We start from the raw sequence: 71485 nt of genomic DNA, 5'->3' as shown, positions 1-71485 counted from the left end.
GAAATGAGAAGTTTTGCTGATATGAAAGTGAAGCACATTGGAAGGACGGATAACAAAATAGCCCATGAATTAGTCCAGCAAGCAAAAAGAGTGAAGGATGCCATGTGCTGGTTAGGAAGAGAACCAGACATAATTGTAGATTTGCTTAGACATGAGGGAGTGTTGCTATAGGGTCTTGTTTGTGGTCTATTTTGTTGTTGGTTTGTTTTCCTTTGTGTCCTATTTCTATTTGCTGCTTTGACTGGCTATATTGTTCTTTCTGTTTTAATGAAATTTCAGTCATCTTTCAAAAAAGGAGGAATAGTGTACTACTCAACTCAGAAGCAACAAAACATCTTCAATTTCAACAAAAAGACAGAGTTGTTAGAGTTAGAGTTAAAGAGAGCTAAACATTATTCACAGTTGAGTTCAAAACTCAAAAATATATATATATATATAAATATATATATATATATATATAAATATAGTTTACAAGAATATAATGTTATTCTATTATATATCATGGTTTGGATAATTTGGTATTTGACTTATGACTATATTTTTTATTTGATGCCATTACTTTTTTCTTTCTATTTCTCTCCTTAAAAAGGTTATTGCTCTCTCTCTCTCTCTCTCTCTCTCTCTCTCTCTCTCTCTCTCTCTCTCTCTCTCTCTATATATATATATATATATATATATTCTTTTTTGCAACTTTACTTTAAGTTGATGACTCATTGTATATTTTATATAATACTATTTTGGGTTAATACGATTTGGTAGTGTGTTTGATTTTTTAAGTTTTCTATCACAAATCTTCTCTCTCCCTCTTTTAGCTTTTGTTTGATTTTTTTTTTTTTTTTTGACATAATAATTAGTTATTTTGGAAGTGAGATTTTGAATTTATATCAAAATACAATGTTGGCTATGTATTTGAATGTGTCTATCAACTATTAAAATCAAACCACCCAAGATGAATATATATAGACAATATTTTTATTTTTATTTTTCATTGATTTATTATTTAGTTAACATCAACATTAAAGTAAATGAATATGTAAAATTAAATCTACCTAAGATGAATTTGTAAAGCCAATATATTTATATATTTAATATTTTCAAAAAATTAAAAGTAAAAAATAAATACCAAAAAGAATAATGTTATGGCCAATGATGTGACAAATGAGAAGACTCAGTAGGAGCATAGTAACAAAAATGTGATATGAATATCCTATTAAAGGCAATAAAATCTTAATAAATAGAAGTGTATATAATAATAAAAAAATTGTAGATTATGTTCTCTTTATTTTATATAGATTATTTTCTTTCATTTCGATAGGTGAAGTGTTCGATTTTAGACTTAAAGTCTACTTTTTTCCTACATATTATTTTAAATATTAAATTTATAATATGGTATAGTCACTTAGGAATGTCTAAGAAATATGCAGTTCCAATTTCATGTATCTATATTAGTAAACAAAACTCAATCAATAGTTTGAAGCTACTCCTATGATAAGAAAAATTTTAAATATAATGATCTCTTTTTAAGAGAATGAAAATTTTGAGTAATATATTTGAAACTCAAATAGTTTAGTTGTACAGGAAAAGCAAATTAAGAAAATATAACGCACGATAACATAATTTATCAATATATGGACTGCCTAAAAGATGAATAAAATGATAAAATGATAAGAAATAAATCTAAATAATAAAATGATAATATATTTTTTGGGATAAATAAATGAAAAATAATTATAGAAATTGTTTAAGTTTTTGGAAGAAAAAATTATTTTCCACAAAATTTAAAGAATAAATTATATATTATATCATAACTAAAATATAATTATCTATTTTCACGCATCGCATGAGCCTGCGATTAGTTATTCTTATTTTAGACAATGAATATGCACTTAATTTTGTTGAATTTTCTTCTTCAATTCATGCATATATAATGCAATACTACTAGGATGTAGGAGACTGTTATTTACCATTTAATTAATAAGAGATTTAAAGTAGTATACTGTTTATCTATCCTACTTATACTCTTATCAAAGCATGCTTAATTACTTGTTAATTTATGATAGGATATGAATGTCTTAATGTTGTTACAATCTTATTCTTAAATGAATTACTATATTATATAAATAAATAAATGCCACTTCAAGTTTTGACAAAAAATAAATTTATTTCTATAAAGCAATTAATAAATGCCACATACATTAAGTTATGAGAGATGCTACGTCTACAACATTTTTACAACAAATCACAGATAGTTAGTTGTTATTGGTTCAAATTTGAAACTAACACTGAAATTACTTTTTTGCCCTAACAATAACAACTAGTAACAACCTGTCACTTAGGATTTGTTGTAAAAATATTGTAGACATATCATTTCTCTTAAATTATATGCCAAAATTATAATGCAAGACTTTGTTTTTATTCCATAATAAAAAATATTTTTATCTTTTGAATAATATATACAAGTGCAGTAAACAATACTGCATTTTAAATTTTCAATTATAGTGTATTGTACTTTTTAAGTTCAATTTTTGTAACAAGTGTGCCTCGTAGAAAAGCTGCTCACATGCCCTAGCATTTGCTGCTCGAATGCTAGGGCATGTGACTAGTTACTCAAGTGGTAATTGACTAGACATTAGGGTAGAATATGATTTTAATTTGATTGATACAAGGTCTCAATTCTCTCTCTCTCTCTCTCTCTCTCTCTCTCTCTCTCTCTCTCTCTCTCTCTCTCTCTCTATAGTTTTTCATTAATACCCAACAAAGTGGTTTAGTTTTTTACTGAAGTCAATGGATTTTATGGATCTTTCAAATTTTATGGCTTGTAAACATTTAACATGATCTGAGTTTTAACTTTATCCTCCTCTCCACATCACAGCCTCATCTCCAAACCTCTCTCTATAAATAGTCATAGTATTGACTTCCCTCTCATTCCCACATAGGCAACATGGCCATCTCTTCTGCTTGGCTATTCTTCTTCTTATGTTCTCTCTTTCTCAGCCATGGTGTTCTTGAGCTTGAAGCTTCACACCATTTTGACCCAAACCTTCAAGTTTCTTCAACTACTCCTCCTGAATATCAACCACATAGAACTTCTTATCACTTCCAACCCCCCAAAAATTGGATCAATGGTATTAATTTCTTTCACCAACTTTCTGTCTCTTTTTCTTATCTTCCTCTCATTTTTTATACTTTCATATTTCTTATTATAACTTTTTTTTCATTCTTTGTTTTTTCCCTTTTAATGTGTTCTGATGGTGAAATGGACAAATGGGTGTTTTTGGATATGCAGATCCTAATGGTTAGTTCTTCTCTCTGACTTGGTTTCCTCCTACTTTTAATCCCATTTCAAATAAAAATAAAAATTTGTCACTCTAGTTTAGAAACGAATAAAGATGGCCTCTTCATAAATACTGAAGAACCAATCTAAAATAAACATGAATGTAACCATGCAAAATAAAATAAAATAAAATACAACAATACTAGTGAGTGTTTGCATGAATAGTTTTGTAGTATAATTATTCTGGAAAATGCTTTGAGGGCGCCTCCTTCGTTTTATTATATACTTTGGGAAAAAAAAAAGGATATATATCATTTCATATGATTAATTAATGTCTATGACTCTATATACAGGACCAATGGTTTATAAGGGAATTTACCACTTGATGTACCAATACAACCCCGAAGGTACAGCTTGGGGCAACATTGTCTGGGCTCACTCAACATCAACGGATTTAGTGAACTGGACCCCACATGATCCAATCATCTACCCATCTCAGCCGTCTGATATCAACGGTTGCTGGTCGGGTTCCACCACAATCATGCCCAGCGGCACACCAGTGATTCTCTACACAGGAATCAACCCCAAGCAGGAACAAGTCCAAAATTTGGCCATGCCCAAAAACCTTTCTGACCCATACCTTACAGAATGGGTTAAGTCACCAAAGAATCCAGTAATGTCACCTTCTCCAGAGAACCATATCAATGCAAGCTCATTCAGGGACCCAAGCACTGCTTGGTTAGGCCCTGATGGGACTTGGAGAGTGGTGATTGGAAGCAAAACGGACCGTAGGGGATTAGCAATTTTATATAGTAGCAAAGATTTCGTTACTTGGATTTTATCCCAGCACCCACTTCATTCAGTTGAAGGCAATGGAATGTGGGAGTGTCCTGATTTTTTCCCAGTTTCGATTGATTCCAATCGTGGTGTTGACACATCAACTCTCGGTCCTAAAGTTAAACATGTGCTCAAGGTGAGCTTGGATGATACTAAATATGAATACTACACCATTGGAACTTATGACCTTGACAAGGATATCTATGTTCCGAATATTGGATCCGTGGAAAGTGATTTGGGCTTGAGGTATGATTATGGGAAATTTTATGCTTCAAAAACTTTCTTTGATAGTTTAAAAAATAGAAGAATCTTGTGGGGATGGCTAAACGAGTCTTCGATTCCTGACGATGATAGAAAGAAGGGATGGGCTGGAGTTCAGGTAATTACTTGTGTACTATTGCTTTAATAAATTTATAGTAAAAGTCTAAGCCTACCAACTTTTACAAGATTATTTGATCCTTAAAAATAGAAATAAAAAACTTTTACAAGATTATGTTATGTAAGGCTGTCTGGGATGGGTTTGTGCCCATCTTAAAACTGACCTGACCACTTCGGGTCTACAAAATCTAGACCAATCGCCAACCCATAACATGATTCTGATGTATAAGCTGGTCGAGTCGTTTGGAATAAGATTTTGAAGAGAAGCTCTGTCAACTGGCCCACCAGTCTCGGTTGCTAGAGGTTGAGATCCACTGCCGACTGTCACCGGTGTCGGGTCGTCTGGTATTTGAGTATGAATCGGACGGTTGCATCGAGTGGACAACCCTAATGTTATGGTTAATGGCATTATGGCACAATAGAATTTGTTTGATTTAAGGTCTTTTGGGGGCACATTTTGCAGGCAATTCCAAGGACTCTTTGGCTGGATAAATCCGGAAAACAATTAGTGCAATGGCCCATAACAGAAATTGAAATGCTGCGGGGACAACAAGTCAACCTACCTCAGCAAGTGCTTAAAGGAGGATTAGCTCTTGAAGTTTCTGGTGTCACAGCAGCACAGGTATTTTATTTTTTGGGTAAATTATATTTTCTCTATGGGGCCAGTTTGATTTCGTTCCATTAAATATATGGTTAGTTCAATTTTGATCTCTTAAATATGGAGCTGGTTCAATTTTAGTCCCTTAAATGTACATTTTCTCTGATTATATTCCTAAAAAATGAGTGTCTCAACATCCCGTTAATCCAATAAATAGAAAAATAGATGAAGGCACCAAATTAATTTCTTTTAAAAAAATATTTCAAAGAACAAATCTCCATTTTTAAATTTAAGGTACCAAAGTCAGAGTTATACTAATAGATTTCAGGCACAAAAAGTCAGTGCAAGTCACTTGTAACTTACAAAGCATATTGCTTATTAGTTATTACTTTTCCTATCTATTATTCCTTTTGTTTTCTGTTCTATCTTTTACAGGCAGATGTTGTGATTTCATTCAAAGCAAGTGACTTAGAGAAAGCAGAAGTGCTAGACCCAAGTTGGACCAATCCACAAGTACTTTGTAAACAAAAAAGTGCATCAGTAAAAGGGAGTCTTGGACCATTCGGGCTGCTAGTTTTGGCTTCAAAGGGCTTGCAAGAATTCACTGCAGTGTTCTATAGAATATTCAAAGGTCAAAACAAATATGTGGTGCTTATGTGCAGTGACCAAAGCAGGTGTCCCTCAAAGCTCTATCTTTTTTAAGCCATCATAATCTTTCCAAACTTCAAAGATTTGAACTCACAATTCTCTGGTTGACAGGTCCTCCTTAAATGATAGTACTGATAAAGCCAATTATGGGGCTTTTCTGGATGTGGACCCCGTTCATGAGGAACTGTCACTTAGAAGCTTGGTAAGTTGCTATGAAATTTATAAATTATGTTTAGTTTTCTATATGTTTAAGTGAAAGTCAACCTATCTGAACGATCATTTCCCCCATACATTGCATTTCTGGGAAGCAGAACTGCACCATGTGTAAAAAGTCTAGCCCACCAAAGTTTTTATCAAACACTTCAAGATCTGGTCATTTTCCTAAAATTCTTGCCCACCAAAGCTCATTCACAAATTGCAGCCACAGTGCCTTTGTTTTTTTCCTGTATATATATTTTTGAATCGGTCTCAAATTATTATTCATTACGTTTTTCTATAAATGTATAAATAAAACCATATTCATTAGAACCTCGTAAATCAATTGATACTTTTAATATTTTAAATAAAGAGTAGTGTCTATTACACACAATGCTTATTACACACAACATACATATATTCTAGTTCAAAAAATAAATTTTGTACGCTTTATATGCAACAATATGTGTAAACTAACAATTACCCTTCCTCTCTCAAATATTAAATCCGTTTTGAGACGTCTATATATGTGATTTCTGTCCCTCTTCCATGCAACTGACCAAAAAAAAAAAAAAAAAAAAAAAAAAAAAAGGTCTTATAGATTTTGACCACCAAACATGGATGAAGCCTGTTTGATAAAGGAGTCACTAGCCCCACACCCCACAATTGTTAACCTGCATGAGCAATATTCTTGCAGTTTCAAACCGATAAGGCAATAATGGCATTCATACGTACTATACCAACTTTATAGTTTCCTAAGTCCTTATATGACCTATGCTGATTCTTCCTTTTACCGATTTCATCATTGTCTTTTTGACTCAATGCATTTGATGTTTATCCTTTAACACAGATTGATCATTCAATTGTGGAGAGTTTTGGTGGAGGAGGAAAATCTGTTATCGCAGCTAGAGTTTACCCTACATTGGCAATTGATGGACAAGCCCAATTGCAGGTCTTCAATAATGGAACTGAGAATGTTCAAATCACAAGTATGAGTGCTTGGAGCATGAAGAAAGCCCTAATCAATTAAAAGTTGACACTGAAATTGGGAGTGTGATTTCTGTATCACCCACAATATTATTTGAAAGCAATAATTACTTAATCAAATATGGCTACATGCATCACTCTTAATATTTTATCACTTTTGTGGGGGTCAAAAACAATGAGACCAAAATAAAAGGTCCAATGCTCTTAATCGTCATAACTAATTTATACATGAAAGGTCCAATGCTCTTAATCATCGTAACTAATTTATACAAAACTGGAGGGTAAACCACAATGTGAAGACTAAATAGATAAAATCTGAAATTGAAATGAACTCTTTTCGTATTAATTAAGCTAAATAGACTTTTGCTGAGGTATACAACAGTTTACAAATTTAGAGTACTCTCAAAGCTAAAAATTCCTATCTTTCCTCTCCATACTAGATGTCAGAGAGTTGAATATTTGTCCCATTAGACATTTCCTACCTTCCTTTTCATTATGAGAGCATTCTCATCAGCTCTCTAAAAAAAAATGCCATTTTAACACACCAAAAACCCACTTTATCATTTTAACACATCATTTTACAACATACCATTTATCAGATGTTCTATTCTTCAATTCTATACATTAAAATAATATTTACTACACATTAAAATAATATATTACCTCCTCCTCCCTATCCCTATCACTACTATCATCATCATCATCATCATCACCAACGGTCACCACCAGCACAAACACCGACGGCCACCACCGGCGCCTTAAAAAAAATAAAAAATAAAAACACAAACACAAACAAAGAGATCGGCACAAACCCAAACCCACCATTGGTACAAGCCCACATCCACCACCGGCACAAATACACATCCGCCAACGCCGCCTCAACCAAAAAAAAAAAACCAGAGAGATCACAAACCCAAACCCACCACCAGCACAAACCCACATCCACCACCAGCACAAACCCACATCCGCCAACGCCGCCTCAAAAAAAAAAACAAAACAAAACCAGAGATCGGCACAAAACCAAACCCACCACCGGCACAAATTCACATCCATCACCGGCAGAAACCTTAAACAAACCACATCCCAAATCCACCAAATTAATTATAAAATTAATTACAATTTACACTTAAATCATAAATTGAATCGGCACAAACCCTTTTTTTTTCTTCCTTCAGTGTTTGTTACCTTTCAAGAGCGACAAACTGTCTCCGTCGCCGTCGCTGATGGAAGTGGGTCAGTGACCAGTGGCGAGCCTGGGCGATCTCTATCTCTCGGCGTGGTGAGATCGGCGTGGCGAGACGGCTTGGCGAGACGTCTTGGCGAGATGGCGTGGCGAGACGGCGCGGCGAGACAACGAGGCGAGAATGCCAGACAGAGAGAGAGAGAGAGAGCGATGGGTTGCAGATGGAGTGACCGAGAGAGACAAATGAGGGAGGAGGAAGAAAAAACGAACTAAATATAGGTAAACAGTGTATAGCATTTTGTTCCGTACCGTCTCATATTTGAGACGGTACTGTAGACATGTTCTAAATTTTTTGAGATACAGAATGGCTTATGAGAGCTTATTTTTGTGTTTGGTGTGTTAAATGTGCCAAATATTTAGCATTTGGCACATTTAACACACCTGATGGGAGTGCTCTGAAAGAAGACTTTTGAGGTGAATATAATGTTCAGGCTGCTCATTCATCATTTAATGTAACTGGCATCAGGTAGGAACACTTAATTAACGCAGAAGTGACTATCACTTTGGGCTGTGTACCACCTTTTCAGGATCCTCAGCACTTCTTCTGGGTAATGCCTTCCTCCTCGGCCGTACCGATCACTGACAATCCTCAGCTTACTTTAGCAGGAAGATCCAAGTTTAGCCTTTTGCCCTTATGTCCTCTGGACTCCCTTCATGGGATCTGGTACTGGCCCAGATCCTCAAATCGTTGCTCTAATCTAGCTTCTTCAGCCTAAGGTTTATACGAGGGAATCACCCCCCTACACCTTTATATAATCGAGCATCTCATCTTACTTTTCATTTATTACGTTCATATTTTAATTCATAATGTTAAAGACATCAGTACAAGTTCAATTCTACATGTACCTTGCACAACTTGTATTAATATAGTACAATATGCCTAAATGAAACTACACCCTAGAGTCAGTTGATTAGTGTTAATCTCTCTATAAAACACCCCTTGTTGGGATTCATAAAGAAAAGAAAAAGAAATTACAACTCAAAATTAATATAATACATACCCAAGGAACCCGACCATGTCAGATCCGAATGGTCACAGGCAAATTTAAACGGTGTATCGTGTAGACCTTGAGTTAAAAGGCTTTAAAAATTATACATTTTGGGCCGGATTTCAGGTGAGACAAAATCTCACCCATTTAACTCAATTTTTCTAAAACATGGTTATTTAATTTATATCTTCCAAACATCATGCTTAGGGTTGTCCACGGGTCGAGTTTGTGCCCAACTCGGACTTGACCTGAATGCAGCAGGTGGGGAAAATTTTAACCCACAACCAACCCGAATAGAGTTTCAAATCTGCTAGTTCAAGTCATATCGGTTTCAGGTTCATATCAATCGGTTTTGGGTTTGCTACAGTGGAGCGAAATCTAGCTAGATTTTGGCCGAAATATTGCTAGATCTCGTTAGATCTGGCTAGATCTAACGAATTTTGACCGATATTTCCTCTGAATCTATAAAGATCAGGCCGAGATCTTGATGGATTTGTCGAGATCTAACCGAAATCTCCCTATATCGTCAGACTAAGAGTTTGGGCTTACCGATTTTTGGCCGAAACTCGTGATTTCCGACAAGGGAAGAACAACTCATTAAGCGAGTTGGGTACGTCGGTTTCTCAGACAGCCGAGCTGCAACTCAAATCGACAGTCTCGGGTCCTAGCGCCAAAGACCCACATCCAACTGAAACAAAGCTTTGATCGGGCGATTTTCAGGTGAAGAGCTTCGGGTCTAGGCGAGTCGTGGATAGCCCTAATCATGCTTTGCTTCCTATATCAACCCATTGTAGATCGTCTTACTATCAACTTAACATGCTAATTTTACCCTAATCAAGTTTTATAAACTCTTTTCACTTTTTCCTTTGCTCTCACACAGTTACTTATTCAAATTCTAAATCCATCTCTCTCGAAAATCCCTTTATCAATTTCTGGTTTTTTTTCTTCTTGCTAAGGAAATTGCCAGCTTAATTTCAATATTGAAAAGAAAAGGAAAAATAACCATCTCTATTTGATTGCTCGCCAGTAAGTGACCCACAAACAAAGTCACCTAACTCATCAATCAACATTAGTCGGTTGGGCTTTTCCTTCACCCAATAAGATTGGGTTAAAGTTATACCTGGTATAACTTTAAACAATGTTACACTATTTAATATTTTTTTAATGACGTAAATGCACTTTTGGTCTCTACATTTTGACCATATTTCTATTTTGGTCCCTATATTTTTATTTTACCATTTTTAGTCCCTATTTTGAAAAACGCCATCCATTTCAGTCCCTACCGTCAGTTTCCTAACGAAAAAATCCTACGTGGCTAATGGTGTGCATTGCTGGCACAATAAATGTTGACGTGGCTATTAAAATAATATTTTAAAAAACTTATTTAGCATTTCAAAATGTCATGTCAATAATTTTACATTAAAAAAAAAAAAAAGCCTCATCAGATAAAACCATAAAAAAAAAAAAAAAAAAAAAAAAAAAAAAAATCTAACCTTCTTATTTTTTTAAAAAAAATAAAAGAAAAAAAATTTTTTTTTTTTTTGGGGAAGAACATGAAGAACCCAGAACATGTGTTCTTCTGTTCTTCATTTTCTCCCCAGCAAACCTTGCCTAGAAAATTAAAAAATCAATATTTTTTTTTCTCTTTTCTTGTATTTCCTTAGCAACAAAATCCATAAAATCACTCAAATTAGATTTACAAACATAAAGACATACAAAACACAAAGAAATTCAACAATTACTCAGTCGATTCTTTCACATCTCATTACAAACACAGACCTTCAAAGATTCAAAACACCTTCTACAAACCCAAAGTACTGACACACCTTCATCCAAATTTATAGACCCAAGCAAACCCAAATGAAAACTAGCAAAAACCCAATCTAACCGTCTAGATTGAAGATGGAGAAAGGGGATAGATTTGACTTCTAAGTATGTTCAGATCAAGGAGAGAGAACTAGGCATGATTGTGGTTGGCCATGGAGGCTCGGGTTGGAGGAGAGATGGCCATGGAGGCGCTGTCACTGGTTTTGTGTTGCGCCACAACTAGCCATACCACCACCAATAACCGATCCCAGCATCTTTCTCTAACCCCGATCTAGCCGATCTCAACCTCTACCTATCTAACCCAGATCAAACCCATCGCGCCTGACTTCACAAACCTCACCACCAGCGGCTTCATCATTTCGACGATGGATTTAAAGAAAGAGATTGCCTTTAGTCAGAGAGAGAGAGCTTGAGAGATTCCAATTGTTCTTGGAGATTTTTGGGGAGAGAGAATTTGGAAAAAATGAGTTGGGTCAAATAGATTATTGATTGGAAACTTTTTTTTTTTTTTATGTCATTGTTGACTGGAAATATGAGATTGAGTTTTAATGTTTTGGTTGGTTATTTTTTCAATTTTAATTTAAATTAATAAATTATAAGTTTTTTGTTTTTGGCTTTTTTTTATTTAAATTGCTTACTAGGCATTTTTGAATGCAAAATAAGTTTTTTTAAATATTATTTTAATGGTCACGTTAGCATTTATGGTGTCAGCAGTGCACACCGTTAGCCACGTAGGATATTTCTGTTAGGGAACTGATAGTAGAGACTGAAATGGATGGCGTTTTTCAAAATAGAGACTAAAAGTGGTAAAATAAAAATGTAAGGACCAAAATAAAAATAGGATTAAAATGTAGGGACCAAAAGTGTATTTACGCCTTTTTTCCCTTCTTTCGTCCATCCATGAGGCTGTAAAAAGAAAGAAAGGGGCGGCTATCTAGCGGGAGTCATTTTGGTTGTATGCCACGAGGTCCCTATGGACAAGGGGACAAGTGAATCATCGATTTTGGGCGCAGATAGCCCTCTACCATCCATCCCATTGCATTCCATCGTCTCGTATTGTACTGTACCATATCAGACCAGATACATCTATTGAGTGAGAGAAAGGGAGAAAACTCTAATTATATATTCTTCATTTTTATATTGATAGGGATCCCCATTCATTCCTAGATTCCCGTCACTACGGATTGATTGTCCCTACCTACATAAATGCACTTTTTGTCCCTACGTTTTGGAGTCATTTCTATTTTGGTCCCTACATTTTATTTTTACCACTTTTAGTCCCTAAACCAATTAACGCCTAACATTTAGGTCCTTTCCGTCACTCAACTAACGGCAAAAGCTAACGTGGCAAACGGAACACCCTGTTGGCTTACGTGACGCTGATATGGCAATTAAAATATTATTAAAATTTAAAAAAAAAAAACCTTAAATCTAATTTAATTTTAAAAAAATATATTACTTATCATTATTAATTTTCATAAGAACATTAAAACTTGTTCTTCCCAATCAAACCCAGCAACAAGAACTGAAACCGGATTACAAGAACACAAACCTAGCAACAAGAACTCAAACCCAGATTACAAGAACACAAACCTAGCAACCAATAACTCAAACCCAGATTACAATAACACAAACGAAAAAAGAAAAAAAAAACAGAGATCAAACACAAACACAGGCCCTAATCACAACAACACAAATGAAAAAAGAAAAAGAAAAAAAGGAAACAGAGATCAAAAATTTTCTTGATGTTCTTCAACTTGTTCCTCATTTAACAGCTTGTTCTTCCCAAATCAAACCCAGAATCCAAGAACTCAAACCCATCACAAGAACACCAAAGAAAAGAAAAAACAAATTATCATCTCTCACTCTTTCATTGATGAACCCGAGTTCTCCCATTCATTCCCAACAAGAACAACTCTCTCGGTCTCAAGACCCAAACAACATGACCACTCAAAATCAAGATCAACTCTCAAGGTCTCAAGACCCAAGACGAACCCCAGCAAAACCCAGCAAGACCCAAACAGAATGACCGATCTGAAGAAGAGCGCCGCCGCTTCGGTGGTGGAGGTGGACTCGCTAGGATCTGAAAAAGAGCGCCGCCGCAAGATCCATCCCTGTCCACCAAAACCCCAAGCCGCCACTCCAAAATCACCCTAAGCCGCCATCCTTATCTTCTTTGCCTTTGCCCACTACCGTTCACCAATGCCGCCACCCTAGGTAGTAGCTCCCAGACCCACACCTCCCTCGCTAATTCTCTCGCCTTCGCCCACTCTCTCTTTTCTGTCTAATCTGAAGGGCCAGTAAGAGAGGAAAAGAAAGCCCACTCTCTCTCTTCACGATCTAATATGAAGGGTCAATAAGAGAGGTAAAGAGAGAGGGTGAGTTAAAGAGAGAGTCTGAACTTAAACCAGTTTGGAGAGAAAGGGCTTGAGACAATTTTGATCTATATTGCCAGTGAGTTGGGATTTTGATCTAGGTTTGTGGGGTTTCAAAAATTTTTTTTTTTTTTTTTAATCCTGTGTCTAAAAACTGGTATATTTAATTTTGTGAAAAGAGAGAAGAAGGAATTAACAGAGTCGCAAAGTGGGAAGAAGAAGAAAAAAAGAAAAGAAAAAAAAAACTAGGCACAAACAAAATAGATCTAAGTTCCACCATTTTTTTTTTTTAATTATGTTTTTTTGTTTTTTATAATTTTTAAAATTTATCAATTTATTTTTTAAGGTTAGATGCTTATGTGGAAGCTAACGTGGATGCTGATGTAGCATTTTTAATATTATTTTAATGGACACGTCAGCATTTACTGTGTCAATAGGTTGTTCCGTTTGCCACGTCAGCTTTTGCCGTTAGTTGAGTGACGGAAATGACCTAAATGTCAGGCGTTAATAGGTTTAGGGACTAAAAGTGGTAAAAATAAAATGTAAGGACCAAAATAGAAATGACTCCAAAACGTAGGGACTAAAAATGCATTTATGCCTACAAAATTTCAAGGTAATCGAAAATTAATAGTTATGGAATCAATCAATTGTTTAAATTTAAGTTTTTGTAGTTTAAAAAAATGCATAAAAGTTGAGTTTATAGATTGAATAGTAAATAAAATCCAATTGACAAGAAAATTCGTATGAATATTAAAAATATATAGAACATTTAATGTAATGGTGGAATGTTTAAAATATGAATTCAATAACTAGTTATTGGATGATATAACATTGCTTAAAAGTTAGATTAGGTGTAACTTTAAGCAATATTGCATCACCTAATAACTTGTTATAGAATTCATATTTGAAATTTTCATCGTTGAATTACATATTTTATATGTTCTTAACATTCATACCAATTTTCATGTTAATTGGATTTTATTTACTATTCAATCCATAAACTCGACTTTTATGCATTATTTTAAACTACAAAAACTTAAATTTAAACAATTAATTGATGACATAACCATTAATATTTAATCATCTTGAAGTTTTGCATGCATGAAAAATGTACAAAGATAATATAATCCAATGAATGATTTGCATATTGGATGTGTATATATATATATATATATATATATATATATAATTAAATTAACATTGTTCCTTATAAACATGGCAAAACGGGTCAGAATTTTCTGACCTGACCCGACCCGACCCGAAAAATATCTGACCCGAACCCGATTTTTTTGACCCGAAGCAAAAACGAGTTGACCCGTGACCTGACCCGGGTTTTTTGTAGGTCAACCCGACCCGACCCGAACCTGAAACATTTTTTTAAAACTTTTTTTTTGATAAAAAAAGAGTAAAATTAAGATAATATTGGTTTAATTGTTTATTGTGAGCTTTAAGGAAACAATTGATACATTTACATAACTGCATGCAAATTAATTGAAAGATAAATGCATGTGGTTGAGCATTCTGTAATGAGTAAAGATTTTTAGATATCAAATAGCAAAATACATGCCAAGATAATCTGTAGAGTTAAAAATATAGATTTAAAATTGTAGACATATGTGAGAAACATTCACAAGTGTGAAAATAGTGAAGCCAAAATATCAAATTAGTATAAATTATGAATGCTTAGACCTATTTTTTAACAATTTATGTTCAAAATAAACGGTTTTTCAAAATAACTTATAATATTTCCTAGAGTATGTGTTGCTTAACAATGATATTATATTCATAAAAAAAAAACCATGTATAAATAAGTAAGCAATCAAATTTTAATGTATATCTCAAATTGAAATAGAGTGTCAACCACAATTGATAATAAATTATATAATTAATTTTCAAGATTGTAAATTTCTTATATATTTTTATTCTTTATCAAATGAGTTATCCAATAAATCATTTGTAATTTTGTTTTATGTTTTGGGATGTTGATATTGTGTAGAAATAAAACTTATGTATTTGTTTTACTTATTTTTGTGTTATTTTGTTTTAGATAGCAATGTTAGGATTTGTGAAATTTTAAAATTATTGAATAAGTATTAATAAATTAACTAAGTTCATTCTTTATATAAGTTGTGAATTCAAAATAATGCATTTTACATTAAGTAATTTGTTACATAACTTTCCAAATGGCAAATACATGTTTTCTTTATTTTAAAAAAAAATCATGTGAAAAATACAGGTCAACCCGACCCAACCCGCAACCCAATTGATCCGAACCCATTTTCAACCCGCTTAAAATGACCCGTTTTTGACCCGTGACGCGTAACCCGTTTGACCCAACTCGACCCACCCGTTTTGCCATGTCTAGTTCCTTACACATTATAGCACTAATTGGTTGGATAGGGTCAAGTCAGTTCAGGTTTAGGATTTGCTGGGTTTGGACCCAAAGAGGGTTGAACTAAGTCGAATGTGAAGCTTATTGGGTTAACCCACTAGTATGACGGGCAGGTTAGCATGGAAAAATGATTGCTTTGTTTTGTAACGAGCCATGAAGCCCAACAATTATAACCGGCCTAAAAACAAAGTTTTTATTATTCGGTCTTTGGCAAGGACCAGTTAAAGGAGTGAAAAACAGTAAAACATCGCCTATGTGCCAACAAAGACGCACTTGTGTGAATTCTAGATCCAACGCCGTCAACCCGAGTCTCCGTACACATTAAATTGTTTAAGCTAATATGTAAGAGTAATGCCTTATCAAAATCCAACTCATTGCACCCAGGTCATGTAAAGTGAATTAACTACTTAGCAAAGGAATCAAACCAAATGAGTATTGGGTAACTTTGCTATACTAGGTAATTGTTAATGTTGTAAACCTAACAAATGAAAATTGTACAAATAGTCCGTAATCATTGACAAACGACATCAATTGAGAGTATAGACTGTATAGTGCATTTTACATATACTATTTTGAGTAATAAACCACCAAGAGACCCAACAGAAGCCTCTTAAAGGAGAAGTACAAAAAGAATAACAAGAAAAGAAAATAACACTACTGTTGTTTGCATTCAGGAGGGCGCTCACCTGGCTGACCTTCCCCAGTTTTTGCCCTTCCACTTTTCTGCAGTTTATAAAAAGCAATCCAGAAGTCATTCGGTCACTAATCCAAAAGAATTAACTCATATGTTAAATTACCAGAAAATACAAATGTTAGAATCATCTCACCTTGGGTCCAGCAGATGACTGCAAGAATCAATGAAAAAAAAAAAAAACATTAGAACTACAAACTTATAATTCTATAGTGTTCAAATTAAGAAATGTGGCATAGGATGCAAGTGAAAATCTTGATGATATCTATACCTTCTTCCTGCCCTTGCCTTTCTCTTCCTCTTCCTCTTCCTCATCGTCATCATCCTCCTCATCTTCATCGTCATCCTCATCTTCATCATCTTCATCTTCATTATCACCATCCTCATCGTCCTCATCATCTCCTATATCGTCAAATTCATCCTCCTGTACAGCCTCCCCAGTGAACCAAGACACTGCATGAGGTATGATTTTGTCCCGAATTGTTGATCTACACAGCAATACCAGTGAAAGGTCATTTCAGAAAACAATAATAAATTCAGACAACTAGACACAAGTCAATACCCCTTCCCATGCTAAATAACCTTTAGAGAATTCAGACATTGGCAGAATAGATCACAGCTCAAATAAGTCTTCAAACTTCATTTTGTTTTATATGGCATGTAAGGCATCAACCTTCATGCTATGTCACCATAATTTATTTATTCAGGAAACATTTGTGTTCCAACACACCTGTACAGCACGTTTCATTTGTAATGACTACACTTAAAAACAATACGTACTGGGTAAACCAACTCTTATTAAATGCCCAGCAAACCCTAAGCATCAAGCAGGTTTAATCCAATGTAGAACAAACACCACAAAATGATTATATATATATATATATATATATTCACAAGACATTAAGGATGCTCATCAATGGATAAGCTAAAACACATTATCTCTTATAATAGAAAAAACCTGAGCTCCCCAAATTACAAACCCTCATGACTTACCCAATGTCGTAGTCTTGTTCCATTTGACTTTGAAGTTCTTCAGCCTGTCAATAGATCACAAAGGCAATAAATTATATTACACTTCCAACTGCATTGTCATCTTGTTATATAAGAAACTGCACTTACAATATCTTCATCAATATCATCATCATCCTCAGGGACCTGTGGAGGGCTAAAAAAGCTAAAGAAGCTTGGACAATTCTCAGTTTTTGTGATGGGTTTGGCATTCTTGGATCCCTTTTTTGGTTTCTTCTTCAAGATCTTATGCGTCAAGCTTTTCCCAGGATACCATTCAATCTCCGTCCTATGGAATACCCCAACATAAGAAGAGACTCAAAGAAAGAGGAGACAAAACATTTCAGTAGAACAATAGAGATGAAATTACCCAATTGCTTTCTCCAATATAGGATCATCTTCATCAATCATGTGATATGTTTTTGTAAGGACAGAATTCTTGAAAAACGGATTAGTATCAAAGAAGAATTCCAGCTTAAAACCCTTTGGGTCATCAATTCTACACCATTTGATATCTTTGAGGAACTTAAGAGCCTCTTCATCACGCTCCGTGATCTAATCCAAGGGAACAGCACATCATAGTTCCACAATCAATACAATATATAACAAAGAACCTTAGTCCCAAAACTATGGGGAATATCCAAAATAGATCATAGTATATAAAAGATTGTCACCTCCCCGGCTAGTATTTCATTAGTCTTCATTGCTGTAACCCAGAAGTCAGGCACTCCTTTTTCTGCATTCCCAGAGAAAATCATAAATCAAGTTCAAGGAATAATAGTTCTCAATCAAATGAAAACTTTAACTGTAATCCAGAAGTCGGGTACCTTCTGTGGCTTTGTCCTCTTCTTGGTCCACACCAGCTTCACTTGTAACTCCTTCTACTTCAACTACACCATTCACAATCTCGTGTCTCTGCAAGGACCCAATCAACAAATTAACTGAAAAGATACATAAACGAACCCTGTAGATGAACAGCACTGGAGTTGCAATCCAAATAAGTTGACCCAAGGCTAAACGTCTCTAACCTGGAAAACATGCTAATGATAAAAATGTTGTGATATCAATAAATATGATGCAAAACTTACTGCCTGTCAATATCATGAATACCTTTGTGTAAAGTGGTTCATAAAGCTTCTGGTACTTAGCTTCCAATGCCGCTCTCTCCTCAAAAAATTTTGCCTCCAGCTCATTATGCTGGTTCTGCAAATTTAAAATGTCTAAGGTTATCTTCAGCCCAATATTTAAAAATCAAAAAATCATATGCCACTACCAACAAACATCTCACAAAGACCCACTAAGTTCAAAGGCATGCAAATTTTCAGAAGAACTAAATCAAGTGCCTTGTAACAGGTGCTACACATGAGAATCCCATTAAACCGATACCTTTCTTGTCAAATTTATTTTAGTACCCTCAATTTATGCTTCCCTTAACCCAGAACATAGGGGCCCCTTTTTTTTGGGTTCAATGATATTCAATCTTCCTACAAAAAGTATTTAAAAATAATAATAATAATAATCATAACCATTTCTCAAGCATTGCATGACGTTAGCCAACCCAGCATTACACTCAAGTGATTAACAATCATGCAAGTGATATAATTCAGCATGTGCTTGACTTTCTAATGGTTGTCCAAGATATCATCAAAGAGATTTTTTTTTTTTTTTTGGATATAGGAAAATTTGTTTTGGGGGGGGGGGGGGGGGATGGGGGGGTGTTTCCCAAAACACTGAGCATCACAAGGGTGCTGGCACCACTGGGCTATCACTTCGAACCCTGTCATCAAGTTGATATATATAGAGACTAATAAAAGAGGGATTCAAGAAAGGTAAACCAAAGCAAAACGACACTCATAACTGATAGCATTTAGAGGCAAGCTAACCTGAATCTCTCTCAGAACCTCAACGCGCTTCCTGACTTTGGGTGACAGAGTTTCTAGGATATCTGAGTGCCCAGCTGCCAAAGTCTGAAGCTTATCCTGCACAAAATCAGAACATATCCAACAATGCATCATCAGCAAAATAAGACCCGCAAATCAAAACATTCATTTGGCAATCAAATTAAATACCATTTTCATCTCCTACAACTATATTTAATCTTGAAAATGAACACATTATTTCCCAGTCATTTTAGCTCACCTCTTTGAAAATGCACAAACCCTCTTTTTTTTTTTTTTTATCTCAGCTAAAATCAATCCATTTCAAAAACATATCCCCAAACTGAGCTTTTACCAGCCACCAAAGCATATTTTTCACATTATTCTCATTACCCAATTCACATAAAACATTATTGCCCTTAATGAACTGATTACTAACTAGCACAGAGAAAAAACTTGCCTTTAACGCATTAACAAGACCGGCACGTTCCTCTGCACTAAGAGCTACAGCAACAAAAAAACAACAAACACACTCAGTTTATATAACTCATTCATTTCCAAAAGCATAAAAAATGCTAATAATATCAAAATTTCTAACATATAAATACAAATATGTGTGTGTTTGCTTATATCACGTGATTCTAAAACTAACATCAAAATTCAAACTACAACACAGAAAACAAAAACTCAATGATACAACAACGAGTACTCAAGCTAATACAACATAAAAATTTAAGGAAAAAAAACAAAAATCACGAAAGAATTCAAAATTCTTGCTTGAAGGAGAGGGGTTTGGAGATACCGGCAGCGGCGGCGGGGAGAGAGGAGCCGAGATCGGCCAAGTCGAAGTTGTCCTTGTCGTTACTCATTTCGTTTTCGTATTGATTTCTCTGTTTGGGAGGCGAGAAAATAAGATGAACCCTAGAGAAAGAAAGTGAGAGAAAAGGAGGGAAAATGAAATAGAGAGAGAGACAGAGAGTTTGTTTCCCTTACGTTTTTAAAGGTTCGGCGATTTTTTGGATTTTTATTTTAGTATTTGATTTTGATGATGATCAGGTGGGGGTGTGTGGTTCACGTGCTTTAGGAGAGCGTGGAATGCACGGGCCAATTAAGTGGTCATTTCGTGACGGTGCCGGTTGGGGTTGAGTTGGGCACTTGGGCCTCACTTAACTAGTTAACTGTGTTTATACAAATTTTTTTTGGAAAAAAAAAAAATTCAAAAATTCGAGATTTTGCTATCATTTTATAATTAGCAAAAACATTTTGGTATATTTATAGTTTATTCCTGTTGTTTTGAAATTAAATAGTAAAAATTTGAAAATTTCTTTCATGCCAATATTGGGTTAAATAAATAAATTTTAAAATGAGATAAAATGGATGCATGAAGTAATAATATGGATCCTTATAACAAGTTTAATGGTATAATGTGTCTGCTTGAAAATTGTTTAATTTTGATAACTTATTTGCATAATACGAGACAAAAAAATTAATAGTTAACCGTTTTTAATTAGTTGTCAAACACTTACTAAATGTCAAGAGTTTTATAATTTATTGATATTATTTAACCTCATTTATGAGAAGAATTAAGAATTTAATTCCTCATTCTTATTTTCCTTGTCCTTCTATTGTAAGTTGTAACAAGTGATATTTTTATAAATATAAATCTTTGGTTTTTTTCATATTTTACAATCACACTTATGAATATGAATAATTATTCCATTACAACATTTTATATTCTCACTAATAAAAATTATCATTCCTATCATAATCAGGATTCAATGTACCAGATGTGTCCTTATAATCTTTACATTCACATATCGGTAATACCTCACATTCCCTAGAGGTGTGGTAGTAATCTTCCAAGTGAACCAAAATATCAAATGCATATACTATTTTGACATTGGCATTTGATTACTAGGGGAGTGGTGTGTGGCCTGGGTTTCCTCAAGGACGTGGTGGTGGTGGTCAAGGTATATACGCTGGTGGTGGTGGTCGAGGTGCCAATGGGGGTTGAGTTAGTGTCACCGCTCTTAGCCTACACTTGGATTGGACTTTTGCCTAAGGTAAAGGTGGGCTGTTAATTTGTTTTATTATGACAACTCCAAACAATTCTTTCCCATCTCTTACTTCAGTTAACTTCTTCATGTTCTCATATATAGATACCAAGCCAAAGATCATAAATACAGTTATTTGGGAAGTGAAGACATCAATTATATATAAAAATTACAAATTAAGAAAGAGTTGTAATGCAAATTTAGAAGAAAAATAAACTTGATTCATTGAATCCAAACTATAAATTTTAGATAGAATCATAGAACTGTAGGCTTTTATTGATATTTACGTGCAGACAGTAGAGTATTAAATAGAATTTAATTTATGTAAAATCTAATTTCTAATATATTGTATTTTTCAAGAGTACGATTTAATTGATGGGATTTGATATTAATATTTATGAGATTGAAGAGTCTGTTGTTCAAATATTTCTAACATAGTGATTTGACCCTATGTAAGTGGGTACATGGTCCCATAGCATATTAGCATGTTACCACTCGAAGCATTACCCTTGTTTCTTTTATAGAATCTCTTTAATTGTTCTACAGCCACTAGAAAGAGATTATTTAACTACTCTCTAGAAAAGGATCCAATACAATCATGTATGACCAAGTATTAAAGAGGAAACGTGTATGTAACTTAAAGCTTTAAAAACAAAGAGAAAACGTGTACAAACAAGCAGAGAATTCTTGGTACTTTTCAAGTGGCTGTGAAATAGGATTCATTTCCCCAATTAATTGACCAAACTTAGGAAGTGGGTTTGATTTTGTGAGCTGGAATTGTATTCCATATGCATAATTATTAATTTGGTGAGGAACATATTTCGTGCAAGGAATTGAATTGCATTGTTATTTAGAGCCAGTGACTGAAAGTAAAGAAAACTTTAAAACTCAGTCTGATTTTTAGGATCTAATAGGAGGTGGGTTCTATTGTAAAATGAGTCTGTTTAATAATCTGCTATAAAACAAAATGGACAAAAACCTCAAACTGATGGTAATTAGAGAGCCCAACCCAATTACAATATCAGAGGCCATACTCATATTTATTCTCCTACAAGATGAATTCTTCTAGTTTGGTGGGTTTTGCAATTTAGCTTTCAATGCTTCAATAACTGCTGAGAAGTCTTGGTCACTAAGGCCATGAGATTTTGCAACCTTATATAGTTCATTTGCAGCTGCTGCAATTGGAGTAGGCTGGGAAACAGATTCTGCTAGTCCCAGAGCAAGCCTCAGGTCCTGCCACCATTTTAACATCGTGATTAGATCAGGGAAGGTGTCAATGTGATACTGACAGTGGCAAAATCACAAACCTTTTGTTGATGCTTTAAAGGAAATGCAGTCGGATACGTGGATTGGATCATTGATGGACCTTTGGTTGAGTACATTGGTGAGCTAATGGCACCCTGTGAGACAACCTGCAATACCATGGAGATGAAAAGATATTAAAGAAGCTTCATGACTACTTTCTTTTGGAAAGGAAACAAGTTCCATTTTTTTATTTGGACAAGCAGTTCATGTAAGAAAAGAAAAGAATACATCACTGTCGAAGAGAATTGGAATTTGGAAAAAGTTTTTGGTTTTCAATTATAGACTCTCATCCAATGCCGAGACTCATTGAGATATTAACTTCAATTAATCCCTGATTAAATAATGAAAAAAGTCCTAACTTGTTTGTCTACAAAACCCTGGCACCCTTTGTCCACACCCAGAAGGAAAAATTGGCCAGCAAATAGGAGAGACTCTTGGACTATTGATATGGGTAGATTCTTGGTATGATAAATAAAACATTGTGCAACCAAATTTAATTATTTTTCAACAAGACATCAGGCTTTCCATCATTGAAATCATGTAGATTTATCTTCTTTTGGACCGTATAGCAAGACATAAAGGGAAACTCAATTACATTTATTTGTTTATTTACTTTTCTGACAAAAAGCATCAAAATGATTGGACTTCTTAAAAATTTCCACCATGCATATCAGGTCAATGTTTTGACTAGGAGAATTTACTTCAGTGCCTAAAGTGGTAGATGGAGACACTGAAATGGGTTAAACAAATGACTGAAACACAATAGAAAAGTCCTGTATGTGAGATCGTATCATGATCCAACGTGTTATCCTTCAAACCACACTCAACTAGCAAGAACTACCTGACAGCATGTGTTCAACTATTCTGCAACCTAAATCTACATATGCTTAAATTATTACAATTGCAATGAAATAAAAAAAGCCGAAATCCAATCAATTTATGTGGAGTTTTATTGAAGGTGGCATGTAGTGAATAATTCAGCAAGGTATGAGATGGTTTGAATTGTACCTCTACTAGTACACTTGGATCCAGTCCTACTTTCTCACTGAGAAGCAATCCTTCAGAAAACGATGCCATCATACTACATTGTTCAAACATGTAATAAGAAACATTTCACTATCATAAACAAAACAAGCACATGATAAAAGGAATTTTAAGTGGAATTAAAATTCTGCAGAACCTTCCCATGATCATGTTCACAACTAGTTTCATTGCTGCTCCATTCCCAACATCCCCAAGGTAAAACCTTGACTGGAAAATGCATAAATTCTCAGACAGAATAAAAAATGGTAATAAGAATACTAGGTTAACAGCATATATCAAAAAAGGGATAATACCTTCCCCATGATGTCTAAAAGTGGAGCAACCAATTCATACAGAGATTTGTCACCTGAAAACAAAAGCATCTAATGGTTTATTTCTGTTAGGCCTCCTACAATATGTCACATGACATAGATTTTGAAAGTGTACAAAAGGTTATATTCTAAACAATGGATAAAACAAGGATGGTATAGAAATTTGAAGCAGACATATTATATGATCATATAAAAAATTCAATTTGCAGATACATCAATAATAAAATAAAAGTTCCATAATTTTGGAATTTGGTAATTAGGTGTGACATATGTATTAGATAGGGTAACAGCCTTAAGTCTGGTATCCAACAGTGAATTCAATAAATAAATAAATACTGACCTACCTGCTGTAAGAAATATCAGTTGCCCATCTTCTGCAGGCTTTTTGGATCCTGAAACTGGAGCCTGTAGAAAATGTACCAAAGCTCAATAAAATTTCATTAAACACTATCGCCATGTCCTTGAAGAGCATGCAGCAAGGACACAGTGTTTATACTTCATATTTAAAATGAAACCAGAAAAGAACTTGCCTCCAAAAATGATGCCCCAGTAGCATTAATGCGTCCACCAATCAATTTAGAAGTGGCACCATCAACTGTTGAAACATCCACATACCTGTCAATGCCAATGAATGGTATCATACATGCTGTTGATCAGCTTGGGAAGAACAAGCATACAGTTAGGGAAAACCAAAGGTCAATGGCGTAGAAACTTGTGTGTATAACATAGATTCTTAAATGTAAACTAAATAACATGGATGCCAATAGAAGTCAAACACAAGAGCATTTGACAGCATTCTAGTTTACCTATGCCTTCTAGTACGGTTTTAAAAAAGCAATGACTGATATATCATGGTTTGAAAACATATTACCATGAGGGAACACAAAGTGGTAGTAGTAGTAGTAGGGAACACAAAGAGGTAGTAGTAGTAGTAGTACCCTTTGCCTAAGCTCATTCCACTTGCAGCCCCGTGCTCCCCACAAGCAACCTCCAACTGAAAAACAGAAGCAATAAGTTGCTATACTAGGATAGCTGTGCAAACAAGGTAAAATCTAAATGAAACATACGCACTGCACTTTCAGGATTAGCTAGCATGGCAAATGTGACATCACAAGAAGCAGCTACTTCCTGAGGGGAGGATTTATATCTGCATAGAAGAACAACTACCATGATAACAAATATTTCCCATATTGGAGCCTCTCAATATGGGCTTAATGAAGCTGCAGATGAAAGCACCAGCAAAAATTCAATGAGAAACTAGTTCCCAGTAGATAAAGTGACAAGCCAGACAAGCATGTTCATGAACCAAATTTACTACTATAGAATACATATGATGCACCCTGAAAACCTCCTTTTCATATATAGTGTTCAAATATTGAGCATGCCAAGATTTACACGTGTACAAACTATAAGACGGATGAACTTTCTACCCATTGTGGATTTGTCTGTTTCTTTGACTTTAGCATATAAAAGTAATTATGAAAGTACACAAAGCCCCAGGTTCATGGATAAACAACAATTTTCCAGCCCCATTAGGTGAAAGCCAATATTCCCATTGGTGAATACAGACTTTCGAGGACTGAGCCATTGGACCTGCCAACAATTCACGTAATGGGTATAACCCAGTCCTTAGGCAGACCAGTAGTGTGTCGTGGTGAATGCTGAAAGCCTAAAGAATATAATCCAAAATATGTCAACATTTGGATCATCAATGTTGAGGGTATTGCAAAATAATGTGGAAGTGCAAGGAAAAATTAATTTGGAAGCCTAGCACCTACTTACTTTGCACCTAAGCTGATAAGGGGATCACATTTGATCTTGGTCCTATTCCAAACAGTCACATCACACCTGTAACATGCCAATAAGTGGATTAAAATCCAGAGAATAAATATTGAGATCAATATATCTCATATTAATGGATAACCATTTCACCCTATGAATATTATAGTCACAATAATTTTCCTAGAAAATTAATAGGATATAATTCAATTCAACAAGGTTTTATCCCTATGTTTTTAACATAATAGATATTTCAATGAATTCAATCATAAGAAATAAAATAAAATAAAAATGGTCTCATGTGCTGCTTCTCTCTACTTATTAGGAAAATTTTTAATCATACCCAGCCTTTATAAGGTTTTGTGCCATTGGAGAACCCATTATTCCAAGACCTAGAAAGCCAATCCGGGCTGACAATCCATCGGCTGCAAATTCACGATCGTAATTGGATAAGTGAGATAGCACTAGATGTAGTGGCCATTACAAACCATGAACACATAAGACGACATCTAATTAAACTAAAAGGGGGTCTAGATCAAAGTACCATGCTACAAAGAAAGCATGAATGACAAAGAACATAGCATTTGATAAGCTTTCTTTTTTCAAATAAAATGAACAAAAAAGGGGAAAGATTTTCCATAAATTCCATCAACAGCAGCAATGTAACTGCCACCTCGCCAACTTGTATTTACCATTGCCTCACCACTATGCCTACAACTATCTAAAAGATCATCACACCACATCCACTATTGCTGAGCATAATGCATTACAACTGTACTCAATTGTAATCGTTCATTTCTTCATAGTATTTTGTGCATAGATAATTCAACCGTCTCCTTAATTTAGTTACTTGCAAAGATTTTTCTAGACTTCATTAAAGACAAAACAGAACCAAATTAGACACTGAAATTCTTATCTCGCTTCCTCTCCAACCACCTTATTCATGTCATTCATTTTTAACCACTAAAGTAAAAACAGCTTCTCCATATCACAATCATAGCAACATTTAGGCATTTTGGTTGTTACAACTCAAAACAACAACAATAACCAGCTATGTCTCCTCATCAAATTAATCAGTATTGGCCACATGTATTCTCTTTCACCATTCTATTTTATCCGAAATCCAAACATATTGTTCTATTAGCACCAGGGAGAGACAAAAATTTAAGCGAAAAATGAGAATACCCATCAAAGAAGCATAAAGATAGATAAAGAAAGTACCTTTAGATGAAGCATTGGATGTCTCAGAAGAGAAAGCTTTGACAGATAGAGTAAATAGCGGTTTTGTGGGGAAAGGGCAAATGGGTCTTGCTCTTAACTGGTTTGGAATCAGAGGGCAAAAGCTTGAGCACATGGCCATGGCTGTTGAAGATAGTTGGTGACTGTAATTGGTTTTGACCAAGCAGCTCATGACCACAACTTTTACTTTTGGTCTGTGAGTTCCAACTTCCAACGGTTGACGGTTGTGACAAAGCTGGCAAACTAAGTTGAGTTTACAATTGTTTGGATAAAGGAAGCGATAGGAGGGTATGGAGAAAGTTTAGGAGTTTCTTAAAAAATAAAATAAAGAGGTTTAGAAAAGTACAACAAAATTTCACATTTTTTCTACCAAAAATAAATGGCATTTTCATAGTATAATTTTATTTTATCTTTACACCTTGAAAAAAATGTTGTAAAATTTTTTGTTGTGTCGGTAAAAGAACTCAAATGTATTAAAATGAAAGGAAATGTCTAGGGACATATCAAAATGTCATAACACTCTTGTTTTTAATTGTAGTGAGTTTTGATATAATTTATTTATTTATTTTTTTTTTGATCTACCGGGACCAACACCTAACTATTATGAAAATATTATGACAATTTATTGTGTTCATAGGGCAACTTAAAGAATAATTAGGCATTTTAGATTTTAATTAATCATCTAATTTTATGAGATATAAAATTATCTAAAAATCATTATTTTATGGTAGAATTATCACATGTATTTTTTTATTTTTTTTTATATCCTTGTCTTAAAGCTCAAACTAATGAAATTTTAACTTGTAATTAATTAAAACAATTTTCTCTCCCATTCTCCACCCCTCTTGTTTTCACTCCAACCAAATGGACTCTTTAATCTTTGTTCTACTATTTGTTTAGATAAGCTATGCATATCATCCAATATCATAGAATTGAAACCATCAACTTAATTTTTAAAAAATAAAAAATAAAAAGAAACCACCATCCCCTAGTGTGGGTTTAGAGTTTAGACTGTACGTCTTTTTTGAAATTAAAACAGAAATTAGATAGAGCATATCATGTCCTGTAAACCTCGCCAAAGTTTAGACTTTAATCTTACTTCTAATCTTTGTTTAGATGGAACATATTGCATATCACCTCTAAATTCTAATATTATAGAATTGAAATCATCCACTCGATTTCCAAAAAGGAATCACTAAATTCACTACCCTCATTTTTGTCTTACTCTATCATGACATGCATCTTTAATCTTTGTCCTAATCTTTGTTTAGATGGAGCATATTATCCTCGCAAATGCAAGGCATAATATGCTCCTCCATCTAATCTTAATACTGAATTAAACAAAAATTCCACTCCATGGTTATCCTTGCAATTAATTAAGGCTTTCCCTTTTGCAAGTTATTATTTGGTTATTCGAATCAAGTCAAACCATGATTTATAAATTGGCGGGGTGGGGGTTTTGTAAATTGGTGGTATGAATCTCTTGTTTTGAGAAAAGGCCTAAATTGGTCTCTACTCTCTTGTGACAAGTTAAACCTGAATTTTTAATTTTATAATTTTAAATTCCATAATTAAAAATAATTAATTTAAACATTATTTTCATATATGCTAAAGGCTTAAAAAATGCTAAAAAAAGTAAAAACCGCAAGCATAGATTAGAATTTGTTCCATTTTGAGATTGATAGATAGCGCGGAGGAGCTTGGATTTTAACTACAAAATATGTCATTACCATTTTATCACTAGATTTTCCTTAACATATCAATTAATAGGCTAGTATTGAATGGACTAAACTTGGGTCCAGTGCTCTAGTGCATTGAACTCAACATGTAGTCACTTTTGAACACATGTACATATTGTGTTAGGTCCAATGCATTAAAAGACTAGAACATTGGATCCAAGCCAAATCATTCTTGAACTATACATTAGATATCGATTGATCATTCATTTAAATTAAATTTGCTATTTTTGGCTTCCTCAATCCTTTAATTTGCTATTTTTGGCTTTCTCAATCCTTTTTGATTGATTATGTATATTACAAAATTACAAGGGTGCTAACAGGATACGTGAACTTACAAGGGTAGGTTGAATAATAGCGGAGAGGATCCAACTAAGACTACATGATGAAAAATCATAAATTTTGGAACCACCAAACCAAACGTTGGGAGTTCGTGGTTATTATCACTTACCATCAAACAAAAACAACTGTGGTTTAAGGTTCTGGAACTTCACTAATTGATTCCTACAACTTACAATGCTACAATCTACAATACGCCATGGACGTACCCATTTGGTATGCCATGGTTATCAATAACTTATTTGCTAAATGTGAAATAAAAATGATAAAATAGAGGTGAGACAAAAAAATGAAAAATACAACGAGCAATTTTTATTTTTATTTTTTACTTTTTACCAAACGGTACAAGACTGCACTGTACCAATATGAAACAGTTCTATATACACCACAAGTTACAACATTCGATAAGAATTGAGTTGAACATATGAGAGTGAGACTTACACGCTATTGCTTACAAATCTTCTTGTAACCTGCACACTCATTTTATATACAGAGCACGTGGGAAAATAGCTATATCAAGATTTCTCATGCTACCGAGGTTAAAGTTTCTAAAGATTAATCTTCTGATTGAAACAGTTTTTGAAGACCAAAGTATAGCAAATTCAACACTACCATTCGAATTCTTTTCACAATTACAATACATTTAATTGACCCCTTCGGGCAGCTATCAAGAAATGTTCAAAGAAGTAGACATGCTTCCACTTTCGAAAAATAAATCCATTTTTGTCTTCCAAGAAGAAACTGATTAGTCTCCAGTTGCTTCTGAGGAGAGAGACCAAGAAATCTCCAATCATTATCAGATGTTGATCCAGAATATGAAGTAAGGAGATTTTCACTCACTTTCTGTAAGACTGGTATCTTCCATTTTATCTCACTTTCTGTAAGGATGGTATCTTCCAGACACAGAACTACCAGTCCTTTCATATCCCTTGCCATTGTCATAACCACCACCGCCATCAACTCCTCCATATCCTCGACTACCACTATATCCAGCAGCACCAGCATAACCACCAGGAATGCCATAACCGGCAGCAGCATATCCAGCATTTCCATACATGGGCCCACCATACCCAAATCCATATCCATATCCACTATAGCCACCATAGAAACTTGCAGAACTTCCACCATAGCCTCCCCCATAACCGCCATATGCATCATAGACACCATACCCACCATACCCCCTGTCCATTTTTCCACTACCCCGACCTCTGGAATTATACCCTCCATATCCAGCTGCACCACCACCAAAACCACCATATGACTTAGCAGCATTGCCCCTGTAATCACCGCCAGCTCTTTTGGGTTCTGCCTTTTTTATTTCCACCTACATTCAGATTTACAGTGAACATCATATTAAGATTTCATATTAAAAAAATGCACAGAACACCATTTCCAATTAGAAGTCTTAAGATGGTTTTTGACTAACCTGCTTGCCTCCAAGTTCATGCATTTTTCCCTCCAAAAAAATTTCTTCAACACTGTCTTCACTCTCAAAAGTGACAAAACCAAAGCCTCTAGGCCGCCCAGTTTTATGATCCACCATAATTTGGTGATCAACAATACTACCATAAGAAGAGAAGTATTCCTTCAACTCCTCTGCAATGTTTAAACATATAGTCAAAAGAAACTCTCTTTTAATTAATGCATTGAATTTTCTTATAGTAAAATCAAAATTTTTTGTTGGACTACAATACCATTGGTCAAAGATGGTGGAATTCCACCAACAAAAATCTTCTTTGTTTTTGATACCCCCTTATAGTCTGTATCCTCCCTAGGGACTGTCCTCTTCACTTCAACCTGTTTGGGAAACAATTCCACTACCCATAAGGGAAGAATACTAGGGAAAATGTGTGGTAAACCAAAAAACCTGAAAATACCATACAGTTGAGAAATGGGATAATAACGTTACCATTCTACCATCTATAACATGCTCATCCTCCAAAACCTTATCAGCAACTGTTGGGTCAGAAAATGTTACAAATCCAAACCCCCGTGGTCTTCCCGAATGTTTATCCAACATAATTACAGAATCTGTTATTTCTCCATACTGACCAAAGTAACTAGCAAAGGTATCTGAAAATAAGATAACCACAAAAGGTCAATAGGACAAAAATGGTGAATCCCAGTGACTTGAGAATAAAAGGGATGAGAATATGCAATATTGAATGGAACCAAATATACAAAAGCAACATCTCTGTCATATAATTATTATATATCCTTTTACTCCCTCTTCCCACAAAAAGAACCAACATAGAAACACAAATGAAAAGGAACACTATAAACTAACAACGGAGATACTATTCGAACAAATATACTAACAAGATTTTATAGAATTTAAAATAAAATTCACTGTTATGTATCATATTCTTGCAGCAAGCCAGCTATCAACAATTGCACTATTAAATAAGTTCAGTGCAGTTGAAATGGCATACATTAGTTTGTTGCGCGTATCATATATGTTTTAAAATTTGATTAAGTGACAACTATGTCAAATTTCCTTTAGTAGTGATGATGATCCCAATTTGAGTAGGAATACATTTTAGTAAATGTTTTGCTTACATAGACTATGACAAACAAAAAGGAATAACTTTGTTATGGTTAATCCACAGGATTCAAATGTCAGCTTACCATATTTTCACAACTGCAACAGGCCCACAAAAGCCACACTTTTGTAATCAGGGAGTACAATGAGCTGAGCCAACCATGCTTGACTGAGTTTGCCCGCAAGCCAGCTTATAGACAAATTTTATGCAACTCAACTCAACTTAATAAACCTTTTCCAGATACATAGGCATTACAGCAATAATTTCCACTGATTAAGTCCACAAACATACTTGACAATTATACTCACAAAAACAATTACTTGACAATCATGAATTTAATACAAACACACACATTTACAAACCAGACTGCCCCAAGCCATTTAGATGTCAAACTATAATCCTTAAATTGCAGAAAACTTGATCTATAAACTTATCAAGCAGTAGAATCATATCCATGAGACCAAACTACTTCTCCTTCAGAACTTTACATTGTGCCTTCACAAAGGATATCATGCAAAGTATGTGTACTAATTTATTGCTATACAGTAGCAAACAAAACCACATTATGAATTTTAATCTTCACTGTAGAAATCTGAGAATGCATTGGCGCTCTTAAACTATGACAAAAACCTAGCAATACTCAATATTCACAGTCTTGCCTAGTTGGGTTTCCTTGGGTTATGGCAAACTCTATTGTTTCAATGCTAGAATCTTGGAGTGGCATGTTAGGTTCTCGTAGATATGGGACAGTGTGGAAGGCAGCCCTGGCACGGTTGATTTGGTGCATTTGGGTGAAAGGAATTGTGGCATTTTTGAGGACAAAGAGTCCACTGGACCAAACCTCAAGTTTTTATTTCTGAAGACTCATTATGAATGGGGATTGAAGTCCTCCACTCTCTCCATGTTTTCTCTGATGGATTTCCTAGATACTCTACTTTTGTTCTGTTAATTATACAGCTGGTTTCGCTGCATTTTATTTTCTAGTCATGTTTTGTTTTTCTGTATTTTCTTTGATTTTTATATTCCCTGTATACACTTTTTGATTTTTAATAAATTGCAATACCTATCAAAAATAAATAAATAAATAAAATAAAATTCTTACTTACCTATCAAAAATAAATAAATAACATACAACAAAAAATTGCTACACCATCACTTGTCTCAACCCACAACACAATTCAACTTATGACCCATATTTATCCTTATTTTCTCATAATGTCCCCCCAATCAGAAAGGGAGATATAGATCCTCATTCAAGTACACAAACCAAGAAGTTTTAAAATGACATGAGATGGAGCAGATATAAAACTATATATGTCACCACTTACAAAATCATATTCTAAATCCAATATAAATTGCCCACATAATGTAAAATACCATTATATCAACACCCTTTCTCAAGCATTAAATCAACAATAACTTACCCAAAAAAAAGCATTTAATCAACAAAAAGAAATATTGACAAAAAGGAGACAAAATGACCTAAATAAGCAAGTTCAGTGTATGAGATAAAAAGGAGGGTTTGGGGGGGAGGAAAATGAGAAACAGACTATGATGAAAATAGAAAAGTTCCATCCAACTCAAGACGTCACAAGATTCACAACAACTTATATCCCAATGGCCATATATTGCTGCCTCGGCCCACCTCTATAGGACCAAAATTCACAGACTTCTCTTATCCCATTTGATCCACAAATGCAGAAAAGGTAAAGACCAATCTAATTTAGCTTCCACTACCCCACTAACTCTAGTTAAAAAAGATGCAGAATAAATGATTAACTTAAATTACAACTAAAACAACAAGCAACCACGTAAACCGGGATAATGCATAATCAACCATTACAAGGCCAATCTAATTTAGCTTCCACTACTCCACTAACTCTAGTTAAAAAAGATGCAGAATAAATGATTAAAGTTAAATTACAACTAAAACAACAAGCAACCACGTAAACCAGCATAATGCATAATCAAGCATTACAAGAAAGTCAATCCATTGTGTCCTATGGTGTGGACTCTATTTGGTCTTCAATGGGTTATGCCACATGGTGTCTCTGTTATTTTCGAGTTGGCAAGGTTCCTTCGGTGGGCATCGAGCATTGATTTATGGAGGGCTGTCCCATATTGTGTCCTATGGTGTATTTGACAAGAACAGAACTCAAGATGTTTCGAAGGGAAGGAACAGTCTATTTCAGAATTTAAATCTCTTCTCCTTCACACCTTGCTAGAGTGGAGTTCTTCCTTTAATATTTTTCCTTGTTCTAATTTTTTAGAAATGCTTGATCTTTGTAATTTATGTGTTTGATGTACTGTTATCCATGTACACCCCCGGTGTACCTGGACTTTTGATTAATACAATTCCATTATTTATCAAAAAAAAAAAAAAAAAAAAGTCAATCCATATACTCTCCATAGCTAAATGACTAGAAGGCAGACCCAACAAAAAAAAAAAAAAAAAACCATCATTCCCCTAATTCACCTTCACATTCGACATCTACACAAACACCACTAATCCCGTTTATATCATCTCATAACTATCCAAATACCCATAACTCTAATATATCATTAGACCCAATAATGCTTCATTACACATACACACACAATAAAGTTAAAGTTAACAAAATGATTCAACACCAAAACACACATAATGAAGAATTTACTAAAAACAATAACTTAAAATTAACAAAAAATAAATAAAAAAGGTTTAAACTTTAGAAAGTACCTTCAGAGGTCTCCCACGAAATGCCTCCAACAAAAAGCTTTCTACACACCACAAAAACCAAAAAACCCAAATTTTAATTTCCATCAATATCACCAAGAATGAGAAAAATTTCAACAAACATCAAAAAGCCGAAATTTCTCAAACTAACCCTAGAGAGGCAGAGTCACGGTGACCCACAATCGATGAGTGCTTTATCTCATTGCCTGAGCTATTTATATTATCTTCCGGCTCAAAACCGCGCTCTGAATCGAATTGCTCTCGCCGCTGATGGTGGTGGTGGCGGTGGTCTAGGGTTTCAAAATCTTCGCGATATTCTTCGCCATTGTAAGCGAATTGGTCGTCTTCGAAATGAGATTGTTCTGCGTAATCCTCCATTTGAAGCTCCCAATTTTGGGGTTTTGAGCTTCGTCTAGGACTTAGCTAGGTTTAGCTGAGCTTGTTTCTTTGGTTCTTTGGGTTTTCTTGGTGTTGCAGAAACCCTAGCTCGAAACGGCGCGTATTGAGAGAGATTTTCAGGAGGTGAAATTTATTATTTGAAATTTTCGATTGGGGTTTTTTATTTTTAATACTAGCTGAGGATTCGTTTTGGAAACGAAGTCGTTTTTATTGTTAGCACAAAGTGGATATATGGGGCTTTTGCACTTGATTTTCTCAGATCGTTTCATTTGGTTATGGGCCTTATGGCCTTATGGACTCAATCACAGGATTTTTTTTTTTTTTAATAAATAATTTTTACTCTATTTTAAATATGATAGAATTTCAATTTTTATTATTATTATCATAAATGTTTTATAGTTACAGTAGGGATGGGAGACTAAGATTTGAGGCCAGTTGTTTTTATTAGAAACACTGAAAGATGGTAATTAAGTTACAAGACTCTTAGCAATAGAATTTCAATCTACAACTTCCGTTCATTATTTTTTATATATAAATATTTTTGTTTGAATGTTATTTTGAGAAGGCCAAACTATAATTTTGGTTTATTAAACTTTGTTACAGATTCGGTTTCATCCCTATAAATTAAATTATGTCAGTTTCATCATTCTTTTAAATTAAAACTATTTAACTTCTTCTTTTTTCTTATTTTATATCTCAATTTTTGTAACAATGAGAGGGGAGGATTTGAATCCTAGTTACCATAATAAAGAAGAACAAGTTATGTCACTAAGGTACAAGTCTCCTTAGTAAAGCTACTCAATTATTAATTGTGTCAATTTTGTCCTTAAATTTTGTAAATCAAGTCAATTTTATCAGTAAAAACTCTCTTAATTAAGGAAATTTTCTGAGTTGATCTTTAGGGCTGATTGATGAAATTGACAAAAATTAATAGTTACAATTGGCACAATTATATATATATATATATATAAACGGGAGGCTCAGCCTACCACCAAAAGAAATTACAGTAGACAAAGATTGAGAAGAAATAATAGATGAAGAAAGTAATGAATGGGAATGGAAGAGTTATCAAAAAATAGATGTAAAACAAAATATAACTTGTAGGAGATAACATAATCAAAATAATGATAATGCACAAAATAATGGATAGCTATGGCTCAACGGCCAACTTGATTGAAAAATATGCAGTAACTTACAAACTTGATCGGCCAAACTTGGCTTTGATACCAAAAGGGGTTAAGTTACAGACTAGGGGGGAGGAGGCCGACTATATATATATATATATATGTGTGTGTGTGTGTGTGTGTGTGTGTGTGTGTGTGTTTCCCAGGCTAAGACTACTCCAAAAGATCCGCAGTCTAGTCCAGTTGCTTCCTTAGATTTTGGATCCCTCTCTCAAGTTCATTGATCTTCTCAAGTTTCTTATCCCGTTGAAGGATTGTTGTCTTATCCTATGAATCGTTTTCCCCAAAACATCGAGCTTACCTCATGTCAGTTCAATCTTCTCATGAACCTGAACCATTTGCTGAAGCCTTCAATCATTCTTGCTGGAGAGATGCTATGCAGGAAGAACGAAATGCCCATAAATAAAATAAAAATTTTAAAATTTTTTAAAAAAAATCAGAAATTTGGTGGGTGTGGATTCAATTAATGAAGCTTTTCCTTATTAACAGACCTGGAATTGAATCCAACGTACACTAAGAAACCATGAAAAGCAAGATGACTATCTCCAATTTTGTAGCACATAAAAAATCTACAGTCTATACATTCCACTGAGAAAGTGAGAATCTCAGCAATCTCCAGCCGTACAAGTCAAAGGTTGAACACGATGATCGAGAGGAATGTGTTTGTAGAGGTGTTGGTGAATTGGTTCTCAACCTCATCCAGTATTCACAATTATCAGCATTTCTAGTTTGCAACCTGAAAATAAATCATACTACATCACCCATTAACTTCAATTGGATCTTCCATCTTCCATGCGTTTCCAAATTTCCAATTAGAGTCTTCTTTGGTTCCTCCTTTACAAGAGCTACACTTAAATCTTGGACACTCATGCCTTAACACCACTGACTATTATCTCTTCTTATCTTACTGAGCATGGTAAAGTAAATAAGAACCTTCCTACCAGCTTAACCATTCCTTAATTTTGCAATACTTGACTATTTGGAAGTTCACCAAACCCCCCAAAGCTTTTGAAGACATTGACCCAGATCTCTGTTTTGCCAATTCTGGAAAGGAGCCGGGGTAATAAACATGTCTCAACGAATCTGCTACTAATTTCTTGTATAATAAATTGAAATCATATATAGGAAATGAGATGTATGAACTACAAGTAACTGAAAGATTGCTTCAGTAAAACACAATGTTAGCTACTCTCAATTTCCAATGTCTAAAATCTGAAGAGAAAATTCCAAATTTTACAACACAAGGAAATTCTATCCAAACATGCTACAGAGAGATTATAGAAACATATGGTACAAAACGTAACACAAAAAACATGTACAAGAAATTACACATACAAAACTGCTCACCTTGAGCATCATTTACAAAACTATGTATCTGCTCCTTGATTTGGCGTCAATCATCTACTTCTTCCTCCTCGTCATCTTCAACAAACTCTTCTTCATCTTCATCAGTTTCTTCTTCTTGTTCCACATCATCAACAATAAAGCCTCCAAGTGTTTCATCATCATCATCATCTTCATTTGCACCACTAGTTTTCTTTTGCAAAGAGTTCTTACTACCTTTGGCCTCCTTGTGAGGCTTGTCACGGTCTTTTGATCTAGTAGAATATTTAGGTCTGTCAACCTTTCTTAGTTTTGCGACAAGCTCCTTGTCATCATCACTCTCACCTGTAAAGTCATCATCATCATCATTGCCTGCAGCTTTCCTTCTCCTTTTCATCACTCCTCTCTTTCCGCTCTTCTCAAGATACTCATCATCATCACTATCTCTTTTAGGTTCCTCAAGAAACCAGTCCCAATTTCTTATATCACGGAGCATTTGCTTGGGATAGTGATCAAACTCATGCCCCATCACAAGAAAACCAAACTCTGCATTTCCCAAATTTTAATTAACCAAAGCATCATGACATTAAAGATGAAACTAAGACAGAGATTCAAACAGAAAACTGCATAACAGACACCTGAACTAGTTATCTACAACAACAGTATATATTTACAGAACTTCTATTATGTATCTCAGGCACATGATAGAACAAACTCCGATTCGACTTGGTAGACAAGCTGTGAGAAATCAGTCTCAGACTCTGTCTAGCAAGTGCATGCATATGTGTGCCCACTTACACACACACACACACAAAGGCAAAAGTATCAATGTCACAAATAGCCTGCTATGACAAATATTTCTCTGATGCTGAAGTTGCTATCAATATTAGAATAGAAAATAAACTGAAGAGAGCAAAGGAACTAGAATTGATAATTGTTTAATTATAAAGAGAAAATAGACAGAAAAAAGAGGAAGATCTATCTTTGGTGTCTCAAATCACTTGCACTTTACTTTTACTCCAAATCTCACCTAGTTTGAGTGTAAACTTTTGGTGAGCTACAAGGAAAATATGTCAATATCTTCGACACACTTTCTTCTCTCAGCAAAGGAGGTAATTTAAAAGTTTTCTGTTCTTTCCTTTTTACTAGGGGTGAAGCAAAACATGATGTAAATGACATTTCTAAGGGTACTAGTGCAAAGTTGGAATCCATATAAAAAACACTGAACTCTAAGTGTTACAATGTCTGTGGAATAAAGAAGACAACGTTAAAATATATGATCCCAACATTTACCACCAACCATTCTCAGCATCTCACTCTGATTTATTATAACTCTTACGAGAGAGAAGATTAAGGTAGAGAGTAAATTCTATGATACACAAACATACTCAATTCTACTTTCTTCATAGTTGAAAAGACAAAATAATCATATGAAAGAAATCTGATGTTGAAAGTGAGTCAGAGGACCATTCAAACTGATATGTCAAGCTAATTAGTCAATAATTAGCATCAGTATTATGTATTAAGCATTACGTTAAAATTTCCAAAATTACATGGACCCTAGGACTTTAATTTTCCACAGCATGCATTTCTACAATTCAGCTACACAGAATGACATATATCTATTCCTATATACATTAATAAAATTTAAAAACCAAGATTGTCCCAAAAAAAGTTAACCACACGAAATAAATATTCCATATAAGCTAAGCTAGAAAACAAAGAGATTTATAATTTCCACTTTCCTTTCCTACATTTTCTCAACAACCAAACACAGCAAAATCAAAGCAAAGCAAGTAAGAAACACCAAAAAAAAAAAAACACATACCTTTAACAGGGTCAATATCCAACGCCTCAACATCAACCCCATCATCAAACTCAAACCCACTTCCCAAACTCTCACCCAAACCAATCTCTCTCTCCAAAACCCTCTTCTCTGCTCTCTCCCCAAACTCACTTTCCCTCACAGCAAACCAAACAGGTCTATTCCCAGACAAAAAGCAGAGCCAATCGCCTTCAGCCACGCCACCCTTCTCACCCTTCCTGAAAGCCCGGATTTGCCCACTCCCATGTTCCCTCACCCACATGGGATTCTTCCCAACAACCTCAAACGAAACCTTGGAGTACTTGGACCCCGTTTGGCTCTCACCACATTTCGCTAGTTCAAACACAACGTGGCGACGTGACACTGTCTTGTCTTTCGTGTTAAAACCAAAGCCTCGTCCAAACACGACCTTGTCCCCCGCATTTTGTAACACAATTTTGGAACCGTCTTCTCCTTCAACCTCCATAGCTTCCCAACTGCTTCAACTAATTTGTCTTTTTGGGTCTTATTGCTTTAATTTAATGTATAACTGAGCATGTCCGGCTTAACCCATCTAGCCCAAAATCTGAACCCATCTCGCATTTTTTCCCTGAAGCCCAAATATCTCACCAAAGCCCAATCAGACATATACATTTACCTCTCTCTCTCTCCAAAGCCCAATCAGATTTCGCCTTATGTATGTGTGTATATACACAACCGTAGCCCACCTCTTTTCTTTTTCTTTTTTTTTTTTTTTTTTTTTTTTTTTTTTTTTTAAGGAGAACAAAATTTTAAGACTAAAAATGTTCAAAATACTATTTTGGACCTAGTTTCGGCTTTTCCATCAGAATGGAACATTTCCATTCCGACCAATTTCATTGTACTTTTTTGGCGTCACTATTAAAAATTATGTATAATATTATATCATATCAAATTGCTTTTTGATATGATATAATATTATATATAATTATGGGATAGCTAACTAAATATGGAGCTAAATAGTTGGGCTCTTTTGTTCCATAATAGATTAAATATGATGTGAGAAAAGGCAGTCAGACTTAAATGATTATGGAAATTAGGTTCTTCAAATCTCTTTAGAAGCAATTGTGAACTCTAGGAGAGCATTTGTGGGCCATGATTGATGATGAGTTTGTGGTCAAGTTTTGGATAGCGTTTTTTTTCCCAAATAATTTGATCACATCTTGAGGTACAAATTTTGGATAATAAATTATTGGAGAATCAACCATAATCCTCACTCTTTGTTGGCTAGAACTTTCAAGGCTAAATATTTCCCTAGCTGCCCAATTCAGGAATGTAGACCTAAACCTCACCACTTCTGGTGTTGGAAAAACATCATCCAACAAGAAATCCACAAACCAAGAGAAGGGAAATGGTGGGTTGGAAATGGTTATGGTATTCCACTCAACCACAAAAATTGGTTTCATGACCCTTCTTTGAACTTGAACCACCCAAGCCTTACTACTGGTAAAGTGGGAGACTTAATTGATCAACATACCAATACCTGGAAGATAGATCTGATTAGATCTTTATACCCATTCCCCCAAGCCTCTACAATCTTGCAAATTCCTATTTCCAAAATAGGATCAGTTCAAGATAAAATTCTATGGAAATACTCAAAGAATGGGGATTATCAGGTCAAAAAGGCATATGAATTCCTGGTAAAGGATCATTCAACCCTTGCTAGGCAAGCTCAGACTCTGGAAGGGGTGTGGAACTTAATTTGGAGAGTTAAGGTCCCTTTAAAAATCAACAATTTTATGTGGAAACTCATGCATGATAGCCTACCCACTTTACTTAGCCTAAAAAACAGAGGCATCTCAACCTCTAGTAAATGCCCTCTATGCAATGAAGAAGATGAATCTACAACCCACCTTTTCTTGCTTTGTCCCTTTACTAGAGCTTGCTGGCATGGCTCCACCCTAGCCATTCATTCCTTAGATTTTAGTAACATATTTGTTCAACACTGGTTAACTTTGCTCTTGTCTAAATACAAAGTAAGAGGGATAGATTCAATAGTGTCTTGCAAGCCACCTTCACGACTCCATGGACCATTTAGAACCATAGAAACAGGGTGATTCATTAAGGTGTGGGTTCCTTTTTTGGACAATACCCAGGCCTAAGTAGAAACAAGGATCCTGGGCCTTATACTTGTAATTTGGTGGACTGGGTTTGGTTCACCGTAACTATATTAAGCTGATTACAAACCAAGTTGTGCACAAAGCATGGATCTTACAACACATACATATTCATACATGCAAATATATACATATGATAAAGTAAATAGTTAAGGAACAATAAAGAAATAAAGAAAAAGCATGTAAGGACGTTAGGGATCCTCAGAAAATAAAATGATATTTCATTATATTAAGTTTTAGTATATTGGACCCTTGTTTTCACTGGGATGTGTTACAAGATTCAAATAAATTCAAAAGTTACAAACTTGGATAGCTTTCTATAGACTTCCAAGACTTGTGATGTTTGAATGCCCTTGAATCCAAGTGTATCCTCTAGTACCTGTCTCAGGATCCCTTATAGTGTTTTTCTCTTTTTCTATTTTCCTGAGATTTAAATGATTTTTTTCAAAGGGTCTTTGTGCTCTAATTCCTTATTGCTGAATGGTTTTTGCTGATTCCCCCTTTATAGTACCTTTCTAGGGTTTTTGGTGTACCATTGATTCCCTTTATTTACTGCCCTGAGTCTCGAACCAATGTTGTGTCAGCAACATTGGTGGTTAGGCCTTTCTTAATTTTCTCACTATATTCTTCTTTTGAGGTTTTCCTCCAAAAAGTCCCCAACTGAATTTCCCCTTTTGGGGGGAGGGGTCCTAGAGGCTGACTTTTAATATCTTTTTCCAAGGTTTCTAGAGAGGCTTTTCAGAACCCCTATTTTGGCTGCCTCATCCTTTGTATTTTTTCTCTAAATAGGCCCTGTCAGGTTGAAAGATCTCCAGCCACCTTCTTTCATGGTTCACCTTACTACTCTTCTCAAGGTACCAAGCTTCTCTTCATAGGTGCTGGTTCCTAAGTCATCATTTGTTTCCAAAGCCTTTTTTTTCTAAGTTGCAGGCAATTGATGAGACATGTCTTTCTTCGTTCCTCGTGCCCCTAAGCATGCTTCCATGAGCTGTCTAACTCCTAGCTGATTCTTTCCTACACTTCCTGAGGATCCCCTCTCTAGTTCTAGCAACTTCTCAATATCCTAGTCCAGTCTCCTTTTGGGCTCCTTGGGGGTTTCTCTCACAGAGCCTAGGCCAAGCTTCCTCTGCTTTTTTCTTCATTCTCTAAGGCCCAAGGCTTACCCATTCATGAGCTTGGGCTTCCTTTTACCCATTTCAAATGGGCTTTGGCTCACGGATTGGGCCTTATCTATCCTTAAGAGCTCATTAGTTTTGGATTTAAATACTTATAATATTTTGGACCTCAACAAAAGGAACTAACCCTAACCCTATGGATGTGATTCTAACTACCCAATCTTTATCTTGTAAGTATAAGGAAACCTTCATTGAACACCCACACAACAACAGACTCAATAGAAGCCCAAGGCCAGAGCACCAATCAGCAGCAAGGCAATGGCAATTGATCATCAAAGTTGCAGGTGCTAGGGGCAGAAAACCTCATAGGAGTGGCATTGCTTATGAAGCTGTCAATATCTAGTGAGATAGAATCTTTTGTGGTGTAGTTAGTAGCAAAGCCAAAATCACAGATGAGGCATTGCTGGAAGCTATGGTGGAAGCTAGAATCACAACAAGAAATCACAATTTTCAGCAAATTTTGCTATTAAGTTATAGTAGGGAACTTCTTCAATCCTTTAAGAAGAAAAAGACTCTAGATTGGCTTGATAGTTCTAGAATGGCTGATCTAATTTTCCTAACTCAACATGGTCTTTCCTATAATATGATCTTAGTTCCCCATTTGGTTGTAAAGGAGGTTTGGTCTGTAGCTAAATTGGCAACTCGTGTGCCAATGAACCAATGCTGGTTTAGTCTAGCCCTTTTATGATTTTTGATTTTGTTTTTATCTCCTTATGAATGGTATAAAAAAAAAAAAAAAATGGAGGAGATGAATTGCTTATGGCTATATGAAATTTTGGATGAAGAATATGTTGAATGAACATGTATAAAAGTTATTATAAGCTTGTGTATGCAATTATGAATTAAATAGAATCTTATGACTAACTTTTTTTTTTAAAGGAAATTATGACTAACTCGATTGCTTTAATTTTAAATAGGTATAGTAAAATGATTAACATATTACATTTTATAAGTCGTAATAGTCACACCCACAACTCTGGTCATAATCAAAGAGGAAATTACTTATGTTTGGTATGCTTTATTATCATGAACCTCTCTTGAAAAATTTATGCTATTCTATTTCAAGTTATAACTCCTAGTAAGTTATGTTATTGTCTTGATAGCCAAGTCTTCAAATACAATAGTGTATTTATCATTGGCATTCGTCATGCATTTTGAAAAGTTAAAATGCTTGAAAAGCATGAACATTTAGAGATATCTCTTAGAATTTGTATTATGCTTTTTATTCATATGTTTGGTATCACTATTAATGCTAAAGTAAATTTTATTTCCCAATTTTTTGAGTTTCATCTTTTATAATATTAACATGATTATTTAGGAAAAATTGTTGTTATAACTTAAAATGAAGAACTTGTTGCAATAAATTGATACAAATTATTTTTGTAATCTATTGCAATGGAAATTTTGAACTAATACCTTATTGCAGTAATTTGATATTAATTATTTTACAATCTATTGCAATGATAGACACAAAATTGCAACAAATATATTATTGCAATAAGCTGGTATCAATTATTTCATAATCTATCGTAATGACAAATTGAAGTAATTATTTATTACAATGAAGATATTATTGTAATAATTTAATTCGATTTATTTTAATCGAGTATTTGCAATCTATTGCAATAAGATTCGTGAAATAATAGCCTATACCTACAAAATATTTGAAACAATATATTATTTATTGCAACAATATTTATATCATTGCATCAAAGTTGTTATTAAAATATTTAGAGTTGATTGCAACAAAAGTTTTTTTGTTGCACAAACCTATTATCTCAATTTTTATTGTAACATTTGGTATCAACTATTGCAACGACTCTAATGTTATTGCAATGATTTTTTTTTCATTGCAATCAATTTTTTTTTTCTCATAGTGTTTTCATTTCATCTTTTGATTTTCTCAAAAAGAAAAATAAAAATTCAAGTTCCTTTCTTACCAATGGCTATCAACATACCAATGCAAATTTATGCCCAAGAAATCTATTATCTTTTTATTGATCATTTATAAGAGTGACGCACGTTTTTGGAGAAAGCTTAACAAAATCTGCATGACCCATCCGTGTTACAAATGACAACATGGATTTTAGGTAAGCTAATATGGCAACAAAATTTTGTCAACATTTAATGCTAAAATGTTTTGATTCCAAGTGTAGTCTTCTAATTAAATACCGATGGTTTCTATAGAATTTTACTTCATTATAAATATGTAACAAAAATTGTACTTACCATTTCTCTTAGTGTATTCATAGTTCTTTACTCACATTTCCTCGTAATTCTTATTTACATTTCATCTTTTGTTTTTCTCAAAAAGAAAAAGAAAAATTCAAATTCCTTTCTTACCAATGGCTGTCAACATACCAGTGCAAATTTATGCCCAAGAAATTTTCAATGAAAAGTTGAAATCTTTAAAGTCAAAAAAGTTTCCAAACCTCCACCAATCCACAAACACCACCAACTTTGCCTTTGATTTTGCTTCCTTTCATCAAACTTTAGCCAATGATGATTTAATTGGTTTTGTTGACATATTGCAACAATATTTATATCATTGCATCAAAGTTGTTATTAAAATATTTAGAGTTGATTGCAACAAAAGTTTTTTTTGTTGCACAAACCTATTATTTTAATTTTTATTGTAACATTTGGTATCAACTATTGCAACGACTCTAATGTTATTGCAATGATTTTTTTTTTTCATTGCAATAAATTTCTTTTTTTCTCATAGTGTTTTCATTTCATCTTTTGATTTTCTCAAAAAGAAAAATAAAAATTCAAGTTCCTTTCTTACCAATAGCTGTCAACATACCAATGCAAATTTATGCCCAAGAAATCTACTACCTTTTTATTGATTATTTATAAGAGTGACGCATGTTTTTGGAGAAAGCTTAACGAAATCTGCATGACCCATCCATGTTACAAATGACAACATGGATTTCAGGTAAGCTAATATGGCAACAAAATTTTGTCAACATTTAATGCCAAAATGTTTTGATTCCAAGTGTAGTCTTCTAATTAAATACCGATGGTTTCTGTAGAATTTTACTTCATTATAAATATGTCACAAAAATTGTACTTACCATTTCTCTTAGTGTATTCATAGTTCTTTACTCACATTTCCTCGTAATTCTTATTTACATTTCATCTTTTATTTTTCTCAAAAAGAAAAATAAAAATTCAAATTCCTTTCTTACCAATGACTGTCAACATACCAGTGCAAATTTATGCCCAAGAAATTTTCAATGAAAAGTTGAAATCTTTAAAGTCAAAAAAGTTTCCAAACCTCCACCAATCCACAAACACCACCAACTTTGCCTTTGATTTTGCTTCCTTTCATCAACCTTTAGCCAATGATGATGTAATTGGTTTTGTTGACATATTGCAACAATATTTATATCATTGCATCAAAGTTGTTATTAAAATATTTAGAGTTGATTGCAACAAAAGTTTTTTTGTTGCACAAACCTATTATTTTAATTTTTATTGTAACATTTGGTATCAACTATTGCAACGACTTTAATGTTATTGCAATGATTTTTTTTTTCATTGCAATAAATTTCTTTTTTCCTCATAGTGTTTTCATTTCATCTTTTGATTTTCTCAAAAAGAAAAATAAAAATTCAAGTTCCTTTCTTACCAATAGCTGTCAACATACCAATGCAAATTTATGCCCAAGAAATCTACTACCTTTTTATTGATCATTTATAAGAGTGACGCATGTTTTTGGAGAAAGCTTAACGAAATCTGCATGACCCATCCATGTTACAAATGACAACATGGATTTCAGGTAGGCTAATATGGCAACAAAATTTTGTCAACATTTAATGCCAAAATGTTTTGATTCCAAGTGTAGTCTTCTAATTAAATACCGATGGTTTCTGTAGAATTTTACTTCATTATAAATATGTCACAAAAATTGTACTTACCATTTCTCTTAGTGTATTCATAGTTCTTTACTCACATTTCCTCGTAATTCTTATTTACATTTCATCTTTTGTTTTTCTCAAAAAGAAAAAGAAAAATTCAAATTCCTTTCTTACCAATGGCTGTCAACATACCAGTGCAAATTTATGCCCAAGAAATTCTCAATGAAAGGTTGAAATCTTTAAAGTCAAAAAAGTTTCCAAACCTCCACCAATCCACAAACACCACCAACTTTGCCTTTGATTTTGCTTTCTTTCATCAACCTTTAGCCAATGATGATGTAATTGGTTTTGTTGACATGTTGGAACACATGTCAACTAACAAACAACTCCCATTATTAACCATTTTTTCCCAAAAAAGCCCATCAGGGAATTCCTTGCTCCATGAGGCAGCAAGTTTTGGAAATACTAAGATCACAAAATTCATTGTTGATCACTTCCCTTTCCTTCTTACCAAGAAAAATATTCTAGGGGACAGTGCAATTCACGTGGCCACAAAAAATAAACATCTAAAAGTTTTAGAAATCCTCATTAATAGCTCTACTTTAGAGTTGCAAATGAGGAATAGTATAAGAAACACCACTTTACATAAAGCTATGTTTTTTCCTATTTGTTATGAAGCCATCAATTTTTTATTTTGGAGAGATCCCAACACGGCATATATTTTGAATGAAGACGGAAAATCTCCATTGTGCCTAGCTACTCTCGATAAGCATATTGTTAGGCTTCTATTACTAGCGCCATATGGGAATCGTGGTCTCATTGGAAGGTCTTGACTTGAATTACCATTTTATGTTGCCATAAGGATGGAAAAATTAGGTATATTCCTTACTTTTATTTTATCAATTTTTTATTTTCATCCTATTTAATTCTTTTTAATCTTAAAAACAATTGAGCATAATGTATATTTGGTAGGTTCAATAATAAATAGGTGCCATCTAAAATTATTCCTAATTTGCATAAGTTTTGTGCAATAAAATAAAACATAATGCATTGCATGTTTTGTATCACACTTACTTTGTATTTTCCACTTGATTTTTTTTTCTCTAAAAAAAAAAATACTTTGTATTTTCCACATTAATTGTAACAAAGATATTGCATGTCATGCATGTTCTAAATTAATATATTCTAGTAAATTCTTTCAAATGTCATTCATGTTTTAATTTTTTTTTTTTTTTTTTTTTTGGTTAACTTAGATATATTAGAAGAGGGTTTTAGCAAGAACCCATTACTCTTCCACGTAAGAGACCAAAAAGGGAAGACACCTCTACATTTAGCTGCAGCCAATAATTACATTGACGGAATTTAGTTCATTTTAACAAAATTCAGACAACAGGCCCATTTATAGAGCCTAAAGGGTGACCTCCTATTCATATATCAAGCAAGAAGGCATACATTAAGGCTGTTGAAATATTTCTTGAATAGCAATGGCGTGATCCATCTAAATTATTGAATAGTTTAGGTCAAAATATATTGCCTATTGCGACAAAGCATGGGCAAGACATAATGGTGAAAAGTATATTATTAAACCCAATGTTTGAAAAGCTTCTAAATGAAATAGATGAGAATGGACACATAGTTTTGCATTTGGCCTCTATCAATTTTCATTCAAATGTTACGTGTTCTCTTACATGGGATAGGAGAGTTAACTTCAGTTATCTAAATAAAGAATGTTTGACAGCTTTGGACATCGTTTGACAAAATGAATTGATAATGAGACAAGTGTAAATGATCTTATCATTGATGATTGATCAAATAATTATTGCATCAACAATAATAAGTTACAATAATTTATAATTTTTTGTTACAATAGAAGCTTTAATATATTAGGAAAATTGCTATAATAACTTAAAATAAAGAAATAGTTGCAATAAATTGATACCAATTATTTTTGTAGTCTATTGCAATGAAAATTTGAACAAATACATTATTGTAACGAAGTTATCATTGCAATAATTTGATATTAATTATTTTACAATCTATTGCAATGACAAACATGAAACTACAACGAATATATCATTGTAATAATCTAGTATTAGTTATTTCATAATCTATTGCAATGACAAAATGAAGTAATTATCTATTACAATGATTTCATTGCAATAGTTAAATTTGACTTATTTTGTTCGATTATTTACAATCTATTGCAATAAGATTCGTGAAATAATAGTCTATATCTACAAGATATTCGAAACTTTAAATTGTTTATTGCAAATATATATATATATATCATTGTATCAAATTGTTATTAAAATATTTAGAGTTTTTTACAACAAAAGTTTTTGTTGCACAAAACTATTACCTTAAATTTTATTGCAACACCTTGTATCAACTATTGCAGTGACTTTAATGTTATTGCAATGATTTTTTTCATTGCTTTTTTCTTATGGTGTTTACATTTCATTTTTTGATTTTCTCCAAAAAAAAAAAAAAAATCAAGTTTCTTTCTTATTAATGGCTGTGGACATACTGGTGCAAATTTATGCCCAAGACATTCTCAATGAAAGGTTGGAAACTTTAAAGTTAAAAAAGTTTCTAAACCTCTACCAATCCAAGAACACTGCCCTCCTTGACTTTGATTTTGCTTCCTTTCATCAACCATTAGCCAATGATGATGTAATTGGTTTTGTTGACATGTTGGAACATATGTCAACTGACAAACAACTCTCATTATCAAACATTTTTTCTCAAAAGAGCCCATTAGGGAATTTCTTGCTACAAGAGACAATAAGTTTTGGAAGTACTAAGATCGCAAAATTATTCTTTGATCACTTCCTCTTCCTTCTTACCAAGAAAAACATCCTAGGGGACAGTGCAATTGATGTGGCCACAAAAAGTAAACATCTGAAAGTTTTGAAAATCCTCATTAATAGTTCTACTGTAGAGTTGCAAATGAGAAATAGGGGAGATCCAAACGCGGCATATATTTTAAATGAAGATAGGAAATCTCCATTGTGTCTAGCTACTCTCGATAAGCAAATTGTTGGGCTTTTATTACTAGCATCATATGGAAATCGTGGTCTCATTGGAAGGTCTCGACTTGAATTATCATTTTATGTTTCCATAAAGATGAAAAGATTAGGTATATTTCTTGATTTTATTTTATCAAATTTTTTATTGTCACCCTATTTAATTCTTTTTAATCTTAAAAACAATTGAGCATAATGTATATTTGGTAAGTTCAATAATAAATAGGTGCCATCTAAAATTATTCCTAATTTGCGTAAGTTTTGTGTAATAAAATAAAACATAATGCATTTTATATTTAGACATAATCTTATAAACAATTTAAGATTGCATAATCACATCAATGGTAACATTATTTGACATTTTTGGAAAAGTAGTTGAGTTATTTATTGAGTGATTGGTTGACTAAATTGCATATCTGTTCTGTGAAGAATATTGCATATTATGTAATATGTCTCCATAAACTTAAGGGCATTTAAGGTCTCAATGGCTAATTTCATTTTCTTTGCATGTATGTTTGTTTGGAAAATGAAAATATATTTTCCCTAAAGTTGTATGCCATAAAATTCAATGAAAAATTGTAATGCACTTGTTTTTAACTAAGATATTGATAAAAGTAGTTGATTTTCATCCATATTTGATTCACATGATATTGATATAGTAACTGTGGGTCTATATTTGGCATTGGTGTCATGTCACACTATCACCCTTTCAATTAGCTTCAAAAAGTAGTAGTTTTAAAATTGTAATGTGCTAAACATATATGAGAAATCATCTCCTTGTTATGGTAACTAACATGTGACATTTTTTTTTTTTGTGACAGATAATATTTTTGGTTAACAATTATTCGACTTAAGTGGAGGGTTGAAGAATTTGAAACCTGTATAGCCCGACCCAACCGAAGTTTACATTTTTTTTTCAAAATAATTTTTTTTTTTATTCAGCCCTCACCGGTTTTTAATCAAAGTGATAAGGCTTCCCACATGTGTCTTCCTCTCATTGGTACAAAATCTATTCTTATCTTGATAAATTATTTTGTTTTTTCATCACTCATCAGTTTCTAGGCAAATACATGAAGTCTACTAACTTACTGTCATTGACTTACTGAGACTTACAGTATAGTTACAATTACACACCACTAACACCTTAGAGCATCCACAATGGTGGAGTCATAAATTTAGCAATTTGGCTCTACAAAAAGCTACTTTATCTATTTTACCACCTTACTTTACAAAACACCAAACATTAGTGGTTTTATTTTAGTTTTCAATACAATAAAATAATAAAAAAACAAACACCATAGCCACTTCCACCAATGAATACAACCACCATTCTATTTTATGTTGTTTGGTTTGGATTTTTATGTTTATTGATTTTTCTTGGCAACCAAACAGGGGTTTAGGATTTTTGTTTCTTGCTTAATTTTTTATTTATGTATTTTGTTGGATTAGCAATGGCGAACAAGGAGATAATCATTAATGGCGCTGAGTTGGATCAAATGGGGGAGAGCTCCTACGATCTTGATTAGCCCAGCGATGGTGGCAATTATGACGCTAGGGTTTCAGAGCTGAATAGGAAGACTGAGTCTTTGGAGCGCGAGAAGCTTCAGATGGTGAACTTGAATTCAGAAAGCAAGGAGCGAATCAAGAAATTGAGCTTGGAGATCGAAGAGCTTCGAAACGATAACGCATCGAAGAAGGAAAAGCTCAAAGAGATGGAGAAGGAGATTGAATGGTCCGAAGAGGAGCTAAAGACTTTGGAGTCAGTGGCCAAGAGAGCAGTGGAGCTCAAGATTGAGGTTTCGAGGATGCAACATGATTTCGTCGATGAGCAAAGGTGATGAGGCGAACAAGGAAGTGAGTGAATTGAAGAGGGCTTGCTACAGTATCAGGAGAGAGAGAGAGAGAGAGAGAGAGAGAGAGAGAGAGAGAGATGAGTTGAAAGAAAAAAAAAATTAAAAGCAAGTAGCAACTTGATATAGTAAACAAGTACTATACTTGTTTAGAGCATCATTATTGGTGGAGGCATATTGCTATAATGTTATTTTTGCCTCCTCAAACTACAAAATGTTGTGCTTCATTGGTGGTGACATAGCCAAAAAAATTTGGCTACATGCTATAGTAAACAAGTACTAGTACACAGCTAAACTTTGTCCTAATTTAAGCGATACTCGACATTGTTAATGTCGAGTTCTATTTAAAAATACACATAGAATTAAATTTGAGGATATCGAATTTTACATAGAACTTGATTTTGTTAAAATTGAGTTCCAAAAAAAGGGCATTTTGCTAAATATTTTGAAAAGATGAATATTTTGCTACATAGTTTTAAAATTAAGGATATTTACCCATTTTCCCCTAATTTGAGCTTTATACATTTGACTTTCGAGTAATGTTTTGACTTGTTTGTACTGCCAAGAATTTTGGCAATCTCTTGGAATTTGAATGAGCAATGCAATGAATATAATTTTTTTACTACTTTTATAATTTAAAGAGATGATAGACTGTAATTAAACCACATTACTTTCATATACACCTCTCACTAGTCCGAAACCTCTAATCCTATACATAGTTATCTTTTTTAGGAAACAACAATACTTATTAGAACACACGAACATAAAAATAGTATATAGAGTTTTTTAAATAGGCTTATAATATATTACATAACCAGAGTACTACTACAAAATGGCCTAAATTTTGTAGTAATAGCCTGAGGTTATAAGGATTAAAACTCTAATACACACAACTATTGTAGGATAAACATCTTTAATTTCGTCAGTTTATGTGCATGAGAAATTACCAAGGCCGGCCCAAGTGTTTCGGAGGCCTAAGGCGAAATTTTCAAATGGGGCCTTTATATTATCACTTAAATAATATCTAACTAGCATTTTATATAATAATTTTTTTAAAATCCATTCTTTTTACTTTTTAATATGATTTTTTTTTAGAAAATTCTAAAGTTATAACAAATTTTACTACAAAACGGTGTTGTAATGAATGTGATCGATGACATAAGGCTTACAAAAATACTAGAAATATTATAAAATTTGTAACATGAGAATTACAAAGATATATCACCAATCACAAATATTCATTCAAAAATACATTCAATAGTTTATTGAAATCCATCTATCATATTCATTGTCACATCGAATTATAAAAGTTTTGAAGAACACCAAGCACCTTTGAGGTAGTGATCACTATACAAGTATAAGTTTTTGTGAGGTGTGGGGGGGGGGGGGGCAATGGTCGAGATTTAATTCTCTAAAAGAGAGTTTCGCACACATATATACCTAGATTGGGTTAGAGTAGAATTTTTATTTTGTATAACAATTGTGGGGCCCAACAATTTATGGGCTGAGCCCATTTATTCATGGGGAGCCCTAAGGCCCAAGCCGAAGAGGGTTACAATCCAAACCCAATAACATAAAGCCCAAAATGGCCCAGAGATGTTGCCGAGGACAGTTCAGTCCTCGGCAGACCCAAAATTCCACCGAGAAGAAGGGCAAAAATGGTATAAGAACAAGCCTGAAAGAAAATCCAAAATATCTAGGAAAAGTTGCCCTTCCCATGCAATGCTCTGACCTAACAGAGTCGTGTTCGTCAGCTTTATCAACCATCCCCAACGACTTTGGGTTTGGATTGACGGGACAAGTATCAGTCTTGGAAATGTCGACCCTACACGTGGACGAAGGAAAGTAAATGCAGACTAGTATAAAAGAAAAAATAAGTAATCTAGAAAGGGGGGCTGGGAAGACTGGCCAAAAAGAAAAGGCTTCCAGTCCACCTCCAGGAGAAAGACTCCAAGGGTGAAGGCACTTTAATCACATATGAATACCACAAAAACCCACCGCTGGGCAGCCAAGGCCTAGCCTTTCGAACCCACTCTCTACAAATTATATTGTTTGGGCCCATTCACGTGCGAACCCAACATTACTGCAGTTCGTCGCGGAACGTGACCCTACAATTGGCGCCGTCTGTGGGAAAGGCTTGCGCGTTAGCTCGAGCGGCGGTGGAGTTGAGCTTCTGTCGAACGAGGGTCTACGAGGATGCCTTTACGACCGGCGACACGTTGTTATTGTTCCGACACAAGTTCCCACTAGGGGCTACGCCTCGTAGTGCCAATGGCATAGCAAGTCTAGGGGCTTTAAACATCAAGTTAGCTTCCCCCACCTTATTCGAGGAGCTAACCTTTAGGAAATAGGTAAATTAAGAAACGGAGTACAAGTTTTGGACAGAACCAAGGCCTTGTATGGTCCTCGGACCCAAGCCTCTGGGGAAACCAACTACTTAAAAAGAGAATACAAGTTTTGGACAGAACCAAGGCCTTGTATGGTCCTCGGACCCAAGCCTCTGGGGAAACCAACTACTTAAAAAGAGAATACAAGTTTTGGACAGAACCAAGACCTTGTATGGTCCTCGGACCCAAGCCTCTGGGGAAACCAACTACTTAAAAAGAGAATACAAGTTTTGGACAGAACCAAGGCCTTGTATGGTCCTCGGACCCAAGCCTCTGGGGAAACCAACTACTTAAAAAGAGAATACAAGTTTTGGACAGAACCAAGGCCTTGTATGGTCCTCGGACCCAAGCCTCTGGGGAAACCAACTACTTACAAAGAGAATACAAGTTTTGGACAGAATCAAGGCCTTGTATGGTCCTCGGACCCAAACCTCTGGGGAAACCAACTACTTACAAAGAGAATACAAGTTTTGGATAGAACCAAGGCCTTGTATGGTCCTCGGACCCAAGCCTCTGGGGAAACCAATTACTTAAAAAGAGAATACAAGTTTTGGACAGAACCAAGGCCTTATATGGTCCTCGGACCTAAGCCTCTGGGGAAACCAACTACTTAAAAAGAGAATACAAGTTTTGGACAGAACCAAGGCCTTGTATGGTCCTCGGACCCAAGCCTCTAGGGAAACCAACTACTTACAAAAGAGAATACAAGTTTTGGACAGAACCAAGGCCTTGTATGGTCCTCGGACCCAAGCCTCTGGGAAAACCAACTACTTAAAAAGAGAATACAAGTTTTGGACAGAACCAAGGCCTTGTATGGTCCTCGGACCCAAGCCTCTGGGGAAACCAACTACTTAAAAAGAGAATACAAGTTTTGGACAGAACCAAGGCCTTGTATGGTCCTCGGACCCAAGCCTCTGGGGAAACCAACTATTTAAAAGGAAAAACTACGTTACGTGGACCTTAGAATCTCCCCGAGGAAAACTCTCCATTAACAATTGGGTTAATTCCTGAACTGCATGGATTCTCTAGTTTGCCCTCGGATCCTCAACACCAAAGGGACAAGTACGGAATGGGGCAACATTTTTCCAAAAGCATAAGCGAAGTCATTCAATGCTCGGTCATCCCCTTGGATGAATTATTTAGAATTTGTCGTTCTCCGACAGTATTCTCGCACTTATTACAGAATATTCAACCATTATCTCGGTTAGTTTCCTAAGTTCAACTTACTATGAATTGTTATTATTGTGCCTGGTAGTGTCGGCAAATTAGAATTAGTTGGATTGTATTTCACAGGTTCTTGCTTTAAATTTCGCCGAGAAGAAACAAACACATGGAGCACACCCATTCACAAAGTGGTGTTGCCAAAAGAACAATATTCAAAACAAGTAAGTAAGTTTCCATTTTCACTAAAACAAAGAAACAGTACAGCGTACAATGAAAAGCTGGAATCAGCTTATGTCAGAGCTCACTACATAATTGGAAAGGAAGATACAAGAGAATAAAACAAAGCAGAAGAGGCAGTACAGACGAGAGGTTGGCTTCTAAAGCTAACCACATAACCAAAAAGAAAGAAAGATACAAGAAAATAAGATAAAGCCGAGGAAGTGGATCAGAGGAGAGGTTGGCTACTGCTCAAAGACCTTGTTCTTCCTCAATGCCTTTATATGCCCATAACTCAGGCAGCAAAAGAAACCCAACTTGAGCCTCACACCGCTGAAGGAAAAGTGCAGGGAGCCGGAAGTTGAGAAGCTTTCACCAAAAGTTTGCCTGCGACAGGGCAGAGACGCTGATGGCGGAGAATCTTTCTTCTGACACACCAAAATTCTGGCATGAACAGAACCTGCTTCGGATTTTGACTAGAAGAGGGAGAAACACCTTTTCCCCTCTGTCGAAGTGGAGTATTCTCTTAAATTTATGCTTCCTTTGCCCGTACCTCACTATTCTGAGTCTCAGGAGGACACGGCGCCTCTGTGGCGGAGAGAGTTTCTTCTCCCCAACCCTCACCTCAAACATGTTATGCTAAGGGGGGATAGCACTGGATATGGGAGTTGTGATTTGGGAGGAAACTGAAGAATTGGTGCGTAGGTGAAGCAACTTTCTCTCCTATTTATTTAAAGAGATAAGGTGGTGGCATTTAATTCACGCAGCGTCCCGAGGAACGCTACAGATAAGATGGCTCTGGCTCAATCTCCAACGCCACCTGCAACCATGGGATTAAAGGAGTCTCGGGAAGGTGCATCTCGAACATTGGGACGTCAAAAAGTACTGCGTGACCAAAAACTACATAAATACCCTTTAAGTTGTGGGCCTAGTGAATTTGCGGCCCAGGCCCGTTCTGCATGGGGGTCCAGGGACAATGGCCCACGCCGAGGAATAACCGTTGCCGAGGACAGCCTCCTGCTCGGCACCTCGCGAAATACCTGAGGAGAGGGAGAAACTGAACTACAGCCTTCGGATTCAAGCCTATTGGGAAACCAACTACTTAGGTGACAAAACTAGGTTTTGGACAGAACCAAGGCGTTGTGAAGTCTTCGGACTCAAGCCTATGGGGAAACCAACTACCTAGGTGACAAAACTAGGTTTTGGACAGAACCAAGGCGTTGTGAAGTCCTCGGACTCAAGCCTATGGGGAAACCAACTACCTGGGTGACAAAACTAAGTTTTGGACAGAACCAAGGCGTTGTGAAGTCCTTGGACTCCAACCTATTGGGACGCCCACTACTCAAATGGGGAAAGCTCTCGGCTCAAATACTTTAAAATGTTGAGGTTGATAAAAGTGTTAGGATGGTGGCGAGACGTCCCACTATTTGGTAGCCTACGGGGGTTGTTAATTCTTGCAGGAAATATGTCTTCGGATGATTACTTCCTACACCGCATAGAGCATCCAGTTCTAATGTCGGCATTGTTTTGGGTAAGTATCGTTATTCACAGATAGGCATTGCTGTGTCAAATAATGCTATTAAAGTTATGGTGACATCTTTTTATTAGCAAGTATTTCGGCCTTAGCTGTCATTGATTCAAATGCTATATTATTGTGCCGAGCAGCGCTTGTAAACTTGCAAAAACATAGAAACAGAATATGCGAAGTAAAACAACAACAATTTTTATTAATATGAAAAATTATTACAACGTACAAAGAGGGGCTTAAACAAGCCTATACAAAAGGTAAACTACCGAAGCAACAATAGTATTCGCAATACAGATAAGTAAACAGTCAGATGTCTTTTAAACTCGTCTTCAAAGTCTTTCCAATCTCTGCCTCAGTATTGCTCCTATTGAGAGAAGAACTTTCTTTAGAAAAAGTTGAAGGAGAAGGAAGAAGAAAATGAAGGACAGGGAAGAAGAGGATGGAGGAGATGAATGAGGAAGATGGAGGAGATGAATGAAGAAGATGGAGGACATGAGTAAAAGAAGGAGGAGAAGAAGAGGGAAAAGATAAGAAGGAAGAAAGAGAGGCGGAAGGAGGCGCCAGTGAACGAAGAGAGGAAGAAGCAGGGGCACTTAGTCCCTGCCCCAGTCCTGACTCCTAACACGCTGGCGCCATATTAGATATGCTCATGAGAGAGCGGGTAGTACTGATGATGTGTGTCCTCGGCTCAGCCACGCCAAAAATGTGTCGTGACGAGTCCCTGCTTCGGATTTTGGCTGAAAGAAAGGCTAGACAAATCTTGAGTCTCCGCCATCCTTGCCCTGATCGAGCCATTTCGAGCTTCGTTAGAACATGGTGTTTCTGGGAGGGGAATAGTTTTTTCATTGCTTATTACTACGGTGAGTGTGTTTCGGGTTTAAGGTATAACCGGAGAATAAGAGTAAACTCCGGAAGGAATCTAAGGGTTTCAAATTTTGGTGGGAGAAAAGGAATTCATTTGTGGGAGAAACCACTCCTGTTTCTTCTCTTTATATAGGGGACGAAGAAAAGAGTGCTTAATGAGTTCAGATCTCCAAGGAAATCTGCAAACATAAATACGTCCGTTTCATTCCCCCACGTCATCAAAAACCGTTGAACCTGGGAGGTCTCGTAAAGGGAAGATATTAAATACGCGCTTCAGATAGCTAAACGGCATAAACACATCGTACGCAAATCAAGGGGAATATCTTGTAAACCGGTACATTCCCTGGGCAGGTGAAGAGTCGCCAGCGTCAGTCAAGGGCTGAATTAAATGAGCTATAATAAAGGCTCGGTATTATCAAAACCCCCCTCTCCAACCAAGAAGTCGGACAGCAGGGTTTTGAGGGGCTATTGTGGGGCCCAACGATTTATGGGCCGAGCCCATTTATTCATGGGGAGCCCTAAGGCCCAAGCCGAAGAGGGTTACAATCCAAACCCAATAACATAAAGCCCAAAATGGCCCAGAGATGTTGCCGAGGACAGTTCAGTCCTCGGCAGACCCAAAATTCCACCGAGAAGAAGGGCAAAAACGGTATAAGAACAAGCCTGAAAGAAAATCCAAAATATCTAGGAAAAGCTGCCCTTCCCATGCAATGCTCTGACCTAACAGAGTCGTGTTCGTCAGCTTTATCAACCATCCCCAACGACTTTGGGTTTGGATTGACGGGACAAGTATCAGTCTTGGAAATGTCGACCCTACACGTGGACGAAGGAAAGTGAATGCAGACTAATATAAAAGAAAAAAATAAGTAATCTAGAGAGGGGGGCTGGGAAGACTGGCCAAAAAGAAAAGGCTTCCAGTCCACCTCCAGGAGAAAGACTCCAAGGGTGAAGGCACTTTAATCACATATGAATACCACAAAAACCCACCGCTGGGCAGCCAAGGCCTAGCCTTTCGAACCCACTCTCTACAAATGATATTGTTTGGGCCCATTCACGTGCGAACCCAACACTACTGCGGTTCGTCGCGGAACGTGACCCTACAACAATAATTAAATAATTAAAAGTTATGTAGTAAAATTTATAGTATTTTTAACATTTTCCTATTTGAATTACTTGTGATTAGTAACACATCTATTTGTAAGACCTATTTATTTAAATTTGTTTTATCTCTATCTCTAACATTATTTAGTTCTTTGAGCTTTCTTAATAGTGAAAAAAATGTAACTAAAATGTTTTAATATCTCCCAAAAATATTTATATATAAAAAATAAAAAAATAAAAAAATTGCCCCCACATTTGGGGCCTTCTCTAGTAAGGGGGCCCTAGAAATTACACTTTATTCTCATAAATTATAGATTAAGATTCTCTAAAGTTTCTATGACATATTCTACCAGGTAAAATTCCTTTAATTTTCACCTTCCTTTAAAAAAAAAAAAAGAAAAAAAAAAGAAAAGAAAAGCCTAAGATTATGCCATTTCATCAAATCACAAACCTAAAAAATAATGCTTTCCTTAAAAAAAAAAAAAAAAAAAAAAAAAATTCAAACTCAATCACGAAAATCCAAAACTGCCTCACTCTTCCCTCCTAATACCAATCTCTTGTGACAACCCAAACTAATACCAAACATGAATCCGCTTAAAATCCCAACCCACGGGAATAGATCCATTGCGCGTGGCCAAATTCAATCGTACATACATACCACAATCCAAAAGGAAAACCAACAGGAAAGTCTTAATAAAGTGACAATATATATTTAATTGCCATTGTTGTTATATTATGACTTGTGTGAAACCTGTGGCTGGTTTTGTGATTAAAATTAAAGATACATTCTTTTTCCTTTTCTTAATAACCTGTGGATGATCTTTTGATTTTTAGACTATTGACTGCAATGTAAAACATTTGGGAAAGATAAGAATACCCAAATCGGATCTGGGTTGGTGGTGAAGTCTAATTGGAGTGTGGTGGTAGGACCAATGAAGTCAATATCATATCGGTTCCAGTCATACCAGCCATTAAAACAATACTGGTACTCCTTTAATATGTTTTTAAAAAAACACCGGGTTGTACTAGCCTATTTTGGCTGTACCAGCCTATACCGGCATGTATTGGGGTTTCAGCCAGTACAATAATTTTTTTTTTTTTTTTAAATTGTTATTTAAGCTTATACATTGGTTAATGTACTTAATTTTATATTATACAAAAAATATGTGGATTTTAAAATATGCATTTTCATAGTTTAGGAGGGATAAATGTAGAGGGGGTATAGCCTAAGGCAGTAAAAGTGTTCTTTCTTATAGTTTATGAGGGTAAGTGTACAAGGATCATAGTTTAGGAGGTAAAGTATAATTTTCCCTTATTTTTTATGATACCTCTCCTAGTTGGATTACAAGTGACAATAACTCTATCATGTCGGGAGAGAATTAGTTGATTAAATTTAGTATTTGCAAGGTTCAATAGAAGATTAGTCAAGACTTGACAAGTGTCATTTATTTTGGTGTACCTTTATGTTTGCTCCATATCTACCATGATAGCAGGTCAATCGGTCGAGTCATAAAGGTTGATTGATAGAAGTGTAAATATGGGATTTTTCGGGGAGTTAAAACATATTTTGAAGTGTTTCAAATGGTTAGAGCATTACTATCAGGTGTGTCAAATACCAAATATTTGACATTTGACACACCAAACACCACTATTCAAGTCTCATGAGGTGTTTCAAATGTATCAAAATTTTACAACATACTACAGCACCGTGATAACTTTGGCATAGTACGGAACAATATAGCATATGGGTTTATTATTTTTTTATTCAGCTCTCTCTCATCCCGATTAAAATATCTCTTCATCTTCACCGACCAATATCTGCTCTCTCTCTCTCACTTCCTTGTTCAACCATTTCTTTGCTCTCTCTCCCTCTACTCCATGTCACTACCTCCCCCTCCGACGAAACCCAGGCCGGAACATCAAGCCAGGCCTATCTCTGTTTCTGTGGTTTTTTTTTTTTTTTTTTTTGGTAGTGATTTGATAACCGGTTTGGCAGTGGGTGGGTTGAGATGGTGATGGGCGGATCAATGGTGGTGGGTGGGTCGGCTGGTGATGGGCGAATCGGTGGTGGTGCCAATCTCTGTTCTGATTTGTTTTTGTTTTTGGTTTTGTTTTCTTGTTTTGGTGGTTGTGATTTGATGGTGGATTTGGCGGCAGTTGTGGGGTTTTTTTTTTTTTTTTTTTTGGTGATTGTGGCCACAACAATTTTCTAGGTTGTTGTTGTTGTTGACAACTACGACGGGGAGGAATTTAATATATTATTTTAATATGTTGTAAATATTATTTTAATGTATAGAATTGAAGAATAAAACATATGATGAATAAGATATTGTAAAATGATGTGGTAAAATAATAAAGTAGGTTTTTGATGTGTCAAAATGACATTTTTTATAAGAGACTTGATGGTAATGCTCTTAGTGAGTTTTGTGAACATTTGTTGATATTAAATCAACCAAGATATTTCTCCAAAGGGAAAGGTGTTTATTGAAAAGCTATAACTCATTCCCCATAAATAGTGATCCATATTAAAATTTTAAGAGAGGCCACTTCACCATTATATAAAAATTCACGAGTATTTTTTTCAAGAATGCTACTTGAAGAATTCTTGGCATATTTAATTGTATCTTAGGGATAAATTTGCAGCAATCCTTTTAACTTTTTATATTATTTAATTTTTTCTAGAAGAAAAAAATGTATTTAATTTAATTGAAATTTTAATTAAACTTGTGATTTGACAGATGACTGTTTTGTTAAACCAATGGCTCTGACTTGAAACCCATTCCGTGTCAAGTTGCGGTCTGAATTTAATAAATGTGTTTCCACATCCAACTATTCTTGAAAAAAATAATAATAATACAATTGTTAACTTTTTTTTTCTCTTTTTTTAATGGACCATGAATTATTTTGGAGTACGCTAGTATGCATCAGTGAAACAAAACAGAAGTAGTTTGAATTAACCAAATTACATCATAGAAGGAGAATTCAACGGACGGACGAAGTGATTTTCATGTTTTCTTTTTTTGAAGTAAAAAGCATGAGAGTGAGACGTGTGATAATGACCAATTTATGAAGCTTAAGATTAGGAAAATGATTTAAAGTTTCAAACAATCAAAAGCCCAGTTCTTGCACACTTTCTACGAATTTTTCATGCATGCATGAATGACCGATGGCCAAGAAATCTGTGGATATTAATTATTTATCGTCACTAACCAGAATCAGTCTTAACATTACCAGATAAAAACTGCACTTTTTTTATCATTCTCGATTAACTTTGAAATTTCGAAACCTCATTTGAGATAATCGACTTAAATAGCGATTTTAAACTTCATAGCTGTAGTGAAGTGATATAAAGTCTGCCCTTTAGGAAAGGGTAGAAACTGTTACACATACCAGGTTGCACACGTGAATTTGGGTTGAAATCCTGAATTTGTTACAAACCGTAGCACTTGGAAGATTGCACTTATTTAAACAAACAGACAGACGGAATTTAAAGCAAACGAGGACTGAAATCCTGAGTTGAAAACAAAAAAACTACACTTTTAGGAAAACAGGTAGAATCAAAGAGAACAAAGACGCATCCAACAGAGAAGCATTTTTCTTGGATTTGGGATGACGCCACGAGAGTGAGACTTCAGACTCAGATAATCCAGCAAACTGCAAGAGAAACAATGAATAAATAAATAAATCTCCTTTTTTTTTTTTCCTGAATAAATGTCGGTTATTTTTGATAGAAGAATTGTTTATAACTTGTGCCAAAATGGGTACAAGTTATAAAAATTTCTTACCAGCAACCATGAATGGGATCATGTTACGTACCGGCATCAGAGGTTGTTAAAATGTTCACAAGCACTAACATCCCCATTAAAATTTTCAGCTATTCCATCCTGGGAACAACCATGTTCTCCATGATCAGTATGAAAAGGACCCAGAAGAGGAGCATTATTGTAGTACAAATCAGGACCTCCAGATGTACCTACCAGAAAAGTTTCAAGGCTGGAAAGCTCATCTGGGACATTGAGAACGCTTTCCCAGTCAAAAGGCTGACCTCCAGTGGATTCATTCCGCACTGTTCACTTGAAGATGCATCCATCTGGGTCATCCAAACGTTGCTTTGGTTTCCACAACTAGTACTACCTCCAATGGTTGGTACGTTGGTTTCAAAAGGCAATGTTACACTCTGAAAGCCTTGAGTGTTCTTTGCTGCTGGATCTTGTTGCTGTTGTGATAATATATCTGGCTCATTTGCAACCGTGGTCATTGGTGGCTGATCCTCTTTTTAAAGGCTATCACGGTATTTCTGCACCATGAAATAGTGAAGAGTGAGTATCCTTTACCGAAAGAGAAATCTGACATCATAAACTATCACTCAACAGGTGTGATTTTTCCTTAAGAGGCATCTGACTTGGTAACTTGATAAATCACCATTTCACACCAAGTTTTAAGTCAAGAACACTTGATATCATGTTAAATTAGCATGGTCCTAACTGGATACGACCTTTATAATAGTTATTCTAATATGATTGTTTAAGTTTAAATAGATATGCACATGCTGGGGAAAAATCAATTAAGGATAAAATAAGAATAGCAATTACCTGAAGATGGCTGGAAATCTTTTCCCTATCAACATCTTCGAAACCCTTAAAGTTACTTTGCAAGAGTTGCAAAATTTTATTGGGAGTCGCATCTGCATCAACATATATAAAATATTGTAATACAGGCTAAAATGCTAATACTGAAGAATGGGATAGAGTGCACAAACAATCATAACGGCTGAGTTTAATTACCTGTCTTCAGAAAAAAATTCCATTCTTAAAGGAACAAAATTTTCTATTCTTGAACTTACAGAAACACAAAACAACCCTAACAGATTGCATTTAAAAAATAATAATAATAACCCTTAGTACAAATATTTTTCCCAGAAGTTGTTCTAAGAGAATAACCCAAACAACTAATAAAATGATTATTTTCAACCTCATTGAACTAACCACAAACTAATGATTCCAAAATTAACATTAGTTATTGTTTCAAAAAATGAAATATTAGTTGCATAAAGTGACACTGGTATGATAAATGCATACCCTTAAAGAAAAAAGGTAAAACCTGTTTACCACACATTCGTACATAGATATTTTTGAACTGAAATTGTTAGTCGAAGACATGAGTTACTCACGATTTCAGTTCAATAGAACATGTGTATGGATGTTTGTGCAAAACAGCGTGTGTGCAATTTACACTACCTTCAGAGAAAAAAAAAAAAAAAAAAAAAAAAAAAAAGAGAGCACAGATGCACCATATGAATTTATTGAATTATTGCAAATAGTCGTACAGAAGTGTTACAGGATTAAGGCTCCATACAATGTGCTATATTTCTCAGCGAGAATAATTAAAATGGACATATTTAATTTATGGAGAACTAGTTCCAGTACAGGGGCTCCATATGTTTTCCTTCCCATATCTAACAAAATCTTTTTTTAGTCATAAATGGGCCACTAAATTATTTAAAGTAATTGACTTCACCAACTTGCACCATTAAAAGCAATGGACAAAGTGAACATGAGCAGATAAATGACTAGAGTGTGAGTACAACAAATTAATGCAGATAAGATTAGGAAAAAGACTCATACCATCAGCGCCCCCCAGTTTTCGCACACTTTCTACAAACTTTTCATGAGAGTCTGGTGTCCAAGACAACCGCTGATTTTTCACTCTGGACACATTATTGTCTTTCTTGAAAAACATATATTTCCACACCATCTTAAGAACATTCATCGGGATAGGCTTCAGCAGATAATCACAGGCGCCATTTTCCAAACTCCATTGAACAATGTTTGGTTGAGCATCCTCCGATGTCGCTACATAACATTATAAATATTGAGATGTAGATTCACAAGATTGTTAATGAAACAGAAAATGACATACATATCCAAGAAAAAGACACACACACTGTGTACTTACCAATAACAGGCAAATCCATCTCTCTACCAATTCGAAGAAGTTCAAATTCATTCACACCAAGCAAGCATTTTTCAATTATAATAATATGAAATACGCTTCCCTCCATCCTTAGCAGAGTTGAAGCATCCTCCACTCGAATGCATTTAGTAACTGCAAAATATTTGTGGTTAGGGTAACTGGTCGAATTGCCATTTAAGTTAGAAAAAAAATTATAGAAAAGGAATCCTATCAGAGGCATTGACCACTAACTAAATAGTTGCTAAAATGATGCTAAATGACAAATTTCCCCAAGGGGACACTGTGTTTATGTTTCAGTGTTGCTCAAATGCGTTTGGTCAGGCAGAGAAACAAAAACTGGTCATCAGGACTGAGAATGGTAGGGCAAAATTTGGTAGACCGTAGATAGCAGTTGGCTGCTGCGAGTGGCAGTGATGGGCAAAGTGCTGTGAGTGTGTTATGAACCTAGTGTCCTACATTGATTAAGTATAAGCTTAACCATGTGTTTATAAGCTCTAGGACACCCTCTTCTTGCAAGCTGGTTGCAAGCTGGTTTTTAAGGGTGAGTTCTACTTATGCGTCAACATGTCACTCACTACAATTACAACAGTGAGTGATCAACAGTGACTACTCACAACTACTCATGTTTACAACAATTATAACACAATTACAACAGTTCACTACAATTACAACAGTGAGTGATCAACCCCGTGATTAACAACTGTGACATCATCAACAGTAACTAAGTAATTACATGAATTTCCATGATTAACAATCTTCGCATTAATTACAATAGGTAATAGGTAACTACCTTGATTAACAATCTTCGCATTCCACGATACAATTTCCATTTCCAGATATCTGGATCCATGATTTAACAATCTTTTCTTCTTCTGTCTTCTCCTAACAAAAACTAAAATCAAAAAATAAGTTTTCTGTCATCTCATAACCAAAAAAAAAAAAAAACAATTCAAAAAATAAGTTTTCTGTCATCTCATAACCAAAAACAAAAAAAAAAACTAAGAAACATTTTCAAAGAGAAAACTTAAAACAAAATCGAATCTAATGCAAACACCTAAATCAAAGCAATACAACATACCCAAAACTAAATCATATTTCATACCCAAATCTAAAATATAAAAATAAAAAATACTTTACCGTGGCTGTGCCGACGATCTTGCGATAACGCTTCAACTCAATCCGATTTGATGGTGGCCCTTGTGATATCGCTTCAACTCAATCCCTTAACATGATAACTCGCGGCCATTCGAGACCTGCAGTATAAACTCAATAAAAAAAGAAAGGAATAAGAAGTGACCTTCATATCCACATCTCCGAAGGTTTGCCTCCATTTCTTGCAGACTTTGCTGATCATGATCCACAATCAAAACGCTCAAACCAAGAGGAAAATTATTGAAAGTTGTGTCGCTTTCCCTCAACAAGGCACTGCCATTGTTCTTCATGTGGAACATGATGAATGGCAAAAAAAGGAAACTGTGTTCTAGTTTGATATGTGGATTACTGAGTAAATTCAAATGGATTAGTACCGACAAGAATAAGATTGCGTCTAGCGTATATATAAGCATTTCTGCAAGGTTTCATAAAAAATATATGGGCGTAAATGCCCTTAGTCCCTACATTTTAGGATCATTTTTATTTTGGTCCAATATTTTTATTTAACTGCTTTTAGTCACTAAACCAATTAACGCGTGACATTTAAATCCTTACCATCACCTAATTAATAGAAAAAACTGATGTAACTAACTACACATTAAAATAATAATTAAAAAAAATATATTTTAACATTAAAAAATGCCACAACAGCCTCTAAATTAAAAAAATTAATTTATTAATTTTAACTAAAAAAAAATTAAAAAAAAAATCACATTAGATCTAAAAGTGTGTTAAACAAGAACAATAAGAACACAAATCCAAATTTAAGAACAAGACCATTTTCCTTTATTTGACATTTTCTATTTTTTTTTCTTAGAAAATAAACGCAAGATTTAAGCAAGAACACAAACACAAATCCAGTAAGAACATGAACACAAACTAAAGCTACTTTTTTATTTTCAATTTTATTTCAAATGAACTATTTTTTAACTTTTTAAAATTAAACTAATTTTTTAGCTTTTTATCTCACATTAATCATTATATAACTGAATTTTTGTTTATTTATTTATTTCCAAATTATGACGTACACAATCTATTGGAAGATAACACCATAGTGGTGGTCGTAAGAGCATCACCATTAGTGGTGGTAAAATAGCAAGAAAGCATAAAAAATATTATTTTATCACTTAGTTGGGTTTTGTGGCAAAGAGGAAAAAAGAGGAAGTGAGAAGGAAATTAATAAAAAAATGAATATTGTTTGGATTATGGTAAAAATAAGACCATTAATGCATGGTAAGTTGTGAAATTGCGTGTTAAAATAGATAAAGTAACTTTTTAAGGTATTAAATGCTAAAAATTTTAGTTTCATCGACGTGGATGCTGTAAAATAGTAAAATCACTATAAAAACAAAAAAAAAAAAAAAAAACTATTTCTAGCACTTCAAACACTGAAATACGTGCTATATCAAAAGTCCTAAAGCTAAAAAAAAATTAGCAATATGCTACAATGATCTACTACTAGTGGCAGATTGTTGGAGTATATTACTATTATTATTTAATTCATTTATTTTCATGGGTCAGAGATGAAGAGAGAGAGATTATAGATGTAACATCCCGTGAGTTAAAAAAAAAAGAAAAAAAAAAGAGGAAGTCAGAATTTTTGTGGACCAAATGTGCCCCCACCTAACCCCACTACCCATCACACAATCCACTCTCTCTTTTCTCTCTTTGGCCGGTCACTCCCACTCTTGTTCCCCTTTTCTTTTTCTTTTTCAGTCAACACAACACACATACACCCACTCCTCTTTCTCACCCTCCCACCGGTACATTCCTCATCATCACCCCTATCATTTTTTTTTCAGCAAAATCACTAGAAAATCCTCAAGAACATCACATCTTCACACAAGTTATTGAGGTAGAATTTTTAATCTCTTTTGATGAGTATTATGTTCTTGTTTGAGGTTATTTTACCCAAGCTTTAATATTGATTTTCATGTGATTTAAGAGCTTTGGAAATGATATTCATGTGTTATACATATGGGTTTTGGTCTTGGTGGATGTATTTGATGAGTGTGTTCATGATTTTTACAATATTGGGTATCTAAGGCTTGTTATGGTGAAAATTTAGGGGTTTTGAGGTATATTTTGTGAAATAAATTGTGAATATAATTTTATGGTTTATTTGGAGCTAGTTAAAGATCTAAATTGTTTGTTTGAAAGGATATTGTGATTTTGGTGTCATGGGTCTCTTGATGATGTTGTGAAAACCATGTGGAAACTATTTATAAATTATTGAGGTTTTGATGTTAGAAATAATACCTTGTATGGTTCATAAGTATAATGGGAGTCTATGTCTTGTAAAGTAATTGGTTGAGAAACTTTGGAGATGGAAAATATTATTTGTGAGGCTAAATCTAGGCTTGCCTAATTTAGTGCTTATTTGGCAATTCCTAATATGTAGCTAGATACAATTTCAAGCTTTGTGCTCATTGTGATAGATTTGCTTGACATTGTTTAGGTTCTAGCTAATCTCCCCTTGGAGCTTGGAGAATTAGGATTTTGCGGTTGCTAGGTAAGTAGCTTTTTAATGGGTATTTTTGAAAAATAACCATATCTTATAAATATTGTTTTTGGGTCAAACACATTTTGGAAAATTAATGGTGGAACTATGTTTTTTCTAAAAGGTGTTGTGTTATGACCCTACTATATATATGATTATATATGAAAATGCATATTCTTATTGCATATGGGGGATTTGCATGATTTGTTAGCAAAGAAAAGACTAGCATCTTTGATTAAATTCTAGAAAATGCGTATTATGGATTTATTGCATTATTTGCAAAAATATAAAGATGCTTTATCTTGGCCTATGTTATTTGGGAAGTTAATACAAAATCTCTTTGGCAAGAAATAAGTTGAAGGCATTGAGAACCTTGTGAATATCTTGGGCATTCAAATGTTTTATGAAACTACTTAGAAGTGAAATTATGTATTTTGAATTAAAGTTATGTGAGCTCTTTATGTTCTACCCATGTGCTGTGACATGTGATTACTCGGTAATTACCTAGCTAGATACTATAGTCTGTGTGACATTAGTATCTTAGCACCCGTCTTTGTGATGGTTATTAGTTCCGGCTTTGTGTTGGCGATGAGTTCCGGCTTTGTGTCGGCAGTTTAGTTCCGGCTTTGTGTCGGCAATGAGTTCCGGCTTTGTGTCGGCGATTATCATGTGGCCTTGGGTTAGATTTTCTGGTTTGGAACGGTGTTGTTATTGCTCACAGTATAGTAAGTAGTTTTATGTTGAGATATTTTGAGGAATATATAGTATGTAATCTCATGAGAACATTTTGAGAAGCTTTGTACTGTGTCAATTTATTCATTCTTGTCATATTATTTTTGGGAAATGGTTTTGTATAAACTATTTGGAAACTCCCGAATTAAAAGCATGATTTGTAAATTGTTACCATCATAAAACTTGCATTTCCCCCACCCCCTTTAATTATGCTACTTACTGGGCTTTGTCTCATTCCATTATTTTTATAACTTTTCAGAGTAGGCAACAATCTTTTGAGATAGCTTTTTGTTGGCTAATAGTAGTTAGACTAACTACTGATGGAGGCTGAATTTTTGTGTAATGGATATATTAGATGGTGTACATCTTAGGCTTGACTCATTCTTTTGTTTATTATAGTGGTTATGACTGTATTTCCACTGTTGGGACAAGCTGTTGTTATGTAATTGTTGTTTTCAGACCTCTATTCTTTTGTGGCCTATGGTCCTTGTAATTAATGCTTAGAGCTCTGACTTACTCTGAAAGTATATTCTATGGGATGATTATGATAATTCTTGTTGTTGGCACTTGATAATAATTATGTGGATTGAATTGTCAAAAAGGAAAAATTTACAGGTACTTGAGACGTCTCTCTCATGTTTTGGACCCTTTGGGGTTTGGGGCGTGACAATAGAGAAATGAATATCTTGAGTTGTTTATATTGATCCATTGTAAGTATGCTCATACCTTGTGGAGTGAAGTCCTTTGTTTGTTTGGGGTTCAGTGGGTGATGCCGAAGAACGTTGTTTCTCATCTCTCTGCATGGTGGAATTGGTTAGGGAGTCACACTTCAAATGTGTGGAATATGGTTCCAGCATGTCTTATGTGGTTAATTTGGAAGGAGCGCAATGCCCGAACTTTTGAGGATATTGAGAGACTTGTAGATTGTGTGAAGTCTTTGCTGCTTAGGACTTTGTTTGAGTGGTCTCGTATTTGGGGGTTTACACATTGTCATTCTTTGTTTGATTTTCTTAATTCTGCTAGTCTTTCTTTTTGATTGGTTTGTATTTTTTTCAGTGCAATGAGTTTACTATCGTAAATCCATTGTACTTCTATTATCAATAAATTTGTTATTACCTATCAAAAAAAATATTATTTTAATAGGTTGTTTATATTGTTTTAATAGGTTGTATGTAAAAATAAAAAAATAAAAATTTGACGTAGGGTGTATTATAAAAGTAAGGTGTTGAAAGCTAAATTTTTTTAGTAATGCTCTAAGTGGAAGGCTCCATAGGGTGTTATCTCTCCCCAACACTCTCCTCCTCTACTTGGGCCCATGCTTGCCAATATGTTGGATATGGGTAAAGGAAGGGCACCTTTCCTTACATAGAACCAAAACACAAATAAGAGTAAGCAAGATTCAAGAGCCTAAATTTTAGTAAAGGGAGAAGATTGGAAAAAAATTTAATTCACAAAATTTTGATTAATATATAGAATTAAAAATTAATTAACTAATAATTTAATTGACATACAAAAATATAAGGTCATGCGAACTAGGAAAAAAAAAAGAAAAATTTTCTTGCATATTATTAATACATATTTTTACATTAAATTAACTTTGTTTAGATCCCTAATCAATTATGCAGCACATTTATTGATGGACCTTGCAAGTTAATTTTGGATTATACACAAGTAGATAAATCAACCACCATTAGAGCATCATCAAATTTAAAATAATATTCAAAAATTTTGTAATTTAATTGGTTGACACATCTGATATATTTAATTGAAAAATGACCGTGTTAATTCAAACCCATTAAAAAATACATTATGGAGCAACATTTACAATAGAATATACTCATAAAATATTTTTAATCTTAGACTCTTTATGTAAGCTCTACAAAGATCTCACGAATGTGAAGTCTGTATGAATTATGGTGGTGAAAGGAGGCTATAAACATAATATTAAATGTAGGATTGTAGGAACACCAAAATATTCAGGCGGTCGAGCATCATAATAGTTAAGAAGTGAATAAGGGAGTGTTTTGACATCCACTTGCAGTGGATTATTAAACAGGAGAGAGGATTTGTCTTTTTCTGTTTGATTTGAAATTTTAGAGGGCATTCAAGAAAAATATAGTTTTTTTTTTTTTTTTTTTGCTTGGTAATTGCGGGTGATAAAACCCCCAAACTAAAGGTTACAACAAAACTAGATACCACTAGGCTACAAAGTCCGGTTCGAATTATGAAACTGTATAAATCTTGAGTGTTTTTTTTGGGGGATAAGTAGTTTTTTAGTTGAACTTTAGTCTTATTGCAGAAATTAATTCCACGCGGCCCTATTGGATCGTATTATTTTTATTTGACTATTTAGAGGGTTGGTAGGGGAGCCTATTTAATCGTATTCTTTCTCTTTTGTTTAATCTCTGGTTTTTTTTTTTTTAATTTTATATACTGAGTTTTTCTTTTTGGTAAAAAGAACAAATTGAGTTAAAGATCATATTTTCGATAAAAAGAAATATATATGAAAAAGATATGATCTTTTAATATATATATATATATATATATATGAAAAAGATATGATCTTTTCATATATATATATATATATATATACAATTTCTTTTTACCGAAGACATGATTTTTTTTTTTAACTAAAGATATGATCTTTTAAGTAAAAAAGATATGATCCTTTTTGCAAATGATCCACAACAATGTCTTCCAAAT

The 71485-nt window shown here is 34.5% G+C and overlaps 6 protein-coding genes and 1 long non-coding RNA gene across 13 annotated transcripts; 2 read left to right on the top strand and 5 right to left on the bottom strand.

Moving 5' to 3' along the window:
• The first annotated feature begins 2941 nt into the window (after positions 1-2941).
• Positions 2942-7001, top strand: LOC126725098 (fructan 6-exohydrolase-like). The gene is made up of 7 exons (XM_050429611.1): positions 2942-3125; positions 3287-3295; positions 3628-4490; positions 4953-5111; positions 5523-5761; positions 5847-5937; positions 6781-7001. Exons 1-7 carry the CDS (start codon positions 2942-2944, stop codon positions 6958-6960), a joined length of 1725 nt encoding a protein of 574 aa, XP_050285568.1. The 3' UTR covers positions 6961-7001.
• A 9234-nt stretch (positions 7002-16235) lies between these two features.
• LOC126725094 (nucleosome assembly protein 1;4-like) lies at positions 16236-20322 on the bottom strand. The gene is made up of 12 exons (XM_050429607.1): positions 20122-20322; positions 19780-19823; positions 19326-19421; positions 18553-18645; positions 18270-18357; positions 18117-18178; positions 17813-17997; positions 17554-17731; positions 17428-17471; positions 16706-16922; positions 16571-16588; positions 16236-16466 (listed from the first exon to the last, which is right to left on the bottom strand). The coding sequence occupies exons 1-12, from the start codon at positions 20186-20188 to the stop codon at positions 16398-16400; spliced, it is 1161 nt and encodes a 386-aa protein (XP_050285564.1). The 5' UTR covers positions 20189-20322; the 3' UTR covers positions 16236-16397.
• A 1915-nt stretch (positions 20323-22237) lies between these two features.
• On the bottom strand, positions 22238-27341 carry LOC126725093 (glyoxylate/succinic semialdehyde reductase 2, chloroplastic). Its single transcript, XM_050429606.1, has 12 exons — positions 27034-27341; positions 26156-26237; positions 25816-25881; positions 25105-25180; positions 24972-25027; positions 24564-24648; positions 24378-24438; positions 24016-24068; positions 23859-23929; positions 23687-23759; positions 22681-22785; positions 22238-22606 (listed from the first exon to the last, which is right to left on the bottom strand). Exons 1-12 carry the CDS (start codon positions 27221-27223, stop codon positions 22439-22441), a joined length of 1086 nt encoding a protein of 361 aa, XP_050285563.1. The 5' UTR covers positions 27224-27341; the 3' UTR covers positions 22238-22438.
• Positions 27342-29665: 2324 nt separating this feature from the next.
• On the bottom strand, positions 29666-34939 carry LOC126725092 (heterogeneous nuclear ribonucleoprotein 1). The gene is made up of 6 exons (XM_050429605.1): positions 34537-34939; positions 34389-34429; positions 31036-31199; positions 30821-30923; positions 30553-30722; positions 29666-30450 (listed from the first exon to the last, which is right to left on the bottom strand). Exons 1-6 carry the CDS (start codon positions 34761-34763, stop codon positions 29998-30000), a joined length of 1158 nt encoding a protein of 385 aa, XP_050285562.1. The 5' UTR covers positions 34764-34939; the 3' UTR covers positions 29666-29997.
• Positions 34940-37111: 2172 nt separating this feature from the next.
• LOC126725091 (uncharacterized) lies at positions 37112-39634 on the bottom strand. The gene is made up of 2 exons (XM_050429604.1): positions 39120-39634; positions 37112-37837 (listed from the first exon to the last, which is right to left on the bottom strand). The coding sequence occupies exons 1-2, from the start codon at positions 39580-39582 to the stop codon at positions 37362-37364; spliced, it is 939 nt and encodes a 312-aa protein (XP_050285561.1). The 5' UTR covers positions 39583-39634; the 3' UTR covers positions 37112-37361.
• A 22056-nt stretch (positions 39635-61690) lies between these two features.
• LOC126725088 (putative two-component response regulator ARR20) lies at positions 61691-65929 on the bottom strand. 7 transcript variants are annotated; one of them, XM_050429600.1, is made up of 8 exons: positions 65536-65929; positions 65189-65290; positions 64381-64530; positions 64050-64277; positions 63018-63109; positions 62403-62722; positions 62211-62309; positions 61691-62079 (listed from the first exon to the last, which is right to left on the bottom strand). In XM_050429600.1, the coding sequence occupies exons 2-6, from the start codon at positions 65226-65228 to the stop codon at positions 62702-62704; spliced, it is 531 nt and encodes a 176-aa protein (XP_050285557.1). In that variant the 5' UTR covers positions 65229-65290; positions 65536-65929; the 3' UTR covers positions 61691-62079; positions 62211-62309; positions 62403-62701. The 7 variants fall into 7 exon arrangements, with proteins under 7 accessions (XP_050285557.1, XP_050285554.1, XP_050285556.1 ...); XM_050429597.1 differs by having other exon boundaries at positions 62242-62309; XM_050429599.1 differs by having other exon boundaries at positions 62211-62722.
• Positions 65930-67213: 1284 nt separating this feature from the next.
• LOC126725090 (uncharacterized) lies at positions 67214-69333 on the top strand. The gene is made up of 3 exons (XR_007655316.1): positions 67214-67405; positions 68009-68062; positions 69042-69333. It is a non-coding gene; the product is annotated as an uncharacterized LOC126725090 (long non-coding RNA).
• Positions 69334-71485: the final 2152 nt, after the last annotated feature.

The sequence above is a fragment of the Quercus robur genome, chromosome 5, assembly GCF_932294415.1.
Source record: "Quercus robur chromosome 5, dhQueRobu3.1, whole genome shotgun sequence".
Taxonomy (NCBI): Eukaryota; Viridiplantae; Streptophyta; class Magnoliopsida; order Fagales; family Fagaceae; genus Quercus; species Quercus robur.
This window is presented reverse-complemented; position numbering and strand designations above follow the sequence as displayed.

Coding starts and splice junctions, on each gene's coding strand:
- LOC126725098 (XM_050429611.1), top strand. CDS start 2,942: ATGGCCATCTCTTCTGCTTGGCTATTCTTCTTCTTATGTTCTCTCTTT. Junction 4,491..4,952: donor AGGGATGGGCTGGAGTTCAG/GTAATTACTTGT, acceptor CACATTTTGCAG/GCAATTCCAAGGACTCTTTG. Junction 5,112..5,522: donor CTGGTGTCACAGCAGCACAG/GTATTTTATTTT, acceptor TATCTTTTACAG/GCAGATGTTGTGATTTCATT.
- LOC126725094 (XM_050429607.1), bottom strand. CDS start 20,188: ATGAGTAACGACAAGGACAACTTCGACTTGGCCGATCTCGGCTCCTCT. Junction 18,646..19,325: donor AGGTTCTGAGAGAGATTCAG/GTTAGCTTGCCT, acceptor TTAAATTTGCAG/AACCAGCATAATGAGCTGGA. Junction 17,998..18,116: donor ATGAAATACTAGCCGGGGAG/GTGACAATCTTT, acceptor CCCTTGGATTAG/ATCACGGAGCGTGATGAAGA.
- LOC126725093 (XM_050429606.1), bottom strand. CDS start 27,223: ATGAGCTGCTTGGTCAAAACCAATTACAGTCACCAACTATCTTCAACA. Junction 25,181..25,815: donor CTTATCAGCTTAGGTGCAAA/GTAAGTAGGTGC, acceptor TCTTCTATGCAG/ATATAAATCCTCCCCTCAGG. Junction 23,760..23,858: donor GTGAACATGATCATGGGAAG/GTTCTGCAGAAT, acceptor TGAACAATGTAG/TATGATGGCATCGTTTTCTG.
- LOC126725092 (XM_050429605.1), bottom strand. CDS start 34,763: ATGGAGGATTACGCAGAACAATCTCATTTCGAAGACGACCAATTCGCT. Junction 34,430..34,536: donor CGTGACTCTGCCTCTCTAGG/GTTAGTTTGAGA, acceptor TGTGGTGTGTAG/AAAGCTTTTTGTTGGAGGCA. Junction 30,451..30,552: donor ATGAACTTGGAGGCAAGCAG/GTTAGTCAAAAA, acceptor ATCTGAATGTAG/GTGGAAATAAAAAAGGCAGA.
- LOC126725091 (XM_050429604.1), bottom strand. CDS start 39,582: ATGGAGGTTGAAGGAGAAGACGGTTCCAAAATTGTGTTACAAAATGCG. Junction 37,838..39,119: donor GGATATTGACCCTGTTAAAG/GTATGTGTTTTT, acceptor TGGGAAATGCAG/AGTTTGGTTTTCTTGTGATG.
- LOC126725088 (XM_050429599.1), bottom strand. CDS start 65,228: ATGGAAATTGTATCGTGGAATGCGAAGATTGTTAATCAAG. Junction 64,278..64,380: donor GATGGATTTGCCTGTTATTG/GTAAGTACACAG, acceptor AATGTTATGTAG/CGACATCGGAGGATGCTCAA. Junction 63,110..64,049: donor AAAACTGGGGGGCGCTGATG/GTATGAGTCTTT, acceptor ATGTTGATGCAG/ATGCGACTCCCAATAAAATT.